This window comes from Telmatherina bonti (genome assembly GCF_933228915.1).
Source record: "Telmatherina bonti genome assembly, chromosome: 9".
Lineage (NCBI taxonomy): Eukaryota > Metazoa > Chordata > Actinopteri > Atheriniformes > Telmatherinidae > Telmatherina > Telmatherina bonti.
Window position 1 is genome coordinate 13,658,318 of NC_136627.1, and position 71,372 is coordinate 13,729,689.

Here is a 71,372-nt window from a genome sequence, read left to right on the forward strand (position 1 = left end):
GATTGGCTGCAGACCACAAAAACCACAAGAAATGCATCTGATGGTGAGGCTCAGACCATGATGTACAACCTCCTGTTGATCCGGTCAGCAGGTCCGGACCGGCTGGAGCGCTCAACAATCAAGCAGGTTGGGAAAATTTAGCTGATTTACATAATATAGCAACTAAAAAAAAAAAGTCAAACAGTTATATTATAATGGTGGAAGATAAATAATGGTGTTTGGAAATCCTTAGGAGACTCTGAGGCGATGCTGCAAGGAAACCATCTCTTCTCTGCTGAGAGGAACCGTCCAGTCAGAGCTCCACGTGAAGAGGAGGCAACTAATGCACATGAAAATGGGAAATAAAAACAGGGGGAAAAGGGCTGCCAATGGAGAAACGGAAGGAAAAAATAACAAAAGACGCAATACCTTAAATGTTTTGGATCTTTTAACCAATCAGACAAGCAAAACCACCTCCCAGAATCACAGCAGCTCACTTGGAGCAGATTCAGTTCCAGAGAAACAAACGTTTTTAGATGCTTCCTTTCCAAGGCAAACCCTTCCGTCAGAGGTCCAGAAACAAAACGAGAATCTCACATCATGGACCATTAATAGTTTGGTCTCAAACGGCTCTAAAAGCACATTTAATACTGGTTCAGTAGGACTCGGAGCCTCCAAGTCTGAGACAAACAGGCTAGTGGTGCAGACAGAAACCCTTCCGCCCAGTCATGAAGACATAGATGTCAGACAAGCAGCCGCCTCTGCAGGGACAGGTGTGTTTGCAGATGGTGTGAACGGGAAACGGATCAGTTCAGCCGGGCGTGAAGCCTTGGCCGTTGCTTCCGAAGATGACGGCTCAAACTCAGTCAAACAGAAAGATGAGGACTCTGCTAAACGCAGCAAGGGAAAGGACGAAGAAGCAGTCGATGTCGAAGAAAGAGAGGTGGAGCATGAACAGACGCATGTGGCCACACACAGGCCCCAAAAAGGGGGAAACACTGGGTTTAATCCCACTTCTAAATCCCAGTCGATGTCTGGACCGCAACAAAACCCCCAACCGGCCGACCGCAGCCACGCCAACAGCAAGGACTGCGACAGCTGCAGAGCAGGAGAACGCTGCGACTGCACCAAGACCCACGCCGCTGCTGTGCACAGAGGCCTGCCGAGGACTCCCAGGTCAGACGAGGCGGTGTGGGCAGCAGCAGCGCTGGGTTTCCTGCTGGTACTCCTCACACTGTCAGTTCTGCACACTCGCCTGTACCGCCACTGGAGGACCACGCCCAGTCTGTATTGGCACGACCCGCGGCAGGACTACGACAGCGTCGCAGGTGGGTGCCGCGACTTGGCACTCGTTTTAATTCGCTGAGACTGATCAGACATTTAGTTTCCGTGTTTTGTCTTTTAGATGTAATCCGCAGGAGGTTGCGAATTGCAAAGCGCAGGAGGAAAAGAGGCCAAAGGCAAGAATGCGTTCTCCTGCCGAGCTCCTCCAGCTCAGACGAGCATCCGTAGAACAACAGGAAGGATGGCCAACGTGTCAGTTTGCAGACATGTCCCAGAGGTTTCTGGTTGCAGCGGAATCAGAAAGGAGAAAGTATTGCTATGTGATAACTTGAGATTAAAAACACTGAAGGTGTCTGTTACAGTTAGTTAAGATGTCCAGGTTAATTAGACTCCAGAGGACTTATCTCACAGGTTGCATTTGGACCAGTGGAGATCAGAACCATCATTCAGCTGAAAGGAAAGCTGCTTTTTAAACAGTAGCTCCCAAACAGGCATCATAGTGGATCCAAAGCAGTAAAACTTTTTTTTTAAATTTTATTTTTTAAAATAGTTTTATCATGTTTTTTTACGTGTAAGATAAAAGTTGCTGTTGTAAGCAACGCTTTGTATAGTAGTGAACTGACATTCACACGATTTAAACAGGTTTTTTACATCATGTAAGGCCATTAAAAATGACAACATCAATGCAATATTGATAGAAAACTTGAAAAGCAATTAGTCTTAGATATTTCATATATTGTGTATTCTATTGTGAACAAATCAGGAAGCACTTGGAGGATCATGTTCTTTGATTTCCTAAATGTTTTATATACAAATTAGTCTGCTCCGTTTTTATGAGAAACGTCATAAATTCTAGTTGGAAACTTCCACAAACACTTGGCTTCATGACGACCTAACAAACGCACCACAGTTTGTGTGTCGGTGATGGTTGTCAGCAACAAGCATTGTTTACTGTACACCTCAGACTTCCCATACAACCAAGTACTCTGATGACTCTGCAGTTGTGGGGCGCATCAATGATGGACAAGAAGCGGAGTACAAAGAACTGGTCAGTCAATTTGTGATATGGTGCAGAAAAACAGTCTCTTCATCTTGAATGCAAAGTAAACAAAAGAGATATTTGTTGACTTCAGGAGGAGCAGGAGAAATCAAAACACAGATCTTCTACAAGTCTGTTGAGGAAAGTGCAATCAGCTCTGCAGCAGCATCAGAGCCAAAGACTTAAATAAGTTTAATGAACTAATCAAGACGGTGGCTTCTGAGCAGGGAATAACTGTTGTCCAGTACTGCACGATCTGCTGAAGACAATGAACTTTTCTTCTACACAACACAGCGAAGAAACTGTGTTCAAAACGAGGCTTCATCAAGTCCGTTGCAAGACAGAAATATACCAGGTATGGTTCCCGGCTGCAGCCATGGCCCTCAGGAACAAGGCAATATCTTCTAGGTATAATATATAACATTGCAACTTCCCTTTTATAATTAAAGTATTTTATTGTTTTTGTCTACTTTTCATTTGTCTAATTGAATTCCACACTGAGGTTAGAAACAAAACAAAATAAAAACTGTCTTAGCATTTTGAGCAGCCAAAATCAAATTCCATTCACAAAGCTGCTTCTTTTATTTGGTCAATATTAGAAGTTTAGCAAACTAACACTATTTTAACTTGTCATTTGATTTCTACGGAAATTTGTATTTGCTGTAAATTAGTTTCACCAGCATAGGTTTGATGTCTGTCAGAGGCTGAAGACAACGATCTGATCTGTTTTCAGGGTAGAAATCTTTAATCATGCCCATGTAGAAGTTAAAGTGTATTTTTTGTTTAAGTATTTTTTGTTTTTTTTAAATGAAAATGAATAAAACGTTTCTAGTGCAATCCTTAGCCTTGGTGTGGCTTCATGTCAGCTTCTCAGATGAACTAAGATCAGCGTGACTGAATCTCTAAAGAGCATCCACACATTAAGAAACCGAACGCAGCCAGTCCCAGGTCAATTAAATTGTTTTATTATTTTATTACAAATGTACAGCTTATGAGTTTCCATTACTATTGACCTTTTTTTTTTTTCCGTTTAAGCCACTGTTTTCTCTACTTTATACAGATTTTAATGTGTTTCTGTTCAAAGATAACTCTCCCATCACCCATCTCACAAAGCACAGAGTTGTGAACAAAGAGGGACAGCAACAGTCCAGGCCACAATGCATGGCTGTGGCCGATAACAGAAGAGTGTGTATGTGTGTAAAAAAAAAAAAAAAAAGTAAATTTCTTTACTTGTGCATGTATTGGTCCAACTGATAAGTTCAGGGTGTGTCGGATGTTAGAAAGTATGTAATAAATACTGGACGTAAGTGTAGAAAGTTTGTCAAGAAACATGAGTTGATGGAAGCGTTTAACATTCACACTAGAGGCACCCTATGCAGTGTCCATTAACTCTCGGAAGGACGAGGCCGTGTGCGTTTTTGGGCCCTTTGTCCAGTTGTATTGAGATGACTGTAGTGCTGAGCCAAAGTGCGCTTTAGGCCTTTTCCCAAAAAGCCAATCCCAGAATCAAACCTTGCATCCTGCACCTAATGTACTTAAACTAAGACCTTTGGGAGAGTGCAATGCATTCAGCAGATCCTACTTGAACCAGCTGGTGTTTGAAAATAGTGCAACTGAGACCATGCTGCTAAAATCATCCAGATCCGTGTTGTTCCTCTTCGCTTCGCATGGATCTCTAGTAGGATTGTTAATATGTACAGTATGACTACACCCGAGGGCAGTACCACAGCATAACCATACAATACTTGGAAAAAGTACATCAGGTGTCAAGATTTAAGAGATGAATGAAGGTTGGGTGAGCAGATGTCACAGCATGGAGCCCTTTTAGGCCAAAAGATGAACATAAATATCTCACAAACAACCCTAACATGTAGCTTAATATAAAATGTAGCATGAAAATAAATGTTCATATATATATATATATATGGCTCTAGTCTAAAACATGGGCATTCATGACTGAAGGAGCCGAGCTTCATGACGGACCCCCCCCCAGAAAGTATGTGTGTGTGTGTGTGTATGTATGTGTGTGTGTGTGGAAGTAATTGTCATTTCAGCAGTCTTAAGATCGCTGTAAGTCAGTCAGTCAAACAGGAGATGATGTGCAAAGGCATTCAATAGCAAACAATACATTTCAAAGTCTAACAGACAACTTTTCCCTACAGAGGCGTGTTCAGCCACGTGGCTAACAAAGGGAAGAGGACAGTCGGTGATCCCAAATGGTTTCAGGTAGAAAAAGGGAGGGGAAAAAAACCCCAAAAAGTATATCAGGTGGACAGAGCAGAAGTGAAGAAAGTCTGGTGTTGCCTCTAAGTGTGTGCAGCTTGCATGGAGCTGCGTGGAGCTGTTTGATCTCATCTCAGATGAGAACTCAGGCATGCAGAAGCCCTCTGAGTGCCATTTCAGAAGCAAGAGCCTATACAAAAACCACAAACACTTTGGAAAAAAAGACCAGATCAGATGGAAATGAGCTGAATCTAAACAAGACGATCCGTACTTAGAAATGATTTTTGTTCGGCACAGTACAAACTTTAATCACTCAGTAGGGTAAGTGCACTGTTTTTTGTTTTTGTTTTTTTTAACCAGGAAAAAAAAAAAAAAAAAAAAAAGAAAATTTGTTCCCAATCTCTTGTTAGCTAAGAGACAAAGAGCTCAAAGTGACGCCTGTGGCCCAGATCAGGCCGTCAGAGCCGCACAACAGCTCGCTGGCTTGATCGTGCCAGTCTTATAACAATACACGACTGATTAAATCAAGCACTTAAAAACATAGCAAATCAGAGGGTTTCCCCTTCCGTGATACCAGATCTGGTGCTTCTTACAGGTCTGCTCAAAGCGCAACTGCAACATCCAGTATTTCATCTGTTTTGTAATGGGATCTCCCCATTTTCTAGCATGCATGCAAATGATGGCTGCTGTGTAGCAGAAGCGCCTGTCAGATTCATTCCTCACACACATGCTGAACTTTAGTGTTTTATTTATGCTTGTCCTGCTTGGCACCACAAATGATCCTCACCTGCATTTTGAGATGATTCCACTAGCTCTGACAAACGAGTCGAGACGTTTTTAGGAGAAATCAAGCTTGATAAGACAGAGGACACACAAAATGAGCGTTTTGATCCAGAGTCTGACGCATCACAGAGTAAAGAAAAGGTCTCGATATCCACTCTCCTTTGGCAACTTGTTCAACCTCCCGGCCCAAAAAAAACAAACAAAGAAAAAACTTCACCCTGAAGAAGAGCGCTTGATAAATGTTGGGGACCGTCTCACAGATTTTTTTTTTGTGTGCATGTCTACTTCTATTCCAGTAAGAGGCTGCCACATACTCCCACCAGTCTCCCTAAGAATCATGTTCGAGACATTAAAATGAACATATAAACAGTTCAAACCAAAATTACAGTCAGTAAAATTATCAATACAAAAAAAAAAAAAAAAAATCCCCCTCAAAAAATAACAATAGACATGATAAACAATAACAACAAATAAATCACAATTATTCCAGTGTAAGTGTTTTTAAGTCAGTAAAAAAAAAAGTTTCTCTGTCCTCAGAGGTGCAAATCAGGCTGATCTGCAGATTCGACGGGTAAATAAAAGAAACAGAAGAGAGGAAAGAGATGAAAACATGCCAGGTCATGCTGTGTACCACCAATGACGAGGAGGAGGAGGAGGAGGAGGGGGGGGTGGCGTGTCAGAAGAAAGCTGGAGCCCCCCCCTCTGTGAAAGCCCATCCTGCCAGGGATGGAGATGGCATGGCCCATCTATCCACTTCCCTCTCTTCCAGCACACACTGCCTCCCTCCTCTGGGTGGATTCGGCACGAGGAGGAGGAGGAGGAGGAGGACGGAGAGGGCGACGAGTGATGGATGAGAATAAATAAAACGGGAGCATTTCAGGATCCAGTCCAATGTACATCGCCACCGTCGTAGTTCATGTATGCTGGTCACAGTTTCGGCGGTTTATCACACGTCTGACTCCAACGGTTCATTCGCTCGCTGCAGGATCCTTCCCCACATCCACTCCCACGTGTGGACGTTCTCCTTTTTCTTATCGTAGCGTTTCTTTAAAACAATCAATACTTCGCTTCCTGCCCATGCATCTTCCTGATGTATCTTTTCTTTCACCCTGCCGTTCCACCTTCCTCATCCTCTCCTCCACAGTGTGCTCGTACTGTCCCGCTTTCCTGAAAGCCCCTCTCATGCACTGATCCCGCCTCTCTCTGTTTAGGCGCCAGCTGGGTCACTGTTTCTTCTCACGAGTGGTGATGGTGACTAGTTGCTTAGCAGCCTTGGCAATATCGTAGGCGCACTGAATGACTTGCTGAGTGAGGAGCTGGTAGTCCACCGGAGGGGCCCCGGGCTCCAAGGGCGCCGCCTTACGACACTCCACCTGCAGCCGAGAGGCACTGGAAGCCAACAGGCGTAAAGAGCAGTGGACCGCATCCAAAGCCGGTCTCTGCGGAGAGATAGAGACGATCAAAGGCCAGCTCATGGGGTGGACGGGCAGAGAATGTGAACTGATCGAGATAAGACAGACTGCAACCAGAAAAAAACGGAGGGTAAAAATAAAACGTTAGCAGAGAGAACCTACTTTGGGAAAGAGGGAAGCCATCTCAGTGACAGCTGAGTGGATCTTCTCAGAACAGGGAACAAAGCTGAGGAGAGAAATGAGAAAGATGAAAACAATGACTCGGGTGATGAGATGTTTTACTGCGAGCCGCAACAGAGACGTCAAGCTTTGTGAGAAACTTCAGCTCTGAGCCTCTTAGTGATCCACAGCAAAGCGGCGAGGTTGTCTGTATGGCCAAATAAACAACAACCGATGTGTTACTGGTTACAGGAGTGTGATACTTTTACAGATAAAAGAGCCAATTTGGAAACTTTAAAAGTAGCATGTAACTTTCTGATCTTAAAATATGCTTTTCTGACTCGATTTGATGGCACGATTATATTCATTCTGTACATTCCTGGAACTATAACCCTGCCCAGCAGGCTGGGAAACCACACTTCAACTTATTTTCCAGCCTGAAGCATCACATTACAGCTGAATCAGGAGGATTCAAGACAGATGCTGAATTAGTCATCTGCCAAAGTTCACGAGTACTTCTTTTAGTTCACCAATCCAAATAAGTTTCCTTGCCTCTTGCTACTCTGGAAAAGGTTAAATTTATGATCCCTGCTGGGAACACTTTACTGTAGGAGTGGGGACCCTGGTCCTTGAGGGCCACTGTCCTATAAATACAGGTTTTTCTCTGCATTTACACACCTGACTTAAATTAAACAGCTTATCGAGTTCTACACAGCGACTTACAATTTAATTCAAGTGCTACGAAACAGGGAAACATCTAAAACTTGCAGGACGACGGCTCTCAAGGCCAAGAGTTCCAGCTCCTGCTTTACAGGCTGAGAATGAGCAAGTCCATCTGTTGCTGCATAAGACAAATGTGATGTCACAACAGCACCACAAGCAGTTACTGGCACTTTTAAGCTGCAGGAATAATCCAGGAAAAACATCCAGGCAAGGTTTTATTCAAGCAGGTTTTGGTTTATATGAACAATCTACAGTAATACAGTGGTTTTTTGACGGGTTGTCAGGCTGCCACAGATGGAACAACATCTGTTTTAAACTGTTTCAGGGGAGTCTTTGGCTTACCTTTCATGTTTGAACTCCTGAGCAGCTCTGAGCAGCTCCTGGATGTTCTTAGTCACCTGCTCAGTCTTCAGTATAACATCCTCTGTGCAGGGCAGGGTAGGATCTGGCTCTCCTGCATCCCCAACTCCCCCTTCCTCAGACTCACCACGACCCTCTTCTTCACTGCTGCGAGCGGTACTAAAGAAAAAACACTTGGATTCTTATCAGATCTCATGCAACCATTAAAAAAATACAAAAAAAACCTTACAAACAGCACATTTAATGAATCTAACCTTAGTGAATGATCATATGTTTGCGTGTTGTCATAGTCGCTGTCTGTGCCACTGCCGTGTTTCTCTGGTTTCGGGACCTAAAGAGATGGAATGGGAACAATTCAGAAAAATTAACCACAACATCCTGGTTGACTCATTTAGTTAGATACAAGTTTTCAGGAAAAACAGGGAACACTTTGATCAAGTAAAACACACAAAGTCTGATCTAAACCTTCTGATGATCGCTCACCATGTATGTCGATCCAGACAGATGTTGGCTTCCATACGATCCTGGACCTCCCGTGCCGCCCTTCCTTACCTGAAAAGACAAAGGAACACACAGAGGGAACAGGGGGAGGGGGAGTAGAGATGACATCAGGAGGAGATGAGGGGGGAAATTGAAAGATCAGACAAATGAAATTTACAAAATGAGCCGAGGCAGGAAAAGAGCAGCGAGGACAAAGAGAAAGAAGATAAACAGCAGAGAAACAAGATCCAGATAAAAAACCAGCAGCTCACGCATCGTCCCATCATGACTACATGCCTTTCTACTTTAATAACTCAGCTCCATGAACACTACATCATTACGAGCTTCTACTTTGCATCTATATATCTATATATATATATATATATATATATATATATAAAAAAAGAATCACACTACCAGCACACTTACTGCAGATAATTTGCAAAACTACAGTGCACATTAAGCAGCATGTGACACACATCCTATGCTGAAGATGACATGGCAAGCAGTGCAAAGACAGACAGGATGCTTACATCCGGAGGATGCACGGCTGCACTGCAGCGAGCGACGGAGAGACAGAAGGTGAAGAGACAGAAAACAGACAAACAGGTAAAACGTTGCAAAGAGAGATGGTGAGGCGGACGCTGATGATGTTTTCCATCAGACTGAGTGATTAAGAGTGCAGCTGACTTTCTGTGTTTGCTTGCTGTCACGACACAAAAGGCTGAAGAGCTCTCCATACCATCAGAAACCTCGTTGAACATGTTTCCCTACTTGGTTGGAAAACAAACATATGTTTCTATATATATATTTTTTTTAAATGCAAGTGTGTTCATGCACTTGTAAATGTGTGTGTTTTCCAGGTTTAGGCTGCTGCAGGAGAGCTACCTGGGAGGCTGTAAAGTGTGCAGGCAACAGAGCAGAACATCAGAGGCATTGCCAGGCAGAAGATAAGATGAAACTTTCTCCGTTTAGATCCATCTTTCTCCTGAAGGGCGTGCTTGTGCACTTCATCGTGTCCAACTGTTAGGATGTCAAATCGGTTTTTTTTTTAACACGAGAGAATTTCAGTGGGGATCGTGCACGGCTCGACCTCCGAAAGAGAAGGATTGGTTAATGAGAAGTAGGGAGGGAAATGCAGAGACCAGTCATTCGTAGTTTCGCCTATTAGGTTTGTCCAATCATTTAAAGTGTGTATAAACGTGTACCACGGCCGGTCGGCATATCTACATCGTATGACCCCCTCTGTGCCTTAAGGGCATTTCATGGAATGAATACTTCGGCTGAGCTATTTACTGGCAGGATGAAAGACAGGGTGTTATTAGTGGCGCTATTTGTATTCAAGGAACGAGGGCGACGTATGGTGGAATTGGATGACGCGTTGTTAGAATTAAGATGTCCCCTTTAGTCAAAATCCATCCGGAGCGTGCGAATAAGCAGTACCATTGCTACTGAAACAACTCCCAGAATAAACATTGACCTTCCCAGTGGCCACCCATGCATCCTAAATGGATGCCATGGTCCTGTTTCCCACATGGTGATGAAGAGGAGGAGCTTGGCACGCCACTGGTGCAGTAGAGCGCTTTTTTCACCTCCCACTGATCTTGCTTGAGTGCGTTGTCTGTGACTTCGGCTGTCAAGGGTGGACTACCTTGACAGCTAATGCTACACCTGGGGATTATTCTGCCCCTGTCGTAGGTGTAGCAGTCATGTCTTTATCACTGATCTTGCTTGAGAACGCGACTGGTCTTCAGGTGTGAGAGTAGACTGTCTTACTATCCACGCTACCACAGGGATTATTCTGCCCTCTGTTGGGTGGTGCGTTATTCTGCTGCGTCATGTGTAGCAGCAAGCCGGGGAGCTGCGGTCGGTGCAGGAAACTTCTTGCAGCGATGACACGGCAGTTGGACACTATAGGCACCCAAGTAGCACGGTCCTCTGTCTGGGTTGTCAGAAGAGTTTGAAATGGGTGATCCCAGCACTGACGTTTGAAGCTTCTCATCAAGACAAAGTCTCCAGGCTGAAGTAAACAGAGTTGCTTAGATGCTGGTTCAGGAATGGCTGCAGCTACCTGTGAGCAAATGCCTGAAAAGGTTCACATGAGATCAGCACAGTATGTTAAAACATTACTATCACACAGGGCTGTGTCAGGAGGAGGAGCCTCAGAATGGCCCATGCCAAATCGGGTGGACCTGTGAAAAGAATCTACAAGGGGACCTGATGGGTCTCCCATTTTTACGCATGCGCATGGACAACAGCATGGGAGGAAGTGCATTGGTCCAAGGAACGCCTGAGAGAGACCAAGGAGGAAATCTCTCCATCTGTGGGCCGTGAGAGAAAAGAGGAAGTGAAAGGCTGCAAAAGGAGGGTGGGTCAGAGATGCAGCCTTCATCTGCAGGAGAGTCACCTGTAGAGACAAGGTCAGAAAAGTTAGTTCACATGTGCATACAGCAACCTGTCCAGGAAGCAAAATGGCAGAAAGAAGGTCAATAAGGCGATGGTGACGAACTGGTTCAGCTTCAGATGTCAGGAAACCAGGGTGTTTCCACAGCGCTCCAAAACCCACACCTGAGTCTGGGTTCTGAGAGTGGAGCTGTCAACGTAAAAATCAAGTCAGGGTCAAAGTAGAGGTTGGTCAGATGGGTCAGGTCTGGGGGAGCAGAGGATGGCCAGTCCAACCACACAGTCATAGAGCGTGTCATCAACAGCAGTGGGGAGTAGAGAGGCTGGATGCAGACTGTGCATCGATTGAAAATCGAGAATAAATCATCCAACACTGACGTTAAAGGTGATTTCATCTACTATAAGATTCACACACACAGACGTGCGCACGTGCATACTAACACTCACACACACAGCAACACCTCCTTCTTGAGAATGTTTTCCAATGTTACACACACTTCTCCACTGGACTTAATGCAAATGCGGGTAATAGAAAAGGCCAAGGCTAACGGTTTAACATAAGTAGCCTAACCTCGGAAAGATCAACATTATCCAAGCGGCAACCTCTGGTGGTTAATAGTGAAGCCTATGCGGAAGTGCATAAAACTGCAGTTCCCCCTTCATCCACTAGGGGCTGCAAAACAGTGCAAATCCCCATAGACTCCCATGTTAAAAAGACCAACTTCACAGCAGAAATAAAAATGTTTACAGCCTGGTTCAAAAATCCATTTTCGGTTTATAGGTCAGGTTTACCTTCATGACAACTGTGGGGGGAGTGAATTTTTTCTAACTCACCCATTTTAAAGTAATTTTAATCTCGAAGTTTGGCAAATTTAGGGTCGTGTCCTTTTGATTGACAGGTACCAGATCTCCCGCTTCAAGTGAGAGGAATGCAGAATAACTGCGGTTTTTTGTTATGGTGGCAGTGGAGATGTGGACCCAAACGCAGAGATGAGGAAAACAGGGATGATGATTCCAGAAGGTTTATTCCAAGACTCAAGGGACTAACTATCACAAGGTAGGGCAACAAAATGATCCAACAACCATGGAATGAAACTGAGAGGTATAAATACACAGGAAAGCCAACCAAGAAACAGATGAACGGAATGAACTGAAACAAGACCAGGTGAACTCAATGAACAGGAAATCAATAAAGCTAGAAAACAAACAAGGGAACCAAACAGGAAATACTACAAAATAAAACAGGAAACCTGAACCAAGAAAAAAATACAAACAACCACATCTTAACAGTCCCCCCCCCCTCAAAGGCCGGCCACCGGACGGCCCAAAAAAGTCCAGAGTCCAGAGACGGGCAGAAGGAGGGGGCCCGGAGGAGGGACCAGGGGAAAAACAAAGTCCAGGGGCACAGGGCCGGGGGAAGAGTCCAAGGGGGCCTGGCTCTGGAGGGCGGCCGGGAGGCCGCGACGATGGGGGCAGGCCTGGCTCTGGATCCCCCTCGTTGGACACTGGAGACGGCGGAGAAGGAGTGACCTCCTCCTCGGACGCTGGAGACGGAGGAGAAGGAGCGACCTCCTCGCCGGGCGCTGGAGACGGAGGAGGAGGAGCGACCTCCTCACCAGGCGCTGGAGACGGAGGAGGAGGAGCGACCTCCTCGCCGGGCGCTGGGGCCGGTGGAGGAGGAGCGACTTCCTCGTCGGGCACTGGTGGAGGAGCGACCTCCTCGTCGGGCGCTGGTGGAGGAGGAGCGACCTCCTTGTCGGATGCTGGTGGAGGAGGAGCAACCTCCTTGTTGGGCACTGGAGACGGTGGAGGAGGAGCGACCTCCTCGTCGGGCACTGGAGACGGAGGAGAAGGAGCGACCTCCTCGTCGGGCACTGGAGACGGAGGAGAAGGAGCGACCTCCCCGCCGGACACTGGAGACGGAGGAGCGTCCCGACCTGGGACCTCCTCGGGAACATGGGTCGGAGGAGGAGCGTCCCGACCTGGAACCTCCTCGGGAACATGGGTCGAAGGAGGAGCGTCCCGACCTGGGACCTCCTCGGGAACATGGGTCGGAGGAGGAGCGTCCCGTCCTGGGACCTCCTCATGAGCATGGGTCGGAGGAGGAGCATCCCGTCCTGGGACCTCCTCGGGAACATGGGTCGGAGGAGGAGCATCCCGTCCTGGGACCTCCTCGGGAACATGGGTCGAAGGAGGAGCGTCACGTCCTGGGACCTCCTCGTGAACATGGGTCGGAGGAGGAGCGTTCCGTCCTGGGACCTCCTCGGGAACATGGGTCGGAGGAGGAGCGTCACGTCCTGGGACCTCCTCGGGAACATGGGTCGGAGGAGGAGCGTCCCATCCTGGGACCTCCTCGGGAACATGGGTCGAAGGAGGAGCATCACGTCCTGGGACCTCCTCGTGAACATGGGTCGGAGGAGGAGCGTCCCGTCCTGGGACCTCTTCGTGAACATGGGTCGGAGGAGAAGCGTCCCGTCCTGGGACCCCCTCAGGAACATGGGTCGAAGGAGGAGCGTCCCGACCTGGGACCTCCTCGAAAACACAGAGCAGAGGAGGTGGACGGGTTCTGGGCGCTGGCGTGGGAGCCTGCAGCGCCAAAGACGTGGACCAGGGCTGGGACGCGGGCGGCGTAGACCAGGGCTGGGACCAGGGCTGACATTTTTTGTCAGAAATGCTAAAGATAAATGTTTTGTGATAAGGCACAGCTAGAGATGTAGAGCGTGCCAGAAGTTGTTTTGTCTGTATGAACTAATGTTTAGTTTCACAGCAGCAGAGCAGAGAAAATACTGGGACCTTGTTCGGTTGCAACAGTCTGCAGGACAGCAAAACTTTGTATGCATGTGGTCCTTGGCTTTATTGTGTGACCTGGTCATGTGGATACAATGCCAGGAATTTATGTAGGTGTGTATAATCATTCAGCTCGGACCACTCGGTCTGCTTAGGAATCAGATCCACTACAGTCACCACACCCTCAACCACCAATCAGCATACAAGCAGAAATTCATGCCAGGAAGTGCCCAACACATGCCTATTAAAGCTTCCTGGTAGATAAATCAGGTTCATATGTGTAATTAATAAAGAGTGACATGTAAAGGATCAGAGGGGGGGCAAAGGTTCAAGGAAGCAGATCCAGGTTTTCCACAGTGAACTGAGTGAACACAACAGTCTTTCTGACAGAATCAGGGTGCAGCTTATTCCAGAAAACATCATCTGACTCTGTAGTCGGGGTGGGATTTGTGCTGCCTGCCGGCCACATCCGTAAGTCTTTTACTTCGAGAAAATCCCACAACCAGTCTGAGGACAAGGAGGATCCATCACCTTTAGAGGTCAAAGGTGAAAACCGTGCATATATGTCCACCATAAAATCCATATCTACACTGTTCACAGTCACAACCAGCAGGGCTCTGTCAGACCCTCTGGTTCTGGGATCCCTGGGCCCCATCAGCAGCGGCCGGGTCCCTGCAGCCACATTGCATATCAAGTCCTGCTCCAGGACTCAGAGCCGGCACAGGAGGGAGGTGGAGTGTTGTAGCATGTTGTAGGGGCCGTTTCTGCTCCAGTGTCCTGACTGACAGCATGTGTGACACCCAGAACTCTGCAGTGGCCCAGACCAAAAACTCCCCCTTCCCCAGTCCACCCCCTGAATCCCCCTTGGGCATGATAGACATTTTGGGGTCCCTGTGGAGACCATGGTGCATGCTGACAAGGGTTAAAGGGGCGGTGAGCTGTCGTAGTCAACGCCGTGCAGCAGACGAGCTTCTGAGACTGCATCTGAATCATTTAGTCATGTGATTATAGTCTCATAATTATAATGTTCTTCTGTTGAATACTGTTGCAAACATATCATGTGGACAATGTTCTGTGCTGTGAAAATCCTGGACTCTGGATTATAACTGTATCTGTATGACTCTATAGTATAAGTCAGTTTTTTCCCTGGGAAAGCTGAACATGACCTCGGCAAGAAGATAACGCAGCTGTAACACATGAAGATGATGTTGGTGTGTCGTTCCTGTTTTAAAGCTTGAGATATTTCCTTTTCTTATACCCTCTAACATTACGCTTATCTTCAACATCTCTCAGCTGAGTATTTAACAAGCACAGGCCAAAGTCTTTCTCCGTTTATTTTCAGTCAACGTCAATATATTTAGTCATATTAGACATAAACATAAAATTACTGTGATCTTAAAGAAACAAAAGTCACCATTTAAATGTCTGAAAGGGATTAAACAGAAGTCCAAGTCCATCCAGTCCACGCAATGCACACCAACCCAACAGAATCAGCTCCCAACACCACAAATCACGTCCCTCATCTTTGGGTCCACTCCCCACTGATACATGCTATGACATCATCCCCTTCAGTGAGCATAAGGCCTTTAATGAACGCCGTCTTCTTCCTCACTTCCCTCTCTCATGTTTTCCTTTCCTTTGCTCTGCCTTCCTGGATTCCTTAAGGGTAACAAAATGAATCTGTCCTGGTCCACCATAAATCCACAATATTCAGATTCCAGAGGTCTACTTCAACAGACCACAGCTGTACGTTGTCACCAGTTAGGTTTCAGGCCGTGCTGCTGCTTCGACTCTCCGATCTGACAGTCACTCACTCTTTCTCCCCTTTCACACACATTCACATTAGGGTGTATATTTTTTGACGTTTTCAACTTTATATGTCTGATATGGGCTCATCAGCTCATCGCCGTTTTATCTATTATCTTTACCTTCGCCTGGAACGGTGTATCCAGTTCATGTAACCACCCACGCTCAAGGACTGCCGGACAGGTCTCACCTGCCCACACACCTGCCAGGGTCCCTGACCCCCGTCACTATTTCTCAGACTGCCAGGGTCCTTGACCCCCATCACTATTTCTCAGACTGCCAGGGTCCTTGACCCCCGTCACTTTTTCTCAGACTGCCAGGGTCCTTGACCCCCGTCACTGTAGATTTCGAGGGTCCTCAATTCCTCGGGCCTCTAACCCAGTTAAAACCGCGTCCGAGCCACGTAGGAGTCACCACACTCGAGGACATAGACTGCCAGGGTCCCTGACCCTCGTCACTATTTCTCAGACTGCCAGGGTCCCTGACCCTCGTCACTATTTCTCAGACTGCCAGGGTTCCTGACCCCTGTCACTATTTCTCAGACTGCCAGGGTTCCTGACCCCCGTCACTATTTCTAAGACTGCCAGGATCCCTGACCTCTGTCACTATTTCTCAGACTGCTAGGGTCCTTGACCCCCGTCACTATTTTCTGATTTTCCTTCGTAAATTTTGCAACACGATATTACTCGGACTAGGGACACGTTCAATTTAGATTTTCCAAATGCGGATTCGATAAAACAGGTTCTGCTCACCTTTGAGTGGCCAGTTTGTGTCCCTTCGTCCTTTCACACCAGTCAAAGCCAATCGTTCATCCGTTTTTGCGAGTCCCTGGCGCCAAATTGTTGAAGCGCTGAAATCAATCCTCAGCCTTCTCCAAGGTTCAGGGCTCGCTGGATGCTGGACGAAGAAAATCAGACGGTACCTTTGGTATATTTCACCTTTGCAAAGGGAGAGCCCTGTGCAGCTCCCTACACCCCAGGATCTGCAGCAGGACTCTGCCTTCTCTCTTCAACAGGCTGTTTTTATTAAATCATCATTGGTGGAGCGATACATACAGTTGGATAAATGTTCCTACAAAAAGTTCTCTACATACACACACCGCATGACCATTTACGGAATTGTCTTCCTTTCCCCTGTAACACTGAATCGTGCACTCTACATACACACACACAGCATGAACATATATGAAATTGTCTTCCTTTTCCCTACAACACTGAATCATGTAGTCAATGGTCAATTGTATCCTTCCTCCTATTATCTTCAAGGTCTTAGCGTTATCTATCTCCTGTTATTCTAACTGAGTCTTGAGCGACACAATGCTCTGTATTCTTCCATAATCAGTTGCTGCAGAGAAAGTTTAGACAGACATGGGAATTTTTTTGTGAGAGAGAGAGAGAGAGAGAGAGAAAGCAGAGGTCTAGCCTTATAAGCATTTCTTCTCCATCTTAAGTAATACAAAAGTAAATAAGAGTATGACATTTGGTCCAGTAAATAAGAGTAAAATATTTGGTCCCATAATAGTAACATAAAACATCAAGCTTTCATATCAGAATTTATGTATGTACATAATCCTCCTTCACAACACCAAATTGTGAAAAAAAAAAAAAAAAAAAAAAAAAAAAACTGGTTGAATTTACTGGTCCGTCTCCCTGGTGTTGTAGAGGTTTTCTCTACCCGGTCCGCCTTTTAGCTTGGGGATGCTTTTTTAAAGTAGTGTGGCTCAGCCTGGTCACACAAGCATTTGGTAATGTATTGAGGGGCAAGTCCATTTAAAGCTTTAAAAACAAACTACAAGATCTTAAAATCAATTCTAAAATGTACAGGCAGCCAGTGGAGAGAAGCTAAAATCGAGGTGATGTGTTCATGTTTTCTGGTACCAGTTAAAAGTCGTGCAGCAGAATTCCGACCTAACTGCAAGCGTGAAAGAGCATGTTTGTACCTACATGAAGACTGTTGCAGTAGTCCAGTCGAGAAGAAATAGAAGCGTGCACAACTTGTTCCAGAACATGAAAAGATAAAAAAAGGTTTCACTTTTGATAAAAGATGAAGGTGATGGAAACTTGATTTTAAAATGGCATTGACCTGTTTATCAAGCTTAAAATCACCGTCCATTGTGACGCCAAGGCTGGGGACCTTGGGACACACAAAGTTTTGAAGCTGTCCTAAGGCAACAGGGGAGTTTCCATACAGTAGCATCTCAATCTTATACTCATTTAATTTTAAAAAAGTTTTGAGCTAACCAGGCCTTGACGTCACCAAGTAAATTAAGGGTGTCAGGAGGCAACAATCGCTTTTGGAGAATGGCATGTAGATTTGGCAGTCATCAGCATAAAAGTGATATGACATACCATGCTTTTTGAAGATTTCCCTGATGGGAGGAGATATATGGCAAAAAATGTTGGTCCCAGGATAGAACCCTGGGGCACTTCACAGTGCAGAGGAGCAGAAGATGAGGAGTCCCGCAGTCTGACCGAAAACGACCTCCCACTCAGGTAAGATTGAAACTACGGAAGAGCAGTCCCCCTGACACCCACAAAGTTCTCCAAATGAGATAAAAGAGTCTACCATATCAAAAGCAGCTGTCAGGTCTAAAAACACTGAAATGGCAGAGCTATGAGAATCATTCATTAAAAGCAGGTCATTGAAAACCTTAAGAAGTGCAGACTCAATGCTATGAAAAGCTTTGTAGCCTGACCGAAGCGGGTCAAAAATACCATTTGTGTCTAGAAACGGTTGTTCTCTTATAATGAACTGTACTTTGATAATGCTCTGCAATACTCTAATTAATCTAACATTGTTTTATATTACTGATCAATATCTGATGTCTGGAAGCTCAGATAGCTCAGACAGGCGGCTGAAATGAGTTTCCTCCGCAGGGTGGCCGGGCTCTCCCTTAGAGATAGGGTGAGGAGCTCAGTCATCCGGGAGGGGCTCAGAGTAGAGCCGCTGCTCCTTCGCATCGAGAGGAACCAGTTGAGGTGGCTCGGGCATCTGGTCAGGATGCCTCCTGGACGCCTCCCTGGTGAGGTGTTCCAGGCACGTCCCTCTCGGAGGAGACCCCGGGGAAGACCCAGGACACGCTGGAGGGATTACATCTCTCGGCTGGCCTGGGAACGCCTCGGGATCCCCCCCGCAGAGTTGGCAAATGTGGCTGGGGAGAGGGAAGTCTGGGCTTCCCTGCTTAGGCTGCTGCCCCCGCGACCCGACCCCGGATAAGCGGCAGAAGATGGATGGATGGATGGATGGATGGAAGCTCAAAGGGATTGACCTGACTGGTCCCCTGCTAAAAAAAAGTCCTCTGGGCATTGATATATATGGACAGTTACAGACTATTTCTCAAAGTGAATGGAGACCTTTCCTCAGAAGTCAAAGTCTGCAGTGGAAGTTGGTAAAAACATCTGCATAGTCATTTGTAGGCATGGATGACCTAAACAAATACAGTCAGTGCAGGGATAGGAGTTTGTCAGTCAACCTGTACCTTATACCTTATACATTTTTGTATTTCAACAGAAGAAAGTTTGACAGACTACAGAAAATATAATTGATGATCTAATTTTTTATTGCTTTTAACAGCATACTTTGTCAACCGTTTTCAACTGAGCGGACTATAACTGCAGCCTACTGCCCACAAACAAATGGGCTTGATGAGAAAACTAATAACATCAAATGGTAAGCATGATATGATATACACTACCAGTCAAAAGTTTGGATGCACTTTCCCATTAAATCCAATGGGAAAGTGTGTCTTATGACTGGTAGTGTAGGTTTATTTGATATTGTTTTCGTGTTTTGTCATGGGTTGTGTGTCTTTATTCATTTTTGGCATTTTGGCAGAGTACTGAGAGTTTGTGCTTTGAAATTCATCATTTTAGAGTGAAAGTTAACAAGAAAGAAAAATACCTTGAAGTTGGGAAAAATAATATAATGTTTATCACTGAGTAAACCCAATGATCTGTATTATTAATTAAAAGTATATTAAACATCAGGGGTTGGCAACTCCGGTCCTTCAAGGGCCGCAGTCCTGCAAGTATTGTGGGGACCCACAGGGATATTGGACATATAGAAATAAATGGGCTGTGACCTAAGAACATTTAACACCCCCCTCCTTTTTTTTAGGCTTCATTGTAAGTGTTCATTCTTAAGGTGTGTTTAACTTGATGATTTGTTTATTAATTTTGGAGACACAAAATATGCACTTATAGCTACTACAAATGTTCTTGGAGGTCACTTGAAATATGTGCAAATTCACACAGGCACCTTGGGTGGCTTAGGGGGCCTTTGAGACTGAAACAAGGATGTTTAGGGTTAGGCCACGTAGCTCACAGCGTACACCCCTTTAGAAAATTTAGTCATAGAATGTGGAACTTGCTTTACCTGGTTTAGAGCTCATCAGAAAGTCATAGGTGTAAACACCATCCCTGCCAAAACACTAGTTTAAGAATGTTTAAAATGTTGCTGTACTGAGTGCGGTCTTAAGACAGAAACAAGAAAGTGTTCAATAAGCCACACAGTTCACAGCGTACAGCCATCTTTTAAAATGCCTGTTGTTTCTTTGTTTCAGAATAAAGTGGATGCAATGTTTTTTACACTTATGTACACACAAAATCACTTGGTAGTGATTTTGTGTTCAACTGTGCAGCAGTATACAGTTTCCCTGCTGCAATACTCCTGGCACAAATCAATGGTTAATTAGCAAACTGATGTAGTTTATTGTCAACCTCTGCACTACTCTCATTATTAAGTCTGATGTGTGTGAGCTGGACAAGTAAGCATGATATTACCAGGAAGACAGTGATCACTTTTATTGGAAGCTACAGATGTCAGAAAGGGTCAGTGCAGTCCAGTCCTCAAGTTTCATCCCAGTCCTGTGCCTGGGGTCCAGCTCCCAGCTTAATCCAGTCTTCAAGTCAATGCTCAGTCCAGTTCTCTAGTTGAAGTACAGTTCAGTCTTCTGGCCCCTCGAGTAGTTTTCAAGAAAAAGCTCCCATAGAAACTAAAATTAAGTTTGTCTGCATATGTTATGGAAAAGGGAACTATTACGTTTTTGGTTCTGTTAATATTTATAAGACTTATTTAAAATGTTTTGTTTTTCAGACGTTAAACTAGTCTTCTAAAGATACAAGACAAGTGGAAGCAATTGTAGGACCACACTAATTGTATGACACGTGCTTTCTAACACTGTCTGGAAATGGATGGATTTCAGATGAGGTGAAAGTATATCTGTTACATGCAGGTTTACTGTTTCACTGAGGTACTTGATTAATTCAGCACCTGTTCTTCTTCACGTATAATCAATTCATACCTACATTATGGCATACTACAAGTTCAGAAATGACATGGTGTGAACACATCTCCAGTTTCTGAGTAACATTTAGTCATTTATCTGTCAGAAATAGTTTTTGCAAAGTTTTTAGACATTTTAATAATAGACGACATTTGAGTAATGTTACTGTGTTAACTGCTATTTCCCAGTTTTGGATCCATAACATCTGTCAATCTCTGGTCAATGTGTTTTTTTTTTTGTCTTTTAAGGCTCAGTGTGACATCTGCTCCAGCCTATCCCAGCTGTCTTTTTGGGCGAAGGCAGGGTACACCTTGGACAGCTTGCCACTCCATTGCAGGGCCACAGAGAGACAAACAGCTCACTCCTAGGGGCAATTTAAAGTGCCCAATTAGCCTAACATGCATGTCTTTGGATGGTGGGAGGAAGCTGGAGAACCCAGAGAGTTTGGCATACTTGACATGCCACAAGTTCACATAAATAAGTTTATCAGTAGAGTGCTGTGTGAAAACTACAGTGTGGCCCCTTTAAGAAAGGTCAAGCTAGATATGAGAGATGTACAAGCACATAAGCTGCGTCAGCAGCAGAGAAAGTTAGCAGGGAGAAAACTGCCTGTTTAGCAGTGGGTGTTGCTGATTAACTTGAAGATAGCAAGATATACTATTACACTCAAACATTTGACTTGTCAAAAAGCTCCATCTGCTGGCTGCAGGTGTCTGATGCATCAGAGAAAAGGCATCCTCGGTGAACATCTGTCATCCTTGTCTCTTTTTTTGACTGAGTGTTGAATAAATTACATGTTTTCTACAACATATAAATATATCTTCCTCTCTCTTCATAAATAAAAGGAGGCTGGTGAGTAATATTGGTTTAGGGAATAGAATTATGGCGTGTAATATTTACCAATCTATAATGTCAGTCGCAGTCTACTCACAGCTGTAACAAGACTGGGAGGGAAAGGGTGCTTGTGCAACCGGGATAGTGATTGTGTTTAATTTGATGCATTTGTATATAAATATATTATGAGAAAATGTTTGTGAAACTTTGTGACATTAACTTTCCTTTTTATAATAGGAAGCTTATTTTCTCAATAACGTTAGGCTTCAGTCTCTCCAGCTCTGGAGAAGACCCGCTCACAAGGCACAGATGTGGCTGGCATGTGCAAATACAGGGAGGTCAGTCTGAATAGGCTGAAGTACAGTTATGCGTATCCTCCAGTATTCGAGTGGGTCTTCTCTGGAGAGGTTTGGCTGGACCTCCACCCTGGCATCTGCTGTTGCATTTTGTGTGCTCTGGATTGAACCTAATCAAAAACATAATTTGGTGTCAATAATAAGTCTATTTCAAGAGAAAATAATGGAAATTAAATCAGAGGCTGATACAAACCAACTCAGCTATCATGAAGATCCCACAGGATTTTGTGGTCGTCTCTGCTGCAGATGTAGATACTGGTTCCGTTAGTGACTGCATGTAGAAACAGTACACTGTAATGTTTGCTTGTTACATAACAAAGAATATCTAGCATAAATTGATGCAGCAGTTACCCTGGCAACAGCATGTTGTCCAGATGTTGCATTCCCAAGTGCAACAGTTTTGAATCGGGGATCCAGTTAAGTTGCCATTGCCTGGACATGAATATTTTCTACATGGCACCTTGTCTGTAAGGTATAATTTATTTCATAGCAAGTTTGTTCTGCACCATTCATATAATTGGAATAATTTTTGACACTGACATTTTTTTACACAGACACTGTCTTTTCCAAAGAAAGTTCTTTTGTTGCCAGGTTGAATGGTCCCAGAACCTCTGGGCTCTCACTAATGGTGTCATATTCTTGACATGAGAGCTCATGGAGATGCTGCAGCATGAGAAGTGGAGTTCCACTGGGTGTCAACCTCTTGAGTTAGTGTATGTGTTAGGCTCTGGAGTTGTTGCTGTATTTCTCCAAGATGCTCTTTGGCCTTGATGATGGATCTGAAATATGTTTCTATTCGTCTCGCCTTGGTCCTGATGTCTTATCTTTGTTTGTTCCAGTGCCTTTTTGACAACCAGATTTAATCTATGTGCATTTTAGATTGATAATTATCATGTAACCATTAATCTCTTACCCAGAATATAACCTTCTCCAATGTAGGTCAGCAATTCAATGTAAGTTATGGGGCTGATTTATTCTGGTACAAAGAGAACCACTGTCCCAGTATAGAAACCCCAGAGAGAAAAAAAATCTGCTTTTTAGTACAGGCCTAAGATAGCACAGTTTCTAAACTGTCAAAGAAATGTTGCACTTCAGGACCAAAAATACAAGATAAGAAAAATAACCGGTTTTGTTGGAGCTAAATGCTCATGTAGGTGCAGTGTTCAGTTAAGCTGGTTAAGCCGCTTCTCCTTTAAGGTGTAAGGTTAAATTCTGACATTTTCCTGACCCACTTTCTCATCTGAACAATAAAGGACACTAAAGTCCACACAGTGCTGAAAATGTAACACACACAGTATACAAATAGCATGTTTTACAGTTTCCATTAGTTTCCATATGATGATACAATATAAAATTTTGGCAAAGCTAAATCTAATTGCAGATCTCTGCTCTAAGAGCCCAAACAGCACCAGCTTTCAGGTGGGACACCCAAGCTGGACAGGTTTTACAATTGAGGCCTGACAAAGCGCAATCCATTTCTTGGGAGTTGAACTCTGCTAACAATGCGACCCCATTAGAATAACCCTCAACAGCAAAAGATTGGCTGAAGCATGCTGTGTACACACGATGCCCCCTTTACATTTCTGTCTAACCACTCAAAAGCATTCCTACAGTCGGCCTTGATTTATGTTGTTTTACATGGGTCAATGCAGTTATTTATGTATATATTTAAATATTATCCATTGTGCTTACATAATGTTATGTTTCTATCTTGGCTTTTATTTTGAAACATAAATATATAAGAAAGTAATGTCAGTAAAAATGAGCCTTAACAAAGGGCTTGTGGAGAAAAGTAAGCTTTACAAGGACTTTACACATTTTAGAATAAAGAATGCTAAGCCATATGAGCTTTACAAAAATAAACTGACAATTAAATTATGACAAGATAAAAAAGAATATATGTTTTGTTGTTGTTGTTTTTTTTTAAGTTGACAGCAAACAAAGCAGAGAAACTTGGAAAACTTTAAATAATGTTAAAGGCAACAGCTCTGTGTCTATGGATCTGCCTACTCATTTCATCAATGACAACAGGAAGGTTATAAAAAAAAACAAAAAAAAACATGAAGTTGTAAATTAATTTAAATGAATATTTTATTTGTTAATGTGGCACTTAATTTTGCTGAATGTTGTCAAAACTTGTACTGAATGTATTCAAAACTTGCTCTCGTTGTCAAAACACATGACGAGCAATTAGAGGGCAACTGGAATAGAGGCAGTAAAGTGCCGCTGCAATCTATGGTTTTGGGAGAAAAGTGAAACAAAATTAGAACAGTGGTAAATAAAACAAAAATTTGACATCAGCTTATAATGATGGGATAGATATGGTTATTGCAAAAAAGACTGTCAAAGCAAACTACTATGTTACAGGTCCAGTGGCCAGTGCTCACGCTCAGGTTTGTGTGGCAAGAAGAAACACCGAGAATTACCAAACAATATTTTAGGGTCTTATCCCGTTTTGTTAATTGGAAAGTTTCAGAGAAAGTGATATTGCTTGAAATTTCAAAGAAATTTCTATGTTGCGATATTTAATAACTTTGCCTTTTGGTCATTTTCATTCCCTTTTTTCATATTTATTCACATCCACAAGAATTATCATGGCTGTCCAAGTGTTTTCATACCATTGTGTGCTGTATCAACATCCTATTTATCCTACACAATACAAAATGACGAAAAATACTAAGCAACACAATAAACAAGTGCAATTTTCCTATCCCTTTTTTGAGTTTCAAGGTTTGCTTTAATCTGTGTATTGGAATTTGTCACTTTAATTCAAGTGGTTCTGAATAACTGTTCAGCTTACAACCAATATATTCAATTTTCTTTTTTTTTTTTTTAATTAACCCATACAACAGTCTAATTTCTAAAGCAATTATGTTATTTTCCAAAGATGCAATATTTTATCACTTCATTTATTCATTCTTTTGATTAATTTCACACTTAATCAGACTGGAAAGAATATGGCACACCTGCTAGCTGCTAGAATGTGCTGCTGCAGTGTCCTCTGTCAGAAGGAGACACATCCAGAGTTGCTTTATGTATAAGGTGATTTTTTCACCATACAATTGTGGTGATAAGATTATGCTGTGCTTTTTACACACCAAAAACAATCATATCATAATGAAATTACAATTCTACACCATTTTTGCAATAGGCTCCACCAATGATCTATGAGCAGTTAAAAAAAAAAAAAAAAGTGCTCCCTTCAATTGCCAGTAGATCACCCTAAAACTGTCACAACATCTTGCCTCTCACTAATCCATGACAAGTTCATCTTAGATTTCACCACTTGAAAATTAACAGGCTTTTCCACTAACTTCAGTAACATCCTCAGCGACATCAGTAATTACACATTATCACATTCACACTTGCTGTTATGTAATGACAGCACAATTCTAGTAGATCTTGTTTTAAACTTTAAACATGTTTTTTTCCTTTTACATTTCAGTATATCAGCAATAAACTAACATTTTCTGCTAAACTATTAAGATATAATTGACGTTAAAATATGAGACACTGCTTTCTAGTGGTGAGATTAGAAATTAGCACCCTAATGTTGTAATGTTTTTATCTCTTAATTTTCTGATTGCTTTTATTGTTTTATCTTTTATTCATTTGACTGTTATCATTCAGATCACACTCTACATGTTTTACATGTATTACTTTCTTCAGTTCGTTGTTGCAGCTGGTGTTGTGTTAAAGTGCTTTATAAATAAAAGTTGAGAAAACCCATTTAGATGTTTTTGTGAAATTTAGTTCCAAGAATCAGTTTTGTGCACAAAGTCTTGTTTCCATGTCAACAGTTAATAGACAAGAAGAGTTGCTACACAGACATTCGTTTAAATCAAATAAAGACTTGAGTGACAAACAGAGAAGCTGGATCCAGCAGGAAGAATCAGTCCTGGAATGACAAAAAAAAATGGAATATTGCACTTACTAAAAAATTAATACATAATGTAGGGTATGAATCTTTCATGCACTAACATTCACCTAAATGTTTTTTGTTTTTATACAACAATATTAGAAAGTTTAGTCAGGGTCAGAGATCCATGTGTTCCCTTACATGGAATTACAAACAAACATTCTTCTATGAATCTCCTGTCTAACCAGTTATTCCAGTTTCCCACTCTAGACTGGGCTTTGATGTTTTCATTTGCACAAATAGACATTTGAATAAAAATACAAAACACTTTGACAACCATAACTCTGTTGGAGTATGAGGTGCCAAGAGTAAAAATGAACCATTAAAAGGGGTTGCTGACATATTTTCATTTACCTCCCTTTTCTCATATTTAGTACATTTTTTCCTAGATGTTCGAATATATACTTACTTTAACAAACACAAACTGTATATAGATGCCAAGGCAGCTGGGCAGGTGACACACCAGGCTATTTAAAGGTGTTCATGCATTCAAACATACCACACCCAGCTATGTATTTGTGTATTACATCTAAATTATTGCTCAGACTGCATGCAGATTCATCTCTTCCAGGTACTCTACAGTATGAAGAATATATGCACACATACAGATATATAGATGTCAAATATAACATTCAATCTAAATATTAAATCTAAATATTTGAATATAAATGCTATGTGTTATTGCCAAATATTTAATCTAAAATGTTATATCTTAAATCTAAATATGTACATGTTTTTGTCATATCTAAATGTTAAATCTCATTTGTAAATGGAGAACCTACATGATTCAAATATATACGAATTGACCCCTCCCCTTGTAACCACAACGAATAAACAAGCTGAGACACACTAGGGCATCTTCACCACAGATGTCTTGACAGTATAAACTTTAAATATAAGATTTAACATTTAGATATAGGATATATTTGGTGTGTTGCCATGTATGAGATCTGAAGGACCCTTGCTAAAATTAGTATGTAGCTAAGTAGCTAGCTAGCTCTCTTATCCCCACAATATAGTGTAACAAGTTAGACCAGACTCCATATTTCTTATCAATTGTGTAATGTACCCACCATGATCAACTCCAGCCAGAGTTCACTGTCATAGCATCTATGTGTGTACATGTGTGTGCATGTGTGCGCGCACGCCTTAGTGTGTTGTTTATTGTGTTTATTGTAGCTTGTTTATTGGTTGAGGTTGGGGCGGGGTCAATTGGCCTATATTAGAAACATTAAGGTTCAACACTAACATGTTGAACCTAAATGTTCATCAAGATTTAACATTTAAATATAAGATTTAGATGTAACATTTAACAACTGGATGTTCAATTCAATTCAACTTTATTTGTATAGCGCCACTTCACAACAGTGTTGTCACAGGGCACTTTACATACACAAATCAATATACACCTTTCAAGCCAATTTATACATAACTTATAATAGAATATAAAATAGGAGAGAAGATTTGACATTAAATGTGGCGTATGACCTTTACACACACACACACACATATATATATTATATATTATATATATATATATATATATATATATATATATATATATATATATATATATAGATCTATATATATATATTTTTTTTTTTATTTTTTTAATATTTAAGACACAGCATTTATATTAAATATTTAACTTTAACATATAGCATCTATATACAAATATTTGGATTTAATATTTCCATTGAATGTTATATTTGACATCTATATATCTGTATGTGTGCATATATTCTTCATACTGTAGAGTACCTGGAAGAGATGAATCTGCATGCAGTCTGAGCGATAATTTAGACGTAATACACAAATACATAGCTGGGTGTGGTATGTTTGAATGCATGAACACCTTTAAATGGCCTGGTGTGTCACCTGCCCAGCTGCCTTTTATTCTGTCCTCAGCAGACTACAGAACTGAACCTCAGGGCAATTGAAAAGAAGAATTGACCAAATTACATTTGTTAGATAAAGAGATTCCTAATAATTAATCAGGAGTGGGTATACTGCACCTCGTCAGAGGAGGAGGAACCACTTTTATCCCCCTCTTTAGCACCTTCTTTATCCTTCTTCTTCTTCTTCTTCTTCTCATCATCATGTCCATCCTTAGACTTTTCTTTACTGTCTGACTTGTGCTTGCTGTCAGACTTGTCTTTACTGTCTGACTTGTGCTTGCTGTCAGACTTGTCTTTACTGTCTGACTTGTGCTTGCTGTCAGACTTGTCTTTACTGTCTGACTTGTGCTTGCTGTCAGACTTGTCTTTACTGTCTGACTTGTGCTTGCTGTCCTCCTAAATATGGTAAAAAATAAAACACTTGATGAGACACTTATAGCTTCGTTTGTCAACTCACATATCAGGTGTGAATTTAAAAATACATCAGCTTTAATCCATTGGGGGGGGGGATCACATTTAGCTGCAATTCATCTAATTTTTTGGCATCAGATTTCCATATGAAAATGTGCATTTTCCTAGTGGTTTACAACCAAAGTTCCTACCTTGTCCTTATCTTTACTCTTATCTTTGTTCTTATCCTTGTTCCAGGGCCAGCTAAACTCATCCTTCTGTGCATCTTTCTTCTTCACCTCCTCTTCTTTCTGATTCATAGCTAGAAGTGCAAGAAAAATTGAAGGGAAATAAACGTGAAACATTAAATGGATTATGACTCTTTGAACTAGTGAAATATGAAGAAACTTGCTTATGTGGTTTCTCAAACATCAGAAAAAATTTCAGGAATTAACCAACTGCTTCACAGCAGATTTAACTCAAACTTACCTGATGACAAATTTAAATCCATTATGATTCCGTGCTTGTGCTCTTCCAAACCTCGCTGGATGGGCTTGTTTTCTGCTCTACCTGTTAGGAAATGTTTGACCGCACCTAAAGAACATAAATAAGCCACGCCCCCTTTAAACACGCCCACTTCGCTGCCTCCTGACACCAAATCCCTTTCAGCCACGAGTTGTGTTCAGGTACAGGCGGAAATGTCAGAGTTAATGTGCCTTTGTCACGATATCTATATATCCATTTATGTTTTTTAGCATTATTCCTTTAGTGGTGCAATAATAATAATAATAATAATAATAATAATAATAATAATAATAATAATCATGACAAAAAAAATATGAAATGATAAATAATATATAACTAGCTATATATTTCTTCTTCCTGACATAGATTTAACAACATGTTGAAAACATTCTTTAAAGATTTTGGTCCACATTGTATCCAATAATTGTAACAGATTTCTCAGTTATACATCCACGATGAGAAATCTGTTCCAGCACGTCCCAAAGATGTCCTATATAGGTTTATGGTCTGGCAACTGGGGAAGCTATTAGAGTAGCTACAATAAACTCACTGATATGTTCAAGAAACAATTGGAGATGATTTAGTTTTTTTTTTATCATTATTCCTTTGGAAGTAGTAGTAGTAGTAGTAGTAGTAGTAGGTTACTAGACCGAGTATGTTACAAGGTCTAGTAGCAGTTATATATTCTTTTTGCAGGATGATAACACGTGATATACAAATATAAATTCTGAAATTATTAGCTAACCTTCCTTTAAAGCCACAAAACTATGGAATCAGAATCTGCCATAATCTGAAACCAAATAAAAAAAAAAAAAAAAATTTTAACAGTGAAAGTCAGTGTGTAAAGTGTGAAAACATGAAATAAAGTTTTGCAAGTATGAAATTAAGTTTTGAAACTTTAAAAAGTATTTTGAAAGTCTAAAATAAACTACATTTCTGCAAACATAGTTTTGTACTTGAATTTTTTTTTCATGTCAAATCCATCGCTCTTCTTAAAAACAATAAATCTCTGAGCCCTGATGGTTTAGTGACAGAATTCTATAAATCATTTTCTGATCTGCCAGCACCTTTCTTGTGGTAATAAAATAATTAAAATATGTGCTCTTCCAGCAACTCTCACTCAAGTCATTATTACTCTAATCCCAAAACCTAATAATGATGTTCTCTTTACTGACAAATTGAGACCAATGTCTGTTAAATAGTGACTATAAAATTATAACTTTGATACTGTCCAAAAGAATTAAACCGTTTTAGATGAAACTCTTAGACTTTTTCTAAATATTATGGATTACTCAGACTTGATACTGGATGACTCTTAGACTTCTACAAAGCCTTCGATTCAACTGAGCATGAATTTACATTATCTAAAAAGTTTGGCTTTTGGTGATATATTCTGCAATGTTGCCCTCTATTTCATGTTACATGTGGTTATCCAACAAGAACACCCAATCAGTCCCTACTATACCGCACACAAATTCTAGCTTCTAATATTTGCAACAGTGCCTTGAAAGGTATAAACATGGCAGTAAGAGATGCCATCATCAGTCCATTGGCTGATGATGCAATAATTTTTCTTAAAAATGCCATTCAGGTACCTATTGCTCTCTTAATCTTCTAAACCTGCTGGCTTAACTCTAAATTTAAACAAATGTAAATTACTACCTGTTAATAATTGTAAAAGAAAGGTTTCATCTATGATGAAGCAAATAGTCATTTTTAGTCACTTGTAAAGATAAAAAGAACATAATTGTAACAATTTTCCTCCATTTTTGTAAAAAAAACAAAAAACAAAAAAAAACCACAAAGCAAACTAAGTGGTTGCAAAGAGACCTGACTGTCAGAGAAAAAGTCTTGCTATATAAGGTTATTGTCTCAACTAACTTCTGCTGCCCCTTGTCTTCATGTAGATAACAAAACTAGTGAGGATGTTGTTTGTAAGTTTTTTCATTTTCTTTGGTACAATAGAACACATTACATAAGAAAAAGTGCAACGGTGAACCACAATGAAAATGGTGAACTAAATGTCTTAGATTCACTACTGTTAACAACACTTTTAAAATCAGCCGAGCCAAACATTTTCTTAGAAATCCTGTCTCCATTTGCAATTTTATCCCCAACTAAATTTTCAGCTGAATAGACTTGACAATGGGCAACAACTACAATGTAGATAAAATTCCAGAAAAACTCTTTATTTCACCAACAAGTCCTGTTGACATGGTCTCCAATGTTTAAGCTCAACTTTTCTTCCCAAATAGACTGATTGGCTACTTTTGTCTCCCGGAGTGGGTGTGAGCGTGTTGTGTGTCTTTCTGTGTTGGCCCTATGATGTACTGGCAACCTGTCCAGGGTGTACCCTGCCTCTCGCCCAATGATTGCTGGGATAGACTACAGCTTTCCTGTGACCCTTAATTGGACTATCACTTAAAGATGGACTATGTAAGATTTTCAGTATTTTCAAAATAAATTAACTAATAAAATAACTACAATCATAATTAGAAAGTTTTTTGAACATGTAGGTTCCCGTCTGTCCATATTTGATGTGTTATTAAATTACAAGTTTAATTAATGACAAAGACCCTTCTTAAATGCTTCCCTACCAGTAAAAAAAAGAGTGCTTTTTGTCATTTGTCATTAATTGAACTTGTAATTTAATAACACATCAAATATGGAGAGACTGGAACTTACATGTTCAAAAAACTTTCTAATTATGATTGTAGTTATTTTATTAGTTAATTTATTTTGAAAATATTGAAAATCTTACATACTCCACCTTTAAGCGAATAAATGAATGAATGAATGAACAAATGAATGAATGAATGAATGAATCCTTATTTGGATCCAGCAGCACACATTTTTCCAACCCGTAAATCATAACCTATATGCACAAAAATGTTCGGCAGAATTAAGAACCAAATTTTTGCAACCTGCCTGCCACTAAATACACACTAAATATGACACTAAAAGCTGAATTTATTTGGCCTGAGAAATTGCTCGGTTGACGTTTCTTGTCGCTTATTTATTTGACTTAAGGTCGCAGGTTATGTTCTTTGCAATATTGCATTATTTACCCACTTGCATCGCATTTTATTTCATGTCATTTCAAGAATCTTTCAAACATGTTCTTTCATTTACAATATTTACATTCTCATATGGGCTGCACGGTGGCGCAGTGGTTAGCACTGTGGCCTCACAGCAAGAAGGTCGCTGGTTCAATCCTTGGCTGGTTTGGTCAGTGGCCTTTCTGTGTGGAGTTTGCATGTTCTCCCCGTGTATGTGTGGGTTCTCTCCAGGTTCTCTGGCTTCCTCCCACCATCCAAAGACATGCATGATAGGTTAATTGGTCACTCTAAATTGCCCCTAGGAGTGAGTGTGAGCATGAGTGGTTGTTTGTCTCTCTCTGTGTGGCCCTGCAATGGACTGGCAAGCTGTCCAGGGTGTACCCTGCCTGTCGCCCAAAGCCAGCTGGGATAGGCTCCAGCTTCCCCGCGACCCTGAATTGGAATAAGCGGTTCGGAAAATGAATGAATGAACATTCTCATATTTCATGTCTGCAAAGCACCTATATAAGTGCTTTGCAGAAGTATACACCTATATAACCATACCCTCATTTCTACTATATATTGTCATGTTCCATCTCTGTTACACGACTCAAATTTCCCACGTCACAGTAAAAACAAAAACAATAAAGATTTCCTCAGAATATTTCTGGATTAGAATGCTGTCATGTCAAAATCACCATCTTTTGTTCAATTGGGGTTGTTCAAGCATATATTATTCAAAATCTGCATTTTGTTCCATCTCATAAACTAGAATGTCTTTACTTTCCATCAATTGATCAGTTAAGCTGACTGAGATCTGAGCGGTGTGTCCTCCATGGATCCTTATGGAAATGACGCAGCAGGCAAATAAAAGGGACAACAATACACGCCTATAAAGAAAACACACACAAAATAACACAATAAATCTAACATCCTTCTACACTGTCTACTACACTGACACAGTCATTTACCCTTAGCAGGGTTTAGTTTCTACTTTTAATAAAATGAAGAGTGAAAGAAAAGGCCTTCCAATTTCAAACCAAAAGTTTTGAAGTATTTGAGGAGCCACTTTGGATCTACTGTACACTGCTAGAGGCTCTCCAGTAAACAATCATTCTTAAGTAAACCATAAATAAGCATGTTCAGTAAACAAGCAGCATGCTGCTGATCTGCTAAGGATGGAATGCTTCCATCTATTGGTCATTTATGGAAAGATTATCATTAAGCCCAAGTATAAGCCTATCAATAGTCCTAGCCCATGTCTTAAAGAAGGAAACATTGACTTAAAAAAATTAAAACATTTTTAATTTGTTTAGCTGTTTTCAAATCTTTTAATTGTAAAAACAAAATACTGGTGAAACTGTTGATTCCTTTAATACTACTACTTCTACTACTACTACTACTACTAATAATAATAATAATAATAATAATAATAATAATAAAATAATGGTGACACTGGAGTTACAGCCTGCCACCCCCATCAATTTTCAATGAAATGACTTAACCCAGGGTCTTCAGGCATTGGGAGTGATCAACCAAAAATGACATGAGACATTTAACCCTTACAGGGTAAATGGCTCATTTTACCTGAGAGTTCAATATACCTGATGTCAGTCTACTCCTTTAGTTGGTCTTATACCCAACACAACATTTTTTCATTATGTATCACACCCGTTGTTTTGAGTGTTGCTATAAAATAATCACAAAGCAAGAGGACATGTCTGGGTAAAAGAGGACATTTACAGTAGTCGCGCTAGATGTACTTAAAGTAGCTAACTCTTCTGGATAGTAATGTCTAAAATAAATAAACAAATAAATAATTTGGGTAATAATTCTGTCTTTGCATCATCTGTGATTTATTTTGAATAGTCCTATACCTAAAATGTGCTATACAAATAAAGTTGTCTTGACTTGCCATTCCTTGTATATTTCAGCTTCCTCTTACAGAAAACTTTACCTCAACTGAACCTTAGAAAGCTTTATTCTGAAAGGCAGACATGTCTTTAACGTTTATTTAATGGGATTTTAATGGATAAGTTGTTATTAAGGCAAGTTCTCATAGAGCTTCTCATAAAAAATGGCAAACATAAAAAAAACAATAAGAGGCTTAAATCACGGTATTTTATTCCACAAAGCAGATTTCTTTTATGTGTCTGTAAATTTTCTTGTAACATTAGCTGGTTAAAAAGAGATGAAAACATTCTCATTTCTCTTCTCTCATTAGCATTCTCTGTTAGCAACCTCTCTAATCTGGTGGAAAACAAAACACAGAAGTCGCCTTAAATGTCAATCACATATCAATCATCCAAAACACAACAATTTAGAGTGTATCCTATCATCACATTTCACATAAAGCCAAGTTTCTGTTTACTGGTGTTTAAATCATGAAGTGGATTTATGGCATCTCATGGTTGGTAAGGTTTGGGGCCTCTCAGTAGGTCACTTGAGGTGAGGTAAGGAGTGGTGCGAGTTGTTCCATCTCTAATCCTCCTTGGGCTCCCCATCAGGCTCTCCATGTGGCTGGTGGGCCTGCGAATCCCAATTCGGTCTCCATGAGAATCAGAGATGGACGTTTTGGGTGCAGCTGAAGGACTCACAGGATCCAGTTTTACAACTGGTTTGGAGGGAAGCGAAGCGAATGGACCAGTCTGAGCACTGCTTCGCTGGGAGCTGCTGGTTGAAAGGTCACCACTGCCTGAGCTGCTTTGTTCATCATAAGGGCTTTTCTGGAATCAGAACAGAACAACCAGTTTTAACAAAATATACACAGATTAGCTGATTAAAAAATAATAAATTGGAAAAACAAACTTACAGCTGGAGGCTCTTTGTCAGGTTTACCTCCAAATGATCCTGAACTCTGCAGATAAACAAGAACAAAACAAGACAAATCAACAAATCTTCCCTTTAAAAGAGGATCTATAATAATATTTACACTTTATGATTTAAATACCTCTTCCTTTATCTCCTTTTTATTCTCTTTGTCACCAGAGTTATCAGACAAGCCTGATGACCTGGAACCCGACTCCTGGTGAGACACACAGCAAGCCATAGTCCATCGTCTGCTTCTCATTTCATATAAAATCCACAAAAATCTATTTCAACTCGTAAAATTACCTTCTTTTTGTCTTTCTTCTTATCTTTCTTCTTCTTCTTGTCGTCATCGCTACCAGAATCCGAGTCCTTGGATGTAATTAATATGGATGTTTTAATAAAGTTTCCTGTTTCAACAAGCACTTGAAAATATTCCACATTGCTTTACCTTTTTCTTGTCTTTCTTCTTCTTCTTCTTTTTATCCTTTTTCTTTTTCTTCTTATCATCGCTAGAAGAGTCACTGGAGGATGAAGAGGAATCCTGGAGGAAAATAAAAACAGTTTCTTTTCAGATATTTGCAGCTTTTCCATGACGAAATATCAGAAAAACAAAGAGGGAATGAAACTTCACTCACTTTCTTCTTCTTCTTATCCTTCTTCTTCTTTTTCTACAGTGAAAAGAGGATGAATTACAAACCTTTTTTTTTTTTTTTTAAAGCCCGCAACAACCCGCAAGGTTTTATGTGTATCTCACCTTGGCATCATCACTGTCAGAGGAAGAAGATGATGAGGAAGAGGAGGCACTATCATCAGAAGAACTGCAACTCTTTAAGGATATCAGTCAGAAAAGGCAGCATGAAAACACTGAAAAACACACTGTTGCTTCATGATTACACAAAACAAATGATCATTTTTACCTTCTTTTTTTTCGTTTTCTTTTTCTTGTCATCCTCACTGTCAGAAGAAGATGATGAAGATGAAGAACCTGAATCCTGTTGAAGAATGAAAAAATATTTATTTCAGTGTATTTTTAAATGGAATCATATCAGAGCAAAAAGCTAAATATTTCAAGATATTGTCAAACCTTATCTTTCTTCTTTTTTTTCTTCTTCTTTTTCTTCTTCTTTTTCTTGTCATCCTCACTGTCAGAAGAGGAAGAGGAGCTTGAATCCTGGTCAAAGTGAAAAAGGAAAAAAAAGTTTAACATAAACACTGTTAAACAAAATTATGTGAGCAAAAACAGAATATGTATAAGTCCTGACAAGCCTTATCCTTCTTCTTCTTTGCCTTTTTCTTCTTCTTCTTTTTCTTCTCATCTTCGCTATCAGAGGACGAGGAAGAACTTGAATCCTGCAAAGGAAGCCCAACATGAATGAAACAGACTCACTCCAGAAATAAAAAAGTGGAACATTAAAAGGAAAAATATTGTTAGGTCACAAACCTTCTTCTTTGCTTTCTTCTTCTTCTTCTTTTTCTTCTTTTTCTTGTCATCGTCGCTATCAGAGGATGAGGAAGAGCTTGAATCCTGCAAAAGAAGCCCAACATAAATGTAACAGACTCGCTCCAGAAATAAAAGACTCAAACTTTATAGGAAAAAAATTGTCAGGTCACAAACCTTCTTCTTCTTTACTTTCTTCTTTTTATTTTTCTTCTTCTTCTTCTTCTTCTTGTCATCTTCACTCTCTGATGATGAAGAAGAACTTGAATCCTGGAAAAAAAAAATTGAATTAAAACTCATACAAAACAAACAAAAAAAAAACAAAACGATAAAAATGTTTTTTAAAAAATTACCACAATGTTTCTTACCTTATCTTTCTTCTTCTTTGCTTTCTTCTTCTTTTTCTTATCCTTTTCATCTTCACTATCAGAGGAGGAGCTATCAGATGAAGAAGAGGAGGAGGAGCTAGAGGAATCCTGTCAAATCAGATCAGATCAGCAGAAACATTGACATTTTCAGCAGGGGATGAACATGTGTTTTTAACTCCATCCTCTTCAATGGAGATATTTCTTAAATATTACATTGTTTTATTAGATTACCTTTTTCTTCTTCTTCTTAAGCTTTTTCTTTTTCTCCTTCTCCTCTCCTTCTCCCTCATCATCACTCAGGTGACCTTCCTCAATCCCATCAGGAAACGCCTTAGCTCCTCCTGCAGAAGATAAAACATCATTACAACCGAACAGCCGGCATTTCTTTCAACTACTAATTGCTGTTATATCAGTTAACAAGCTGGAGTAGCGCGCATACCAGCGGATGTAGGGTAGAGGTTACTCTCTTCTGCTGCTTTAAGCTTTTTGGCCTGGAAACACACACAAAAAAGGATTTTCTGTGTTTGTGCATCTTTAGTATGAACAAGTGCAAGCTTTGCATCAGAAATTCACCTTGTCAGTATCAGCATCTTTCTTCTCGTCGCTATCAGCACCCAGTCCTTCAATCTCACCCCCTGCAAAACAAGAATAAAGAGAATACAGTGTAAACATTGTGAGCAGGATCAACTGCAGTAGCACTAAAATTATTCATTCAGATTTTCTGGCTTTTTGCACCTTCTGCTGAAAGAGAAGTGGCACTGCTGGGCTTCTTTTGCTCCTCGTCCTGAAAAAGAAAACACAATCAAGCTCAGAATACTTAAGAAACCTTAATAAAAGTAAAATGATATAAAAAGGCAACGGTGTAGTAAGAGTAGCTTCCTGCAAGTGCAAAACCAGCAGTGAGGAACACACAGCTTTAAAGCAATGTTCCACAACGTTTGCTCCGATTCCTTCCTGTTGCAAACACAGACGTTAGGCAGTTTTCCTGCCTTCAGTTTGCTGAGCACCAGCTCTCATTTACATTGAGTGCATGGTGTTGTAATCTGCTGCAGGTTGGATATCTGTATAACAATACAACACAATATTTTTTACGCCTTATATTTAAAGCCTTCTGGATTTAATCTGATATTTCTGAGGTTGTTCAGAACGTGTAAGGATGAAACTGTTGTCTCACTTTCAGATTCTCTTGTTAAGAGACAACAAATCTCTTCTCACCCTGTAATGTCATTACCCAACAGGTCCCGGCAGGCACAGAAGAAGAACCTGTATTCTTACGGGGTGTGGTCACAGCTGAGGAATTCAGCTACTTAACTGCAACAAGGTGAGCATGAACCTTAATGACCTTTTTCTCATTTCTTCTATTTTTTAATCGAAACAGGAAAAGTCTCACCTTTTTCTTCTTTTTCTTGTCCTTTTTCTTTTTATCTTTCTCGCTGTCAGAGGATGAGGATGAAGAAGAGGAGCTGGAATCCTGCATCAGTTTAAAAAGTCATACTAGTGATGTGTTTGTCGTTCATAGAAAAAGAATTACACTTCTGCAGAACTTTCAGAATCGTAAATAGTGACCAAACATCCATCTTATACCTTTTTCTTGTCTTTCTTTTTCTTCTTCTTCTTATCTTTCTTCTTCTTCTTCTTTTTCTTCTTGTCATCCTCACTGTCAGAAGATGATGATGAGGAACTGTCTGAGGAGGAGGAGCTGGAGTCCTTCATAGATTATAAAAAAGAAATTCGGATCAAATACAAGCATAATTAAACAAAGAGTAACCCAAGTAAAGACTTGCAAGTCATACCTTCTTTTTCTTCTTCTTCTTCTTCTTTTTCTTTTTCTTCTTCTTTTTCTTATCATCATCACTATCAGAGGATGAACTTTCAGATGAGGAAGAGGAATCCTGGGAGAGACAAAGAAAATATTTACTATTTTTAACATTCATTCTTTGTGTAACTCAATTAAAAAATAGCGATTTGTTGCAACTTATTTCTGTGTAATCTGTGTAATGCTAAAGTCTGACATACTTTCTGCTTCTTTTTCTTCTTCTTTTTGTCCTTCTTTTTCTTCTTCTTTTTCTCTTTCTTCTTGTCATCCTCCTCATCGGATGAGTTGAAACCCTGAAGGAAAGAAAGTAATTAAATATATAGTGTCTTTTTAGCTAGAATTTGAGGAAACGTGGTGTTGAAACTGGTGGGTAATGGAGCGGTTTCTCACTAAGCTCATCTTCTGATCTTCTGCCATCTGGTCAGGACCTAAAAACAAACAACACAATGAGTTGAAACACAGACAGACACAGAAACCTCTGGGATTAAAGGATAGATTTAAATCACTTTCTATTGTTTCATTGTTGTTAATAAAAGCTCTGTTAAGTATACAGAGAAAAAGAACTTTTATGAGCTTATAAATATCAGAAAACATGAAGAATTTTTATTTTACCTCAGTGTAAAATGAGGTTATTAGAAAGAAGAAGAAGTGGAAGAAGTCATTACCATGCATATGACTGCATAAGCTAGATGCAACAACAAAGCTAAAGGCCGAAGAGCAACAGAATAATATTCCCTGCAATATTTGGGTTAACAAGTAAAGCTGACTTCTGGATGTATGCAAGTTACTTTGCATAGACATACATGCATGCATACAATGCATGCATACATACATACACACAATGCATGCATGCATATATATCCACATACACACATACATGAATTGTAACTTTATCTGGCATGGAGGACATTAATAAAGGATATTGTTAAACATAAACAATAACTAAATAAATATAAAACAAAGATTTGAAATACACATACATTATGCACTTAAAACATAATCAGAGCAAGTTACAAGTAGCTGTTCCATATATGTTGTTAAAATAATTTCACTTTTTGCAGATATGATCTGGGATTTTGTCAGATATTGTAGTCTACACTTACCTGACTGAGATATGACAACACTGCCCCAGACACATTCCTTCCCTTTATCCTTTTTCTTTTCCTTCTTCTTCTTCTTTTTTTTCTTGTCATCCTGCAAAACAGAACCGAATATAAATTATTTCATAATTGCGAATTTGTTTGAAACTGTGCTGCAGTCTGATGATTATCTCCACCACCTGCTGACATATAACTGTAGCTAAGATGCATGTAACATGTAAAGATTATGCAGCTTACTAAATGAGTCCAGGTCTCATATAATCATACACATAAACAAAAGTATTGGCTAATTTTGTGATATCTGGATTGGACTCTTTCTGACAAAGCAACATGGGAAATGTATGACTTCATAGACCTGATGTTGAGTCAGTAAAAAGTGTTTCAGAGAATGTTGTTGGGTGTGTTCCTCTCTTGTTACACACACCTCAACTGCTATCATGTTTAAGACGTGTGAGCCTCCACCTATCGCCTAAGGTGAACCACCATTCTGTGCACATTTTTTCCTTGTTCTGCTTTTATTTCACAGCTACAAAGTTCTACACAAAATAAACCAGTGGAAAATAATTTGTTGCATGCAACAAGTCAAGCTAAAGTTTATTTGTGGTCTTTGTTTTTTTGTTTTTTTTTTGGGTTTAAACCCATATAAGTGCTGATTTGCTAGTTTTTCCTGAGTCTCCTGATTTTCCAGTCACACCCACAGACATCATGCATGACTGCAGCTGGTTAGCTGTAGATAACACAAAACTAGAAAAAGAAATTAAAAACCTCTCTGCTCTTTTGATCAGATTATTTCTGATTAAAAAAAAAAGCAGACTCTGCAGTCCTCAATCCAGTTTTACAGTCATTATAACACTAAATGTCAACTGAAAGATCACTGTTTGCTTTAAACAACATCCTCATCAAGTCACATCACTAATTAATTCTCTTTTAAACTGATGAGAAATTGTGCTTATAACCAAAGATTAGATTTTAGCTAAAATAGTCCAAATGTTTCCACAATTAGAATGAGGGACCCTTCAACGGATGTTAAAGATATCCTGGTGTTATATAAAAATAAAAACTTAATCTGGAAGTGATACGCATCACCTTGTCAACATCAGATGTTCGCAGATAATCAGAGCAACGAGTGCTGTCATGACTAAGCCTGATTACTAGCCACATATATAAAAACATATATTATCCCTTATCCCATGTTTATCATGTCCACTGTTGATGCTAAAGGCTTTTGATGTCGGGATGGTGAGATTCATCTGACCTACAAGCTTTCCTCTTGTATATGTGCCGATTTAGGCACCCCAGTTTCCTTGCTTTAACTGGGGAACAATAACCATTAACAACAGCATTTAAAATGCACAGATTGTACAAAAATGTACAGCTTTCTTCCCACTAATTTCACCACAACTTGCCACCTACGAAATTGTTTGCTCTAACAAACTTTAAGGGGATGTACTGCAATGTGCAGCAGCGGACATATTCTGATCAACAAGTCCTTCCTTTAGATGTGCTCGTATGCACAGAGCTGTAACTACAGCGTAATTTACCTGAGCATGTATGTAAATGCATAGTGTGTGATACAGGAAGCAATATCTGTTCTGTTTACGTTTTTTTATTTGATACTGACTGAAAAATCTACATCTATTCTGGTGTTATGATGACATATCAGCAGGTCTGTGGAGTATCAGAATGTTTAATCTTTCAGGGAATGACTTTTCTTTCTTTATAAATATCACATGTCAGTATTACACTTACCTCACTATCACTGTCACTGTCAGAGGAGCTACTGGAGGAGGAGGAAGAGGAGGAGGAAGAAGACGAAGATGAAGAAGACGAACTGGAATCCTATTGAGAAAGAGGTTAGGAGGTTATTGCTCAACTTTTCAATAGAACCTGAACAGGCGAACAATATTCACGCACTTGTGAATAATGCGTTTTATAAAAATCTAGATGAGTCACTGAGCCCAGCAGAATGGAGCTTTCTCATAGGCCCTGTGGGGAGGTGGTGTAGCTGCCTGAAGAAGGGTGGAGCTCCGCAAACACCTAGCAACACTCAAAGACACTCATACACATCTATTGCAACGATGCTATTAGTCCACAATGGAACAAGTGACAGCTGATAAGAATAATATCTAAACTTCATAACTTTCAGCTAACTGAAGAAACGCCAAACTTTATTTATAGAGTTAGTTAAAAATTGTGATCTCTCTTCCATGTGCCTGTTAAAAAGACGTGAAGCAGTGCTTTTCACCAGTTGGTGATGGGATAACGATGACTGAGAAAAGCCAACATAAGGAGACTATGCAGGAACTCAGCACAGTGTTATGATAAAAGCAGAGATCACTGTCTTGAAATCTTTTTTTTTTTTACAATTTTATGACTGGTCTTGGTCAGTTTACTTAGCTGAAAAATATGAAGATTAGTGTCCATTTTTACGTCCAGATTGGTGACGGTCAGTTTTACTAAATGTGGCCCCAAATCAATAAGACAGGATCCAATGGTAACACTACTGACAGTCATCAGCACAGATATGGAAAGCACACCTATGTTTTCTAAAAATAGAATCCATAGGTGGGAGACAAATGTAATGAAAAAAAAAAGTAGTCCCATTTTCACTAGCAGCACCTCACTGAGATTTTTCAAATGCTTACCTTCTTCTTCTTCTTTTTCTTCATCTTCTTCTTGTCTTTATTGCCGATACCCTCATCATCACTGTCACTGTCTGGAGAGCTGTCTAATGAATACATCTCCTGCTGAACGCAACACAAACCATTTGCCACATGTAATAATCTGAAGAATTAACTGCCCGATGCAAATAACAATAAACCAGCAAGACTGTTTTCTGATATTCTTTTGTATTGTAGGTGTAAAATTGTAATAGATAATAATGGAAAAAATTTTAAAGGTGGAGATGTATTTTCTCTTTTACTTACTAGTCCATCTCCAGTTCCTGCAGGGCATCCAGGCTGACCCTTGTCTTTATCCTTATTTCCTGGAACTGCAGGTTCTGTCACAGGAGGCTGCTGCAAACCCCCGTGAGGGACTGCTGCAGCTGCAGGGTCAGCTCCATCGGGAGCTTTGTAGTTCAGGGTGACAACATTAGAGATTCTTATTTTACTTACACCATCTTGCTGAATCTAAATCTATATCACAAAAATTGTATTAAGCAGACTGTATTTACAACTATATGGCAGATCAGCTGTTGTAAAAACACATTTTTCTTATGCTGTTAGAATAAAACCAAATGATTACACTTCCTTGTTTAAGCACTTCCTCAAATGGAAAGCCAGGTGAAAGCAGGAAGGGATCCAGATCAAACACAGGATGCTTCATTTATTAATGCTTCTTGTGCGTCAGTAGTTGTCTTTTGATCTTTGCACTAAATCAGTGAATTATTTATTGGATGCACCAATCCATAAAAGTACCACACCTCTCATGGTGAAAAGCAAAAATATTTTATACCAGTCATACTCACATTAAACATACTTTTATCAAATTACAAGCAAAAGAAAAGCAAGTATAACATTAGAAAGAAAAAAATATAGTTAAGAAGTAGACTGCAAACCTTTAGGGAGGGTGGACTCCATTGAAGTCCTCACTCTGTGAGGAAAGGCCAGATCTCCTCTGACAAACTCACCTGCATGACAAGAGGTGTCTGTACAGAGCTTGGGTGGAGTAAACACGTGGGTGTGATTGGATTGTAATCAGACACTTCCCTAAACATGTTTCAAAGTAAAGTTCAGTCTGACAGAATAAAATGTAAAATCTAAGATTTAATTCAGTTTTATTTTTTTAAATAAATGAATTTGAATATGTTCTTTAATCAATTTAAATTCTTTTTAGTACACCAACAGGTATAAGGTGTTTATTTTATAGTTACTTTTACAGTTTTGGTTTTATTTTGACAGCAGAAAACTCTTATTTACATGTGGCAAACTGGATGTGTTTAACTAGTGGGTTGTGCAGTGCTGGTCTGCCAAGAGGTAGTGCTTGTTTTACTGCAGGGAACTCAGAGTGGCAGGAGTGTGTGCAGTGTCAGCATGAGCAACCTCAGGGATTAGTTAAAATTATGCCAAACAGGTCATACAGGCTGCAAAACATGGTTAATCTTCTAAAGGTATCAAAGATCCTTCCTGCACATACCCAACAAAAGAAAAAAAAAACTTCCAATAAGCTTTTTATGTGGTCTTTAATAATTGTATTAAATACAAAAGTAAATAAAGTCTTACAAAGTAACTGCATTCCTCAGAACACAGCCATAAAAAAGTCAAACAAAATCAACGACATAGCTTCAGCAGTTTCCCAATATGAAAATACAGATATACACTCAACAGAAGTATATTTTCAGAAACACAGCAGGATTTAAAGAAAATCTCAGTAGTTAAGAGTAATTTAACGAGTATTTTATGTTGATTCTACTCATTTTCTGTTTTGTTTGTTTTATTGTGTCTTATATTTTTCTTTTACAGAATTGCCCTCTTAATAAAAATGGATAAAATCGGGAAGAGGTTATCTGATTATTAATGGGTTATCTGATGATTAATGCAACACATTATTATTATTATTATTATTATTATTATTATTATTGTTGTTGTTATTATTATTATTATTATCATATTTTATTTTATTTTATTTTATTTATTTATTTGTTGGTTGTTGTTTTTTTTTTTTTTTTTGCTGAGTCGCTGTTTATGAAAAAAACTTGCCATACAGCGGTGCTTGTTTAATTTCCATTGCGGCTTCCGTAGTTAGACCTAAAGTCGAAATGGTTTCCTCCAAAAAACAATTATGGGAATGCCTTAATGTTTTTTTTTTTTTTTCTTTTTTTGTTTTTTTTTTATTGCTCCGCTTGTGTACTAGAAATGTTAAGAAATAATTTCATAAATGAAACTTTGCAAATAACAATAAAATATCAGGTATAATTTTAACAAGAGTTGTGTTTCTGGTAAAATAACGACATGAAATCGCATCGCTTTATTTTTTTAACGCTTGCGTCAGGCGGAAGTGATATTGACGCTCTCTGACTTTAGCTTCCACTTTGCGTCTCTGTGGCGCAAGGTAGTTATAAAAGTACCAACTTTGATTCTAAAGTGGTTTTATTCATAATACCTTCTGAGGTCGTTAATTGATTTACTTTTTCTGAACAACCAGCTAAAAACGGAGTACCGACACTGGGAAGACTGGTTATCTCCTTCACCTCTGCATTCTGTTATGGTCGCTACTTTGTTTAGGAAATGTTAAGTTTGGGATATAACAACGCGTCAGTCCTCTGTCTGTTGCTGTATCGACAGAAGACGAAAAGGAAGCTGTGACCGCCTGCTAAATGCGGATTTATCCCCATGTGAATGAGCCTGGACATGCGGCTTGGTTCACCATGCGGAGCCCGGCCGCGTCCCCTCCGCTTGCAGTGACCGTCCTGGCTGCACTGTGTGTCGGCTTGAACCGTTGCGGAGCATCCGCGGTTCACGGACCACCATGTGATAATGGAAAGGTACGGCTGGAGATCTGCGTGTGTAACTGTATGAAATCAAATACGGATCATATTCAGTGATCACGTGCTTGTGTGTGTGATAGGTCTCTTTGGATAGAGATCTGCCTGCAGATGCAGCTCATTGGGACTGTGCATCATCTACCTGGCCACAATCTACTCAGGTAAGCATGCATATAGCAAAGCTCACCATCGTATGTTATACATTATCTCCTGACTGTCAGTGGTTCATCTGGTTGTGGTTGTGTTCCGTGCACATCGTGCCGGGAAGTCAGAACAATCATGAGGAAGTAATTGAGATAAAACTCTGGAGATCTGGCACTTTGCACAATGTAAATCAGCCTTAAACTGTTTGTAATCACCTCATAGACCAAATACTCTTCATCTGTTATGCTCTATGCTGTTCAGGCTGCTCTGTCACCAACTTAATGTTTTCATTTTATTTCCTAGCTACAGACACTTCCAAGTATCGACTCTGTGTATGATCCAGAGGTTAGTGAACATTTTGCTGATCATATATTTTATTGAGTCTTTCACAACCTTTCACCCTCCAAACATAAAATGTTACTTGGCCATATCTGAAAATCAAAGCTAAACAAGATAACAAGTGTGCATCCAAATCCAATGGTCAGAAACTACATGTGAATTAAAAGCTAAAGAGCTGTCTTTATTTACTTTTAATATAATTTTCTTTCTTTCTTTTTTTTTTTTTTTTTAAATTTTTACTTCAGCCAGCCAGAGAGATATGCATGGATAAGCCTATATCCTACCATCACAGCATTCCCAACAGGTAAGTAGTGAGACATGTGATATACAGTTTTATGCACACACCTTCCACCTATCGTTTCTTTATGTTTCACTATCAAACTAAAACTCATAATCTTTTAAAATGGTCTGGAATAGTCGTTATCAAAGCTTTTTGAACATAGATATATTTTTTCCTCACTAAATTCCATCGTAGTTTGTATATCTGACCATGTTCAGAGAATATTGAACTACTTAACTCTGACCTTTAAATAGTTTAGGCATAGAAAAGCACCTACAGAGCTAAAGGGGGGAACCAGTGTGTTTTCTGTTTCAGGTTATATTTTTGCCACTTGCTAGTAGCCTGTCATAAATATACATAATTTGTTCATATTTCTTTTGTTTCATCTATGAAAACTGGCAAAAATAGTACAGTTTGTCAGTAATTCCCCCCAAAAATAAAGAAATAGGACAAAAATCCAGAAAAGACCCGACACAGGCTTAGAGAAATGCATCTGGAGCTTCATTTGGTCCCTCTACAGTTTATTAAAGTTTGTCTTAACACTGCTGTCAAAAACCCCTTAAAGAGGGGAAACAGGGAGAATTGGAACTAGACTGAAAGTCTGAGCCATTTGGTCTTATGGAGGGATGAACCGTAACGTTATGCTGCCTTTTGTTCCACGCTCGTGTCGGAGAGTAGAACAAAACCAGCATCTGAATAAAGAGCCTTTAAAAAGCCCAGAGATTATTCCTGAAGCAGACATAAAGAAATGACCAGAGTTGAGGCAGTGTGTGTCTCAAGCTTGTTAGAACAGCATGAAGTGTATAAATGTTTCATTAAATGACTTCACCTATTTCCTGTTTTCCCTGCAGTGTATTCAAGGCTTGCACACAGCGCTGCCGAGGGTTTAGTAGAAATTTGAGGGTTTTCTTTATTTAGATTTTGAAACACTATTTCAAACACTATCACCTTTGTTTCAGTGGAGCGTTCAGACCAGTAAAGGCAGAAAGTGGGGAGTACTTGTATTGTCCTCCTCAGCGGTGGCTCAACAACCTGCACAATCTAACATACTTTAGTCCTGCTTCTGTTTCTCTGCTCGTCTTCTTCAAAAGACTGAAAAGTTCTGTCAGACTAACCTCATTTGTTAATAAAAAAGCATAATTTTGAAGTTGCAGCATCACAGTCAACATAGTGTTGTGGGGCATTATTGGATGTTTTATTTTCATTTGACATTAATAGCAGCATAGATGGGTGTAATGACTGCAAACAGAGGAACACAAGCTAATTATTGAGTTACAAACCCACCGCACAGACCCTGGTATGTTATTTCCAAGCTGGCAGTCCTTGCAGGAGCTGAAACAGTCAGTGTATTGTTTCAGTAAGTCTGAGAAATACTTTCAAGCTTGCCTGCTGCTGAACACAGATTGCTTTGAATATTAGAGAATTAATAAACAGCATCCAGCCGACTGGAAGAGCAAAATATCATCATCATAATACCAGTATCAGGATTGGTGGATCCCTAATATTTTTTGGCAGAGACGCTGGGAGACACAAAATTGATGATTTGAGACCCTCGCTGTGTTTAGAACATAAAAACCTTATGTCAGTATTTTCTTTGTTTCATTTTTATTTTTTATTAAGTGTTGTATGGTTTAAAACTAAGAGTCTACAGCATGTTACTGTACTTGTAGCTTTTTCTTTATAAATGTTTTTGTTCACATTCTTCATTAGTAGACACTAAAACATTACTACATGTATCAGTTAGCCCGTATGGGATCAGCCAGTAGCAGCTTTATGGATTTCATTTTCTGCCCGGCCGTGGGGCAGAGGGGATCATCTCCTGCTTCAGCAGCAGCTGCGAGGTGGGACTGCTGCTGTTTGAAGACCGAGCCTCTTCCGAGTGTTTTAGATGAGGGAAGGGGCATGCACAACAACGCTCATTATAGAAAATAAATAAGATACCTGCGTTTATGCCAGTCTATAAAAGTCTCTTTAAAGCAGCAGAGAAAGTTGCTAGATTTGTTAATAGTCGCTTTTTTATTTTTTAATCAAAGGTCACTCGAAGGGTCTGAAAACCCACTTAATGTAGCCACAAAGTCACTTAGTTGGCAACACTGGATTGAAGTGTTGCCAAAGACAAAGAAAAAAAAAAAAAAAAGCAAACTAAATTCAATAAGGTACAAAATTCCCTGCTGAACTATCATACATGAGAGCGGAAAGGGGAAATGTTACATACCGAGTGTTTGATTGTTTAGAATTATTATCAATGGATGAAGAATGAACAACGTGTGTTTTACTGTTGGTCTTACTTCCTGAGGCCGGTTGTGGAGGATGAGGAGAATGATGGTTACATGTTTGCATTTCCAGCACGGAGCTGTAGTTTTACTCCACCATCCTTGTGCACCGCTCCGTGAGCGCCATCTTCTGTCCGGATTGGCTCGCTCCTGTCTGCCTGCCTACATCATGACCTCACACCCACAACTCAGCAGACATATGGTAAAAAAAAAACAACAAAAAAAAACACAGTTCTTTTTAAACGTGTTGCCTGCAAAAGCAACTGAAAAGCAAACTTAATCCACACGGATCACCGTTGTGTTGTTGCTTCAGTTGTTACTGCGGGATTTAATTCTTCCTCGTAGAGATGACTTATTTAATTAAATGTTGAGTTAAACAGGCTCTGACGTTATGTTCACTCTGCTCAGCCTTTAGCTTTGGTATCCTGGGGCCGTACTTTGGAGCTGGGAACTGTGGCCTCGCCAGACATCTGTGATTGGCTGCAGACCACAAAAACCACAAGAAATGCATCTGATGGTGAGGCTCAGACCATGATGTACAACCTCCTGTTGATCCGGTCAGCAGGTCCGGACCGGCTGGAGCGCTCAACAATCAAGCAGGTTGGGAAAATTTAGCTGATTTACATAATATAGCAACTAAAAAAAAAAGTCAAACAGTTATATTATAATGGTGGAAGATAAATAATGGTGTTTGGAAATCCTTAGGAGACTCTGAGGCGATGCTGCAAGGAAACCATCTCTTCTCTGCTGAGAGGAACCGTCCAGTCAGAGCTCCACGTGAAGAGGAGGCAACTAATGCACATGAAAATGGGAAATAAAAACAGGGGGAAAAGGGCTGCCAATGGAGAAACGGAAGGAAAAAATAACAAAAGACGCAATACCTTAAATGTTTTGGATCTTTTAACCAATCAGACAAGCAAAACCACCTCCCAGAATCACAGCAGCTCACTTGGAGCAGATTCAGTTCCAGAGAAACAAACGTTTTTAGATGCTTCCTTTCCAAGGCAAACCCTTCCGTCAGAGGTCCAGAAACAAAACGAGAATCTCACATCATGGACCATTAATAGTTTGGTCTCAAACGGCTCTAAAAGCACATTTAATACTGGTTCAGTAGGACTCGGAGCCTCCAAGTCTGAGACAAACAGGCTAGTGGTGCAGACAGAAACCCTTCCGCCCAGTCATGAAGACATAGATGTCAGACAAGCAGCCGCCTCTGCAGGGACAGGTGTGTTTGCAGATGGTGTGAACGGGAAACGGATCAGTTCAGCCGGGCGTGAAGCCTTGGCCGTTGCTTCCGAAGATGACGGCTCAAACTCAGTCAAACAGAAAGATGAGGACTCTGCTAAACGCAGCAAGGGAAAGGACGAAGAAGCAGTCAATGTCGAAGAAAGAGAGGTGGAGCATGAACAGACGCATGTGGCCACACACAGGCCCCAAAAAGGGGGAAACACTGGGTTTAATCCCACTTCTAAATCCCAGTCGATGTCTGGACCGCAACAAAACCCCCAACCGGCCGACCGCAGCCACGCCAACAGCAAGGACTGCGACAGCTGCAGAGCAGGAGAACGCTGCGACTGCACCAAGACCCACGCCGCTGCTGTGCACAGAGGCCTGCCGAGGACTCCCAGGTCAGACGAGGCGGTGTGGGCAGCAGCAGCGCTGGGTTTCCTGCTGGTACTCCTCACACTGTCAGTTCTGCACACTCGCCTGTACCGCCACTGGAGGACCACGCCCAGTCTGTATTGGCACGACCCGCGGCAGGACTACGACAGCGTCGCAGGTGGGTGCCGCGACTTGGCACTCGTTTTAATTCGCTGAGACTGATCAGACATTTAGTTTCCGTGTTTTGTCTTTTAGATGTAATCCGCAGGAGGTTGCGAATTGCAAAGCGCAGGAGGAAAAGAGGCCAAAGGCAAGAATGCGTTCTCCTGCCGAGCTCCTCCAGCTCAGACGAGCATCCGTAGAACAACAGGAAGGATGGCCAACGTGTCAGTTTGCAGACATGTCCCAGAGGTTTCTGGTTGCAGCGGAATCAGAAAGGAGAAAGTATTGCTATGTGATAACTTGAGATTAAAAACACTGAAGGTGTCTGTTACAGTTAGTTAAGATGTCCAGGTTAATTAGACTCCAGAGGACTTATCTCACAGGTTGCATTTGGACCAGTGGAGATCAGAACCATCATTCAGCTGAAAGGAAAGCTGCTTTTTAAACAGTAGCTCCCAAACAGGCATCATAGTGGATCCAAAGCAGTAAAACTTTTTTTTTAAATTTTATTTTTTTAAATAGTTTTATCATCATCATGTTTTTTTACGTGTAAGATAAAAGTTGCTGTTGTAAGCAACGCTTTGTATAGTAGTGAACTGACATTCACACGATTTAAACAGGTTTTTTACATCATGTAAGGCCATTAAAAATGACAACATCAATGCAATATTGATAGAAAACTTGAAAAGCAATTAGTCTTAGATATTTCATATATTGTGTATTCTATTGTGAACAAATCAGGAAGCACTTGGAGGATCATGTTCTTTGATTTCCTAAATGTTTTATATACAAATTAGTCTGCTCCGTTTTTATGAGAAACGTCATAAATTCTAGTTGGAAACTTCCACAAACACTTGGCTTCATGACAACCTAACAAACGCACCACAGTTTGTGTGTCGGTGATGGTTGTCAGCAACAAGCATTGTTTACTGTACACCTCAGACTTCCCATACAACCAAGTACTCTGATGACTCTGCAGTTGTGGGGCGCATCAATGATGGACAAGAAGCTGAGTACAAAGAACTGGTCAGTCAATTTGTGATATGGTGCAGAAAAACAGTCTCTTCATCTTGAATGCAAAGTAAACAAAAGAGATATTTGTTGACTTCAGGAGGAGCAGGAGAAATCAAAACACAGATCTTCTACAAGTCTGTTGAGGAAAGTGCAATCAGCTCTGCAGCAGCATCAGAGCCAAAGACTTAAATAAGTTTAATGAACTAATCAAGACGGTGGCTTCTGAGCAGGGAATAACTGTTGTCCAGTACTGCACGATCTGCTGAAGACAATGAACTTTTCTTCTACACAACACAGCGAAGAAACTGTGTTCAAAACGAGGCTTCATCAAGTCCGTTGCAAGACAGAAATATACCAGGTATGGTTCCCGGCTGCAGCCATGGCCCTCAGGAACAAGGCAATATCTTCTAGGTATAATATATAACATTGCAACTTCCCTTTTATAATTAAAGTATTTTATTGTTTTTGTCTACTTTTCATTTGTCTAATTGAATTCCACACTGAGGTTAGAAACAAAACAAAATAAAAACTGTCTTAGCATTTTGAGCAGCCAAAATCAAATTCCATTCACAAAGCTGCTTCTTTTATTTGGTCAATATTAGAAGTTTAGCAAACTAACACTATTTTAACTTGTCATTTGATTTCTACGGAAATTTGTATTTGCTGTAAATTAGTTTCACCAGCATAGGTTTGATGTCTGTCAGAGGCTGAAGACAACGATCTGATCTGTTTTCAGGGTAGAAATCTTTAATCATGCCCATGTAGAAGTTAAAGTGTATTTTTTGTTTAAGTATTTTTTGTTTTTTTTTAAATGAAAATGAATAAAACGTTTCTAGTGCAATCCTTAGCCTTGGTGTGGCTTCATGTCAGCTTCTCAGATGAACTAAGATCAGCGTGACTGAATCTCTAAAGAGCATCCACACATTAAGAAACCGAACGCAGCCAGTCCCAGGTCAATTAAATTGTTTTATTATTTTATTACAAATGTACAGCTTATGAGTTTCCATTACTATTGACCTTTTTTTTTTTTCCGTTTAAGCCACTGTTTTCTCTACTTTATACAGATTTTAATGTGTTTCTGTTCAAAGATAACTCTCCCATCACCCATCTCACAAAGCACAGAGTTGTGAACAAAGAGGGACAGCAACAGTCCAGGCCACAATGCATGGCTGTGGCCGATAACAGAAGAGTGTGTATGTGTGTGTAAAAAAAAAAAAAAAAAAGTAAATTTCTTTACTTGTGCATGTATTGGTCCAACTGATAAGTTCAGGGTGTGTCGGATGTTAGAAAGTATGTGCTAAATTCTGGACGTAAGTGTAGAAAGTTTGTCAAGAAACATGAGTTGATGGAAGCGTTTAACATTCACACTAGAGGCACCCTATGCAGTGTCCATTAACTCTCGGAAGGACGAGGCCGTGTGCGTTTTTGGGCCCTTTGTCCAGTTGTATTGAGATGACTGTAGTGCTGAGCCAAAGTGCGCTTTAGGCCTTTTCCCAAAAAGCCAATCCCAGAATCAAACCTTGCATCCTGCACCTAATGTACTTAAACTAAGACCTTTGGGAGAGTGCAATGCATTCAGCAGATCCTACTTGAACCAGCTGGTGTTTGAAAATAGTGCAACTGAGACCAGGCTGCTAAAATCATCCAGATCCGTGTTGTTCCTCTTCGCTTCGCGTGGATCTCTAGTAGGATTGTTAATATGTACAGTATGACTACACCCGAGGGCAGTACCACAGCATAACCATACAATACTTGGAAAAAGTACATCAGGTGTCAAGATTTAAGAGATGAATGAAGGTTGGGTGAGCAGATGTCACAGCATGGAGCCCTTTTAGGCCAAAAGATGAACATAAATATCTCACAAACAACCCTAACATGTAGCTTAATATAAAATGTAGCATGAAAATAAATGTTCATATATATATATATATATGGCTCTTGTCTAAAACATGGGCATTCATGACTGAAGGAGCCGAGCTTCATGACGGACCCCCCCCCCAGAAAGTATGTGTGTGTGTGTATGTATGTGTGTGTGTGTGGAAGTAATTGTCATTTCAGCAGTCTTAAGATCGCTGTAAGTCAGTCAGTCAAACAGGAGATGATGTGCAAAGGCATTCAATAGCAAACAATACATTTCAAAGTCTAACAGACAACTTTTCCCTACAGAGGCGTGTTCAGCCACGTGGCTAACAAAGGGAAGAGGACAGTCGGTGATCCCAAATGGTTTCAGGTAGAAAAAGGGAGGGGAAAAAAACCCCAAAAAGTATATCAGGTGGACAGAGCAGAAGTGAAGAAAGTCTGGTGTTGCCTCTAAGTGTGTGCAGCTTGCATGGAGCTGCGTGGAGCTGTTTGATCTCATCTCAGATGAGAACTCAGGCATGCAGAAGCCCTCTGAGTGCCATTCCAGAGTCTGACGCATCACAGAGTAAAGAAAAGGTCTCGATATCCACTCTCCTTTGGCAACTTGTTCAACCTCCCGGCCCAAAAAAAACAAACAAAGAAAAAACTTCACCCTGAAGAAGAGCGCTTGATAAATGTTGGGGACCGTCTCACAGATTTTTTTTTAGTGTGCATGTCTACTTCTATTCCAGTAAGAGGCTGCCACATACTCCCACCAGTCTCCCTAAGAATCATGTTCGAGACATTAAAATGAACATATAAACAGTTCAAACCAAAATTACAGTCAGTAAAATTATCAATACAAAAAAAAAAAAAAATCCCCCTCAAAAAATAACAATAGACATGATAAACAATAACAACAAATCAATCACAATTATTCCAGTGTAAGTGTTTTTAAGTCAGTAAAAAAAAAAGTTTCTCTGTCCTCAGAGGTGCAAATCAGGCTGATCTGCAGATTCGACGGGTAAATAAAAGAAACAGAAGAGAGGAAAGAGATGAAAACATGCCAGGTCATGCTGTGTACCACCAATGACGAGGAGGAGGATGAGGAGGGGGGGGTGGCGTGTCAGAAGAAAGCTGGAGCCCCCCCCTCTGTGAAAGCCCATCCTGCCAGGGATGGAGATGGCATGGCCCATCTATCCACTTCCCTCTCTTCCAGCACACACTGCCTCCCTCCTCTGGGTGGATTCGGCACGAGGAGGAGGAGGAGGAGGAGGAGGAGGAGGAGGAGGACGGAGAGGGCGACGAGTGATGGATGAGAATAAATAAAACGGGAACATTTCAGGATCCAGTCCAATGTACATCGCCACCGTCGTAGTTCATGTATGCTGGTCACAGTTTCGGCGGTTTATCACACGTCTGACTCCAACGGTTCATTCGCTCGCTGCAGGATCCTTCCCCACATCCACTCCCACGTGTGGACGTTCTCCTTTTTCTTATCGTAGCGTTTCTTTAAAACAATCAATACTTCGCTTCCTGCCCATGCATCTTCCTGATGTATCTTTTCTTTCACCCTGCCGTTCCACCTTCCTCATCCTCTCCTCCACAGTGTGCTCGTACTGTCCCGCTTTCCTGAAAGCCCCTCTCATGCACTGATCCCGCCTCTCTCTGTTTAGGCGCCAGCTGGGTCACTGTTTCTTCTCACGAGTGGTGATGGTGACTAGTTGCTTAGCAGCCTTGGCAATATCGTAGGCGCACTGAATGACTTGCTGAGTGAGGAGCTGGTAGTCCACCGGAGGGGCCCCGGGCTCCAAGGGCGCCGCCTTACGACACTCCACCTGCAGCCGAGAGGCACTGGAAGCCAACAGGCGTAAAGAGCAGTGGACCGCATCCAAAGCCGGTCTCTGCGGAGAGATAGAGACGATCAAAGGCCAGCTCATGGGGTGGACGGGCAGAGAATGTGAACTGATCGAGATAAGACAGACTGCAACCAGAAAAAAACGGAGGGTAAAAATAAAACGTTAGCAGAGAGAACCTACTTTGGGAAAGAGGGAAGCCATCTCAGTGACAGCTGAGTGGATCTTCTCAGAACAGGGAACAAAGCTGAGGAGAGAAATGAGAAAGATGAAAACAATGACTCGGGTGATGAGATGTTTTACTGCGAGCCGCAACAGAGACGTCAAGCTTTGTGAGAAACTTCAGCTCTGAGCCTCTTAGTGATCCACAGCAAAGCGGCGAGGTTGTCTGTATGGCCAAATAAACAACAACCGATGTGTTACTGGTTACAGGAGTGTGATACTTTTACAGATAAAAGAGCCAATTTGGAAACTTTAAAAGTAGCATGTAACTTTCTGATCTTAAAATATGCTTTTCTGACTCGATTTGATGGCACGATTATATTCATTCTGTACATTCCTGGAACTATAACCCTGCCCAGCAGGCTGGGAAACCACACTTCAACTTATTTTCCAGCCTGAAGCATCGCATTACAGCTGAATCAGGAGGATTCAAGACAGATGCTGAATTAGTCATCTGCCAAAGTTCACGAGTACTTCTTTTAGTTCACCAATCCAAATAAGTTTCCTTGCCTCTTGCTACTCCGGAAAAGGTTAAATTTATGATCCCTGCTGGGAACACTTTACTGTAGGAGTGGGGACCCTGGTCCTTGAGGGCCACTGTCCTATAAATACAGGTTTTTCTCTGCATTTACACACCTGACTTAAATTAAACAGCTTATCGAGTTCTACACAGCGACTTACAATTTAATTCAAGTGCTACGAAACAGGGAAACATCTAAAACTTGCAGGACGACGGCTCTCAAGGCCAAGAGTTCCAGCTCCTGCTTTACAGGCTGAGAATGAGCAAGTCCATCTGTTGCTGCATAAGACAAATGTGATGTCACAACAGCACCACAAGCAGTTACTGGCACTTTTAAGCTGCAGGAATAATCCAGGAAAAACATCCAGGCAAGGTTTTATTCAAGCAGGTTTTGGTTTATATGAACAATCTACAGTAATACAGTGGTTTTTTGACGGGTTGTCAGGCTGCCACAGATGGAACAACATCTGTTTTAAACTGTTTCAGGGGAGTCTTTGGCTTACCTTTCATGTTTGAACTCCTGAGCAGCTCTGAGCAGCTCCTGGATGTTCTTAGTCACCTGCTCAGTCTTCAGTATAACATCCTCTGTGCAGGGCAGGGTAGGATCTGGCTCTCCTGCATCCCCAACTCCCCCTTCCTCAGACTCACCACGACCCTCTTCTTCACTGCTGCGAGCGGTACTAAAGAAAAAACACTTGGATTCTTATCAGATCTCATGCAACCATTAAAAAAATACAAAAAAAACCTTACAAACAGCACATTTAATGAATCTAACCTTAGTGAATGATCATATGTTTGCGTGTTGTCATAGTCGCTGTCTGTGCCACTGCCGTGTTTCTCTGGTTTCGGGACCTAAAGAGATGGAATGGGAACAATTCAGAAAAATTAACCACAACATCCTGGTTGACTCATTTAGTTAGATACAAGTTTTCAGGAAAAACAGGGAACACTTTGATCAAGTAAAACACACAAAGTCTGATCTAAACCTTCTGATGATCGCTCACCATGTATGTCGATCCAGACAGATGTTGGCTTCCATACGATCCTGGACCTCCCGTGCCGCCCTTCCTTACCTGAAAAGACAAAGGAACACACAGAGGGAACAGGGGGAGGGGGAGTAGAGATGACATCAGGAGGAGATGAGGGGGGAAATTGAAAGATCAGACAAATGAAATTTACAAAATGAGCCGAGGCAGGAAAAGAGCAGCGAGGACAAAGAGAAAGAAGATAAACAGCAGAGAAACAAGATCCAGATAAAAAACCAGCAGCTCACGCATCGTCCCATCATGACTACATGCCTTTCTACTTTAATAACTCAGCTCCATGAACACTACATCATTACGAGCTTCTACTTTGCATCTATATATCTATATATCTATATATATATATATATATATATATATATAAAAAAAGAATCACACTACCAGCACACTTACTGCAGATAATTTGCAAAACTACAGTGCACATTAAGCAGCATGTGACACACATCCTATGCTGAAGATGACATGGCAAGCAGTGCAAAGACAGACAGGATGCTTACATCCGGAGGATGCACGGCTGCACTGCAGCGAGCGACGGAGAGACAGAAGGTGAAGAGACAGAAAACAGACAAACAGGTAAAACGTTGCAAAGAGAGATGGTGAGGCGGACGCTGATGATGTTTTCCATCAGACTGAGTGATTAAGAGTGCAGCTGACTTTCTGTGTTTGCTTGCTGTCACGACACAAAAGGCTGAAGAGCTCTCCATACCATCAGAAACCTCGTTGAACATGTTTCCCTACTTGGTTGGAAAACAAACATATGTTTCTATATATATTTTTTTTTTAAATGCAAGTGTGTTCATGCACTTGTAAATGTGTGTGTTTTCCAGGTTTAGGCTGCTGCAGGAGAGCTACCTGGGAGGCTGTAAAGTGTGCAGGCAACAGAGCAGAACATCAGAGGCATTGCCAGGCAGAAGATAAGATTAAACTTTCTCCGTTTAGATCCATCTTTCTCCTGAAGGTCGTGCTTGTGCACTTCATCGCGTCCAACTGTTAGGATGTCAAATCGGTTTTTTTTTTTAACACGGGAGAATTTCAGTGGGGATCGTGCACGGCTCGACCTCCGAAAGAGAAGGATTGGTTAATGAGAAGTAGGGCGGGAAATGCAGAGACCAGTCATTCGTAGTTTCGCCTATTAGGTTTGTCCAATCATTTAAAGTGTGTATAAACGTGTACCACGGCCGGTCGGCATATCTACATCGTATGACCCCCTCTGTGCCTTAAGGGCATTTCATGGAATGAATACTTCGGCTGAGCTATTTACTGGCAGGATGAAAGACAGGGTGTTATTAGTGGCGCTATTTGTATTCAAGGAACGAGGGCGACGTATGGTGGAATTGGATGACGCGTTGTTAGAATTAAGATGTCCCCTTTAGTCAAAATCCATCCGGAGCGTGCGAATAAGCAGTACCATTGCTACTGAAACAACTCCCAGAATAAACATTGACCTTCCCAGTGGCCACCCATGCATCCTAAATGGATGCCATGGTCCTGTTTCCCACATGGTGATGAAGAGGAGGAGCTTGGCACGCCACTGGTGCAGTAGAGCGCTTTTTTCACCTCCCACTGATCTTGCTTGAGTGCGTTGTCTGTGACTTCGGCTGTCAAGGGTGGACTACCTTGACAGCTAATGCTACACCTGGGGATTATTCTGCCCCTGTCGTAGGTGTAGCAGTCATGTCTTTATCACTGATCTTGCTTGAGAACGCGACTGGTCTTCAGGTGTGAGAGTAGACTGTCTTACTATCCACGCTACCACAGGGATTATTCTGCCCTCTGTTGGGTGGTGCGTTATTCTGCTGCGTCATGTGTAGCAGCAAGCCGGGGAGCTGCGGTCGGTGCAGGAAACTTCTTGCAGCGATGACACGGCAGTTGGACACTATAGGCACCCAAGTAGCACGGTCCTCTGTCTGGGTTGTCAGAAGAGTTTGAAATGGGTGATCCCAGCACTGACGTTTGAAGCTTCTCATCAAGACAAAGTCTCCAGGCTGAAGTAAACAGAGTTGCTTAGATGCTGGTTCAGGAATGGCTGCAGCTACCTGTGAGCAAATGCCTGAAAAGGTTCACATGAGATCAGCACAGTATGTTAAAACATTACTATCACACAGGGCTGTGTCAGGAGGAGGAGCCTCAGAATGGCCCATGCCAAATCGGGTGGACCTGTGAAAAGAATCTACAAGGGGACCTGATGGGTCTCCCATTTTTACGCATGCGCATGGACAACAGCATGGGAGGAAGTGCATTGGTCCAAGGAACGCCTGAGAGAGACCAAGGAGGAAATCTCTCCATCTGTGGGCCGTGAGAGAAAAGAGGAAGTGAAAGGCTGCAAAAGGAGGGTGGGTCAGAGATGCAGCCTTCATCTGCAGGAGAGTCACCTGTAGAGACAAGGTCAGAAAAGTTAGTTCACATGTGCATACAGCAACCTGTCCAGGAAGCAAAATGGCAGAAAGAAGGTCAATAAGGCGATGGTGACGAACTGGTTCAGCTTCAGATGTCAGGAAACCAGGGTGTTTCCACAGCGCTCCAAAACCCACACCTGAGTCTGGGTTCTGAGAGTGGAGCTGTCAACGTAAAAATCAAGTCAGGGTCAAAGTAGAGGTTGGTCAGATGGGTCAGGTCTGGGGGAGCAGAGGATGGCCAGTCCAACCACACAGTCATAGAGCGTGTCATCAACAGCAGTGGGGAGTAGAGAGGCTGGATGCAGACTGTGCATCGATTGAAAATCGAGAATAAATCATCCAACACTGACGTTAAAGGTGATTTCATCTACTACAAGATTCACACACACAGACGTGCGCACGTGCATACTAACACTCACACACACAGCAACACCTCCTTCTTGAGAATGTTTTCCAATGTTACACACACTTCTCCACTGGACTTAATGCAAATGCGGGTAATAGAAAAGGCCAAGGCTAACGGTTTAACATAAGTAGCCTAACCTCGGAAAGATCAACATTATCCAAGCGGCAACCTCTGGTGGTTAATAGTGAAGCCTATGCGGAAGTGCATAAAACTGCAGTTCCCCCTTCATCCACTAGGGGCTGCAAAACAGTGCAAATCCCCATAGACTCCCATGTTAAAAAGACCAACTTCACAGCAGAAATAAAAATGTTTACAGCCTGGTTCAAAAATCCATTTTCGGTTTATAGGTCAGGTTTACCTTCATGACAACTGTGGGGGGAGTGAATTTTTTCTAACTCACCCATTTTAAAGTAATTTTAATCTCGAAGTTTGGCAAATTTAGGGTCGTGTCCTTTTGATTGACAGGTACCAGATCTCCCGCTTCAAGTGAGAGGAATGCAGAATAACTGCGGTTTTTTGTTATGGTGGCAGTGGAGATGTGGACCCAAACGCAGAGATGAGGAAAACAGGGATGATGATTCCAGAAGGTTTATTCCAAGACTCAAGGGACTAACTATCACAAGGTAGGGCAACAAAATGATCCAACAACCATGGAATGAAACTGAGAGGTATAAATACACAGGAAAGCCAACCAAGAAACAGATGAACGGAATGAACTGAAACAAGACCAGGTGAACTCAATGAACAGGAAATCAATAAAGCTAGAAAACAAACAAGGGAACCAAACAGGAAATACTACAAAATAAAACAGGAAACCTGAACCAAGAAAAAAATACAAACAACCACATCTTAACAGTCCCCCCCCCCTCAAAGGCCGGCCACCGGACGGCCCAAAAAAGTCCAGAGTCCAGAGACGGGCAGGAGGAGGGGGCCCGGAGGAGGGACCAGGGGAAAAACAAAGTCCAGGGGCACAGGGCCGGGGAAAGAGTCCAAGGGGGCCTGGCTCTGGAGGGCGGCCGGGAGGCCGCGACAACGGGGGCAGGCCTGGCTCTGGATCCCCCTCGTTGGACACTGGAGACGGCGGAGAAGGAGTGACCTCCTCCTCGGACGCTGGAGACGGAGGAGAAGGAGCGACCTCCTCGCCAGGCGCTGGAGACGGAGGAGGAGGAGCGACCTCCTCGCCGGGCGCTGGGGCCGGTGGAGGAGGAGCGACTTCCTCGTCGGGCACTGGTGGAGGAGCGACCTCCTCGTCGGGCGCTGGTGGAGGAGGAGCGACCTCCTTGTCGGATGCTGGTGGAGGAGGAGCAACCTCCTTGTTGGGCACTGGAGACGGTGGAGGAGGAGCGACCTCCTCGTCGGGCACTGGAGACGGAGGAGAAGGAGCGACCTCCTCGTCGGGCACTGGAGACGGAGGAGAAGGAGCGACCTCCCCGCCGGACACTGGAGACGGAGGAGCGTCCCGACCTGGGACCTCCTCGGGAACATGGGTCGGAGGAGGAGCGTCCCGACCTGGAACCTCCTCGGGAACATGGGTCGAAGGAGGAGCGTCCCGACCTGGGACCTCCTCGGGAACATGGGTCGGAGGAGGAGCGTCCCGTCCTGGGACCTCCTCATGAGCATGGGTCGGAGGAGGAGCATCCCGTCCTGGGACCTCCTCGGGAACATGGGTCGGAGGAGGAGCATCCCGTCCTGGGACCTCCTCGGGAACATGGGTCGAAGGAGGAGCGTCACGTCCTGGGACCTCCTCGTGAACATGGGTCGGAGGAGGAGCGTTCCGTCCTGGGACCTCCTCGGGAACATGGGTCGGAGGAGGAGCGTCACGTCCTGGGACCTCCTCGGGAACATGGGTCGGAGGAGGAGCGTCCCATCCTGGGACCTCCTCGGGAACATGGGTCGAAGGAGGAGCATCACGTCCTGGGACCTCCTCGTGAACATGGGTCGGAGGAGGAGCGTCCCGTCCTGGGACCTCTTCGTGAACATGGGTCGGAGGAGAAGCGTCCCGTCCTGGGACCCCCTCAGGAACATGGGTCGAAGGAGGAGCGTCCCGACCTGGGACCTCCTCGAAAACACAGAGCAGAGGAGGTGGACGGGTTCTGGGCGCTGGCGTGGGAGCCTGCAGCGCCAAAGACGTGGACCAGGGCTGGGACGCGGGCGGCGTAGACCAGGGCTGGGACCAGGGCTGACATTTTTTGTCAGAAATGCTAAAGATAAATGTTTTGTGATAAGGCACAGCTAGAGATGTAGAGCGTGCCAGAAGTTGTTTTGTCTGTATGAACTAATGTTTAGTTTCACAGCAGCAGAGCAGAGAAAATACTGGGACCTTGTTCGGTTGCAACAGTCTGCAGGACAGCAAAACTTTGTATGCATGTGGTCCTTGGCTTTATTGTGTGACCTGGTCATGTGGATACAATGCCAGGAATTTATGTAGGTGTGTATAATCATTCAGCTCGGACCACTCGGTCTGCTTAGGAATCAGATCCACTACAGTCACCACACCCTCAACCACCAATCAGCATACAAGCAGAAATTCATGCCAGGAAGTGCCCAACACATGCCTATTAAAGCTTCCTGGTAGATAAATCAGGTTCATATGTGTAATTAATAAAGAGTGACATGTAAAGGATCAGAGGGGGGGCAAAGGTTCAAGGAAGCAGATCCAGGTTTTCCACAGTGAACTGAGTGAACACAACAGTCTTTCTGACATAATCAGGGTGCAGCTTATTCCAGAAAACATCATCTGACTCTGTAGTCGGGGTGGGATTTGTGCTGCCTGCCGGCCACATCCGTAAGTCTTTTACTTCGAGAAAATCCCACAACCAGTCTGAGGACAAGGAGGATCCATCACCTTTAGAGGTCAAAGGTGAAAACCGTGCATATATGTCCACCATAAAATCCATATCTACACTGTTCACAGTCACAACCAGCAGGGCTCTGTCAGACCCTCTGGTTCTGGGATCCCTGGGCCCCATCAGCAGCGGCCGGGTCCCTGCAGCCACATTGCATATCAAGTCCTGCTCCAGGACTCAGAGCCGGCACAGGAGGGAGGTGGAGTGTTGTAGCATGTTGTAGGGGCCGTTTCTGCTCCAGTGTCCTGACTGACAGCATGTGTGACACCCAGAACTCTGCAGTGGCCCAGACCAAAAACTCCCCCTTCCCCAGTCCACCCCCTGAATCCCCCTTGGGCATGATAGACATTTTGGGGTCCCTGTGGAGACCATGGTGCATGCTGACAAGGGTTAAAGGGGCGGTGAGCTGTCGTGGTCAACGCCGTGCAGCAGACGAGCTTCTGAGACTGCATCTGAATCATTTAGTCATGTGATTATAGTCTCATAATTATAATGTTCTTCTGTTGAATACTGTTGCAAACATATCATGTGGACAATGTTCTGTGCTGTGAAAATCCTGGACTCTGGATTATAACTGTATCTGTATGACTCTATAGTATAAGTCAGTTTTTTCCCTGGGAAAGCTGAACATGACCTCGGCAAGAAGATAACGCAGCTGTAACACATGAAGATGATGTTGGTGTGTCGTTCCTGTTTTAAAGCTTGAGATATTTCCTTTTCTTATACCCTCTAACATTACGCTTATCTTCAACATCTCTCAGCTGAGTATTTAACAAGCACAGGCCAAAGTCTTTCTCCGTTTATTTTCAGTCAACGTCAATATATTTAGTCATATTAGACATAAACATAAAATTACTGTGATCTTAAAGAAACAAAAGTCACCATTTAAATGTCTGAAAGGGATTAAACAGAAGTCCAAGTCCATCCAGTCCACGCAATGCACACCAACCCAACAGAATCAGCTCCCAACACCACAAATCACGTCCCTCATCTTTGGGTCCACTCCCCACTGATACATGCTATGACATCATCCCCTTCAGTGAGCATAAGGCCTTTAATGAACGCCGTCTTCTTCCTCACTTCCCTCTCTCATGTTTTCCTTTCCTTTGCTCTGCCTTCCTGGATTCCTTAAGGGTAACAAAATGAATCTGTCCTGGTCCACCATAAATCCACAATATTCAGATTCCAGAGGTCTACTTCAACAGACCACAGCTGTACGTTGTCACCAGTTAGGTTTCAGGCCGTGCTGCTGCTTCGACTCTCCGATCTGACAGTCACTCACTCTTTCTCCCCTTTCACACACATTCACATTAGGGTGTATATTTTTTGACGTTTTCAACTTTATATGTCTGATATGGGCTCATCAGCTCATCGCCGTTTTATCTATTATCTTTACCTTCGCCTGGAACGGTGTATCCAGTTCATGTAACCACCCACGCTCAAGGACTGCCGGACAGGTCTCACCTGCCCACACACCTGCCAGGGTCCCTGACCCCCGTCACTATTTCTCAGACTGCCAGGGTCCTTGACCCCCATCACTATTTCTCAGACTGCCAGGGTCCTTGACCCCCGTCACTTTTTCTCAGACTGCCAGGGTCCTTGACCCCCGTCACTGTAGATTTCGAGGGTCCTCAATTCCTCGGGCCTCTAACCCAGTTAAAACCGCGTCCGAGCCACGTAGGAGTCACCACACTCGAGGACATAGACTGCCAGGGTCCCTGACCCTCGTCACTATTTCTCAGACTGCCAGGGTCCCTGACCCTCGTCACTATTTCTCAGACTGCCAGGGTTCCTGACCCCTGTCACTATTTCTCAGACTGCCAGGGTTCCTGACCCCCGTCACTATTTCTAAGACTGCCAGGATCCCTGACCTCTGTCACTATTTCTCAGACTGCTAGGGTCCTTGACCCCCGTCACTATTTTCTGATTTTCCTTCGTAAATTTTGCAACACGATATTACTCGGACTAGGGACACGTTCAATTTAGATTTTCCAAATGCGGATTCGATAAAACAGGTTCTGCTCACCTTTGAGTGGCCAGTTTGTGTCCCTTCGTCCTTTCACACCAGTCAAAGCCAATCGTTCATCCGTTTTTGCGAGTCCCTGTTCGGGCGCCAAATTGTTGAAGCGCTGAAATCAATCCTCAGCCTTCTCCAAGGTTCAGGGCTCGCTGGATGCTGGACGAAGAAAATCAGACGGTACCTTTGGTATATTTCACCTTTGCAAAGGGAGAGCCCTGTGCAGCTCCCTACACCCCAGGATCTGCAGCAGGACTCTGCCTTCTCTCTTCAACAGGCTGTTTTTATTAAATCATCATTGGTGGAGCGATACATACAGTTGGATAAATGTTCCTACAAAAAGTTCTCTACATACACACACCGCATGACCATTTACGGAATTGTCTTCCTTTCCCCTGTAACACTGAATCGTGCACTCTACATACACACACACAGCATGAACATATATGAAATTGTCTTCCTTTTCCCTACAACACTGAATCATGTAGTCAATGGTCAATTGTATCCTTCCTCCTATTATCTTCAAGGTCTTAGCGTTATCTATCTCCTGTTATTCTAACTGAGTCTTGAGCGACACAATGCTCTGTATTCTTCCATAATCAGTTGCTGCAGAGAAAGTTTAGACAGACATGGGAATCTTTTTGTGAGAGAGAGAGAGAGAGAGAGAGAGAGAAAGCAGAGGTCTAGCCTTATAAGCATTTCTTCTCCATCTTAAGTAATACAAAAGTAAATAAGAGTATGACATTTGGTCCAGTAAATAAGAGTAAAATATTTGGTCCCATAATAGTAACATAAAACATCAAGCTTTCATATCAGAATTTATGTATGTACATAATCCTCCTTCACAACACCAAATTGTGAAAAAAAAAAAAAAAAAACTGGTTGAATTTACTGGTCCGTCTCCCTGGTGTTGTAGAGGTTTTCTCTACCCGGTCCGCCTTTTAGCTTGGGGATGCTTTTTTAAAGTAGTGTGGCTCAGCCTGGTCACACAAGCATTTGGTAATGTATTGAGGGGCAAGTCCATTTAAAGCTTTAAAAACAAACTACAAGATCTTAAAATCAATTCTAAAATGTACAGGCAGCCAGTGGAGAGAAGCTAAAATCGAGGTGATGTGTTCATGTTTTCTGGTACCAGTTAAAAGTCGTGCAGCAGAATTCCGACCTAACTGCAAGCGTGAAAGAGCATGTTTGTACCTACATGAAGACTGTTGCAGTAGTCCAGTCGAGAAGAAATAGAAGCGTGCACAACTTGTTCCAGAACATGAAAAGATAAAAAAAGGTTTCACTTTTGATAAAAGATGAAGGTGATGGAAACTTGATTTTAAAATGGCATTGACCTGTTTATCAAGCTTAAAATCACCGTCCATTGTGACGCCAAGGCTGGGGACCTTGGGACACACAAAGTTTTGAAGCTGTCCTAAGGCAACAGGGGAGTTTCCATACAGTAGCATCTCAATCTTATCCTCATTTAATTTAAAAAAAGTTTTGAGCTAACCAGGCCTTGACGTCACCAAGAAAATTAAGGGTGTCAGGAGGCAACAATCGCTTTTGGAGAATGGCATGTAGATTTGGCAGTCATCAGCATAAAAGTGATATGACATACCATGCTTTTTGAAGATTTCCCTGATGGGAGGAGATATATGGCAAAAAATGTTGGTCCCAGGATAGAACCCTGGGGCACTTCACAGTGCAGAGGAGCAGAAGATGAGGAGTCCCGCAGTCTGACCGAAAACGACCTCCCACTCAGGTAAGATTGAAACTACGGAAGAGCAGTCCCCCTGACACCCACACAGTTCTCCAAATGAGATAAAAGAGTCTACCATATCAAAAGCAGCTGTCAGGTCTAAAAACACTGAAATGGCAGAGCTATGAGAATCATTCATTAAAAGCAGGTCATTGAAAACCTTAAGAAGTGCAGACTCAATGCTATGAAAAGCTTTGTAGCCTGACCGAAGCGGGTCAAAAATACCATTTGTGTCTAGAAACGGTTGTTCTCTTATAATGAACTGTACTTTGATAATGCTCTGCAATACTCTAATTAATCTAACATTGTTTTATATTACTGATCAATATCTGATGTCTGGAAGCTCAGATAGCTCAGACAGGCGGCTGAAATGAGTTTCCTCCGCAGGGTGGCCGGGCTCTCCCTTAGAGATAGGGTGAGGAGCTCAGTCATCCGGGAGGGGCTCAGAGTAGAGCCGCTGCTCCTTCGCATCGAGAGGAACCAGTTGAGGTGGCTCGGGCATCTGGTCAGGATGCCTCCTGGACGCCTCCCTGGTGAGGTGTTCCAGGCACGTCCCTCTGGGAGGAGACCCCGGGGAAGACCCAGGACACGCTGGAGGGATTACATCTCTCGGCTGGCCTGGGAACGCCTCGGGATCCCCCCCGCAGAGTTGGCAAATGTGGCTGGGGAGAGGGAAGTCTGGGCTTCCCTGCTTAGGCTGCTGCCCCCGCGACCCGACCCCGGATAAGCGGCAGAAGATGGATGGATGGATGGATGGATGGAAGCTCAAAGGGATTGACCTGACTGGTCCCCTGCTAAAAAAAAAGTCCTCTGGGCATTGATATATATGGACAGTTACAGACTATTTCTCAAAGTGAATGGAGACCTTTCCTCAGAAGTCAAAGTCTGCAGTGGAAGTTGGTAAAAACATCTGCATAGTCATTTGTAGGCATGGATGACCTAAACAAATACAGTCAGTGCAGGGATAGGAGTTTGTCAGTCAACCTGTACCTTATACCTTATACATTTTTGTATTTCAACAGAAGAAAGTTTGACAGACTACAGAAAATATAATTGATGATCTAATTTTTTATTGCTTTTAACAGCATACTTTGTCAACCGTTTTCAACTGAGCGGACTATAACTGCAGCCTACTGCCCACAAACAAATGGGCTTGATGAGAAAACTAATAACATCAAATGGTAAGCATGATATGATATACACTACCAGTCAAAAGTTTGGATGCACTTTCCCATTAAATCCAATGGGAAAGTGTGTCTTATGACTGGTAGTGTAGGTTTATTTTATATTGTTTTCGTGTTTTGTCATGGGTTGTGTGTCTTTATTCATTTTTGGCATTTTGGCAGAGTACTGAGAGTTTGTGCTTTGAAATTCATCATTTTAGAGTGAAAGTTAACAAGAAAGAAAAATACCTTGAAGTTGGGAAAAATAATATAATGTTTATCACTGAGTAAACCCAATGATCTGTATTATTAATTAAAAGTATATTAAACATCAGGGGTTGGCAACTCCGGTCCTTCAAGGGCCGCAGTCCTGCAAGTATTGTGGGGACCCACAGGGATATTGGACATATAGAAATAAATGGGCTGTGACCTAAGAACATTTAACACCCCCCTCCTTTTTTTTAGGCTTCATTGTAAGTGTTCATTCTTAAGGTGTGTTTAACTTGATGATTTGTTTATTAATTTTGGAGACACAAAATATGCACTTATAGCTACTACAAATGTTCTTGGAGGTCACTTGAAATATGTGCAAATTCACACAGGCACCTTGGGTGGCTTAGGGGGCCTTTGAGACTGAAACAAGGATGTTTAGGGTTAGGCCACGTAGCTCACAGCGTACACCCCTTTAGAAAATTTAGTCATAGAATGTGGAACTTGCTTTACCTGGTTTAGAGCTCATCAGAAAGTCATAGGTGTAAACACCATCCCTGCCAAAACACTAGTTTAAGAATGTTTAAAATGTTGCTGTACTGAGTGCGGTCTTAAGACAGAAACAAGAAAGTGTTCAATAAGCCACACAGTTCACAGCGTACAGCCATCTTTTAAAATGCCTGTTGTTTCTTTGTTTCAGAATAAAGTGGATGCAATGTTTTTTACACTTATGTACACACAAAATCACTTGGTAGTGATTTTGTGTTCAACTGTGCAGCAGTATACAGTTTCCCTGCTGCAATACTCCTGGCACAAATCAATGGTTAATTAGCAAACTGATGTAGTTTATTGTCAACCTCTGCACTACTCTCATTATTAAGTCTGATGTGTGTGAGCTGGACAAGTAAGCATGACATTACCAGGAAGACAGTGATCACTTTTATTGGAAGCTACAGATGTCAGAAAGGGTCAGTGCAGTCCAGTCCTCAAGTTTCATCCCAGTCCTGTGCCTGGGGTCCAGCTCCCAGCTTAATCCAGTCTTCAAGTCAATGCTCAGTCCAGTTCTCTAGTTGAAGTACAGTTCAGTCTTCTGGCCCCTCGAGTAGTTTTCAAGAAAAAGCTCCCATAGAAACTAAAATTAAGTTTGTCTGCATATGTTATGGAAAAGGGAACTATTACGTTTTTGGTTCTGTTAATATTTATAAGACTTATTTAAAATGTTTTGTTTTTCAGACGTTAAACTAGTCTTCTAAAGATACAAGACAAGTGGAAGCAATTGTAGGACCACACTAATTGTATGACACGTGCTTTCTAACACTGTCTGGAAATGGATGGATTTCAGATGAGGTGAAAGTATATCTGTTACATGCAGGTTTACTGTTTCACTGAGGTACTTGATTAATTCAGCACCTGTTCTTCTTCACGTATAATCAATTCATACCTACATTATGGCATACTACAAGTTCAGAAATGACATGGTGTGAACACATCTCCAGTTTCTGAGTAACATTTAGTCATTTATCTGTCAGAAATAGTTTTTGCAAAGTTTTTAGACATTTTAATAATAGACGACATTTGAGTAATGTTACTGTGTTAACTGCTATTTCCCAGTTTTGGATCCATAACATCTGTCAATCTCTGGTCAATGTGTTTTTTTTTTTGTTTGGTTTTTTTTTTTCTTTTAAGGCTCAGTGTGACATCTGCTCCAGCCTATCCCAGCTGTCTTTTTGGGCGAAGGCAGGGTACACCTTGGACAGCTTGCCACTCCATTGCAGGGCCACAGAGAGACAAACAGCTCACTCCTAGGGGCAATTTAAAGTGCCCAATTAGCCTAACATGCATGTCTTTGGATGGTGGGAGGAAGCTGGAGAACCCAGAGAGTTTGGCATACTTGACATGCCACAAGTTCACATAAATAAGTTTATCAGTAAAGTGCTGTGTGAAAACTACAGTGTGGCCCCTTTAAGAAAGGTCAAGCTAGATATGAGAGATGTACAAGCACATAAGCTGCGTCAGCAGCAGAGAAAGTTAGCAGGGAGAAAACTGCCTGTTTAGCAGTGGGTGTTGCTGATTAACTTGAAGATAGCAAGATATACTATTACACTCAAACATTTGACTTGTCAAAAAGCTCCATCTGCTGGCTGCAGGTGTCTGATGCATCAGAGAAAAGGCATCCTCGGTGAACATCTGTCATCCTTGTCTCTTTTTTTGACTGAGTGTTGAATAAATTACATGTTTTCTACAACATATAAATATATCTTCCTCTCTCTTCATAAATAAAAGGAGGCTGGTGAGTAATATTGGTTTAGGGAATAGAATTATGGCGTGTAATATTTACCAATCTATAATGTCAGTCGCAGTCTACTCACAGCTGTAACAAGACTGGGAGGGAAAGGGTGCTTGTGCAACCGGGATAGTGATTGTGTTTAATTTGATGCATTTGTATATAAATATATTATGAGAAAATGTTTGTGAAACTTTGTGACATTAACTTTCCTTTTTATAATAGGAAGCTTATTTTCTCAATAACGTTAGGCTTCAGTCTCTCCAGCTCTGGAGAAGACCCGCTCACAAGGCACAGATGTGGCTGGCATGTGCAAATACAGGGAGGTCAGTCTGAATAGGCTGAAGTACAGTTATGCGTATCCTCCAGTATTCGAGTGGGTCTTCTCTGGAGAGGTTTGGCTGGACCTCCACCCTGGCATCTGCTGTTGCATTTTGTGTGCTCTGGATTGAACCTAATCAAAAACATAATTTGGTGTCAATAATAAGTCTATTTCAAGAGAAAATAATGGAAATTAAATCAGAGGCTGATACAAACCAACTCAGCTATCATGAAGATCCCACAGGATTTTGTGGTCGTCTCTGCTGCAGATGTAGATACTGGTTCCGTTAGTGACTGCATGTAGAAACAGTACACTGTAATGTTTGCTTGTTACATAACAAAGAATATCTAGCATAAATTGATGCAGCAGTTACCCTGGCAACAGCATGTTGTCCAGATGTTGCATTCCCAAGTGCAACAGTTTTGAATCGGGGATCCAGTTAAGTTGCCATTGCCTGGACATGAATATTTTCTACATGGCACCTTGTCTGTAAGGTATAATTTATTTCATAGCAAGTTTGTTCTGCACCATTCATATAATTGGAATAATTTTTGACACTGACATTTTTTTACACAGACACTGTCTTTTCCAAAGAAAGTTCTTTTGTTGCCAGGTTGAATGGTCCCAGAACCTCTGGGCTCTCACTAATGGTGTCATATTCTTGACATGAGAGCTCATGGAGATGCTGCAGCATGAGAAGTGGAGTTCCACTGGGTGTCAACCTCTTGAGTTAGTGTATGTGTTAGGCTCTGGAGTTGTTGCTGTATTTCTCCAAGATGCTCTTTGGCCTTGATGATGGATCTGAAATATGTTTCTATTCGTCTCGCCTTGGTCCTGATGTCTTATCTTTGTTTGTTCCAGTGCCTTTTTGACAACCAGATTTAATCTATGTGCATTTTAGATTGATAATTATCATGTAACCATTAATCTCTTACCCAGAATATAACCTTCTCCAATGTAGGTCAGCAATTCAATGTAAGTTATGGGGCTGATTTATTCTGGTACAAAGAGAACCACTGTCCCAGTATAGAAACCCCAGAGAGAAAAAAAATCTGCTTTTTAGTACAGGCCTAAGATAGCACAGTTTCTAAACTGTCAAAGAAATGTTGCACTTCAGGACCAAAAATACAAGATAAGAAAAATAACCGGTTTTGTTGGAGCTAAATGCTCATGTAGGTGCAGTGTTCAGTTAAGCTGGTTAAGCCGCTTCTCCTTTAAGGTGTAAGGTTAAATTCTGACATTTTCCTGACCCACTTTCTCATCTGAACAATAAAGGACACTAAAGTCCACACAGTGCTGAAAATGTAACACACACAGTATACAAATAGCATGTTTTACAGTTTCCATTAGTTTCCATATGATGATACAATATAAAATTTTGGCAAAGCTAAATCTAATTGCAGATCTCTGCTCTAAGAGCCCAAACAGCACCAGCTTTCAGGTGGGACACCCAAGCTGGACAGGTTTTACAATTGAGGCCTGACAAAGCGCAATCCATTTCTTGGGAGTTGAACTCTGCTAACAATGCGACCCCATTAGAATAACCCTCAACAGCAAAAGATTGGCTGAAGCATGCTGTGTACACACGATGCCCCCTTTACATTTCTGTCTAACCACTCAAAAGCATTCCTACAGTCGGCCTTGATTTATGTTGTTTTACATGGGTCAATGCAGTTATTTATGTATATATTTAAATATTATCCATTGTGCTTACATAATGTTATGTTTCTATCTTGGCTTTTATTTTGAAACATAAATATATAAGAAAGTAATGTCAGTAAAAATGAGCCTTAACAAAGGGCTTGTGGAGAAAAGTAAGCTTTACAAGGACTTTACACATTTTAGAATAAAGAATGCTAAGCCATATGAGCTTTACAAAAATAAACTGACAATTAAATTATGACAAGATAAAAAAGAATATATGTTTTGTTGTTGTTGTTTTTTTTTAAGTTGACAGCAAACAAAGCAGAGAAACTTGGAAAACTTTAAA

The 71,372-nt window shown here is 41.6% G+C and overlaps 5 protein-coding genes across 5 annotated transcripts in view; 3 read left to right on the plus strand and 2 right to left on the minus strand.

Moving 5' to 3' along the window:
- LOC306760699 (uncharacterized protein) overlaps window positions 1-1,740 on the plus strand; it is a 5,693-nt gene extending 3,953 nt beyond the window's left edge. The window contains exons 7-9 of the mRNA XM_079246663.1: window positions 1-126; window positions 233-1,307; window positions 1,385-1,740. The exon at window positions 1-126 is cut by the window's left edge and continues 66 nt beyond it. Coding sequence (XP_079102789.1) covers window positions 1-126; window positions 233-1,307; window positions 1,385-1,491 — 1,308 coding nt within the window. The 3' untranslated portion in view covers window positions 1,492-1,740. The remainder of the gene's footprint in view (window positions 127-232; window positions 1,308-1,384) is intronic.
- A 4,707-nt stretch (window positions 1,741-6,447) lies between these two features.
- On the minus strand, window positions 6,448-8,683 carry LOC306760702 (ARF GTPase-activating protein GIT1-like). Its single transcript, XM_079246667.1, has 5 exons — window positions 8,446-8,683; window positions 8,217-8,293; window positions 7,945-8,121; window positions 6,883-6,946; window positions 6,448-6,747 (listed from the first exon to the last, which is right to left on the minus strand). Exons 1-5 carry the CDS (start codon window positions 8,569-8,571, stop codon window positions 6,532-6,534), a joined length of 660 nt encoding a protein of 219 aa, XP_079102793.1. The 5' UTR covers window positions 8,572-8,683; the 3' UTR covers window positions 6,448-6,531.
- A 35,602-nt stretch (window positions 8,684-44,285) lies between these two features.
- On the plus strand, window positions 44,286-47,324 carry LOC306760122 (uncharacterized protein; the record flags this gene model as incomplete). Its single annotated transcript, XM_079245913.1, has 5 exons — window positions 44,286-44,700; window positions 44,784-44,861; window positions 45,148-45,189; window positions 45,429-45,487; window positions 47,270-47,324. The coding sequence occupies exons 1-5, from the start codon at window positions 44,533-44,535 to the stop codon at window positions 47,322-47,324; spliced, it is 402 nt and encodes a 133-aa protein (XP_079102039.1). The 5' UTR covers window positions 44,286-44,532.
- Window positions 47,325-47,815: 491 nt separating this feature from the next.
- LOC306760701 (uncharacterized protein) lies at window positions 47,816-51,215 on the plus strand. The gene is made up of 4 exons (XM_079246666.1): window positions 47,816-47,938; window positions 48,145-48,336; window positions 48,442-49,516; window positions 49,594-51,215. The coding sequence occupies exons 1-4, from the start codon at window positions 47,906-47,908 to the stop codon at window positions 49,698-49,700; spliced, it is 1,407 nt and encodes a 468-aa protein (XP_079102792.1). The 5' UTR covers window positions 47,816-47,905; the 3' UTR covers window positions 49,701-51,215.
- Window positions 51,216-53,957: 2,742 nt separating this feature from the next.
- On the minus strand, window positions 53,958-56,193 carry LOC306760703 (ARF GTPase-activating protein GIT1-like). The gene is made up of 5 exons (XM_079246668.1): window positions 55,956-56,193; window positions 55,727-55,803; window positions 55,455-55,631; window positions 54,393-54,456; window positions 53,958-54,257 (listed from the first exon to the last, which is right to left on the minus strand). The coding sequence occupies exons 1-5, from the start codon at window positions 56,079-56,081 to the stop codon at window positions 54,042-54,044; spliced, it is 660 nt and encodes a 219-aa protein (XP_079102794.1). The 5' UTR covers window positions 56,082-56,193; the 3' UTR covers window positions 53,958-54,041.
- Between the last annotated feature and the right edge of the window lie 15,179 nt (window positions 56,194-71,372).

Excerpts from the sequence above, each read along its gene's own strand:
- LOC306760702 (XM_079246667.1), bottom strand. The coding sequence starts at position 8,571 with ATGTCATCTCTACTCCCCCTCCCCCTGTTCCCTCTGTGTGTTCCTTTG. Across the intron at positions 8,122-8,216 it reads ACATATGATCATTCACTAAG|TACCGCTCGCAGCAGTGAAG; the intron begins GTTAGATTCATT and ends TTTTTTCTTTAG. Across the intron at positions 6,748-6,882 it reads TGGCTTCCCTCTTTCCCAAA|AGACCGGCTTTGGATGCGGT; the intron begins GTAGGTTCTCTC and ends ATCTCTCCGCAG.
- LOC306760701 (XM_079246666.1), top strand. The coding sequence starts at position 47,906 with ATGACCTCACACCCACAACTCAGCAGACATATG. Across the intron at positions 47,939-48,144 it reads CACAACTCAGCAGACATATG|CCTTTAGCTTTGGTATCCTG; the intron begins GTAAAAAAAAAA and ends CACTCTGCTCAG. Across the intron at positions 48,337-48,441 it reads AGCGCTCAACAATCAAGCAG|GAGACTCTGAGGCGATGCTG; the intron begins GTTGGGAAAATT and ends GGAAATCCTTAG.
- LOC306760703 (XM_079246668.1), bottom strand. The coding sequence starts at position 56,081 with ATGTCATCTCTACTCCCCCTCCCCCTGTTCCCTCTGTGTGTTCCTTTG. Across the intron at positions 55,804-55,955 it reads TGTCTGGATCGACATACATG|GTCCCGAAACCAGAGAAACA; the intron begins GTGAGCGATCAT and ends CCATCTCTTTAG. Across the intron at positions 54,258-54,392 it reads TGGCTTCCCTCTTTCCCAAA|AGACCGGCTTTGGATGCGGT; the intron begins GTAGGTTCTCTC and ends ATCTCTCCGCAG.